This window comes from Lygodium microphyllum, chromosome 7 (genome assembly GCF_053477565.2).
Source record: "Lygodium microphyllum isolate KBCC chromosome 7, Lygodium_microphyllum_v1.1.10, whole genome shotgun sequence".
NCBI lineage: Eukaryota > Viridiplantae > Streptophyta > Polypodiopsida > Schizaeales > Lygodiaceae > Lygodium > Lygodium microphyllum.
Genome location: NC_141141.1, coordinates 56,782,683 through 56,840,153, shown reverse-complemented (window position 1 = coordinate 56,840,153; position 57,471 = coordinate 56,782,683). Strand labels below are relative to the sequence as shown.

Sequence of the window (57,471 nt, the reverse complement as noted above, 5' to 3'; positions counted from 1 at the left end):
TTGTCCCACAAGGAGAATACAATTTATAATATTCCCTTTTAGGAAATATAATTTTCTTAGAAATAGACATGTAGCACATCATTAATCAAACATTGGGTTGCATATATATCAAGTAAGAATTGAGAAGGATGAGAAAAGGCCAATAGAGAGCAATAATATATGTAAGAAAACTTTCCTTAGAGATAATATTATAGCACGAAAGTTAAAAGGTTATGAGGATTGAAAAAGATTATATGTTAGGGTTCCAAATCATAACAATAGAGAAAAACAAGGTTGGAAAATACGAATGTTTAGATTCTACCTAATAAATTAGCTCCATTGCTTCAAATGATGGTCTTTGACAATGAAGGCACGAAAGAATTCAAGGTTTTTGTGCATGGTTTCTATGATAGACATAATGGAGACGTGCATTACAAGTGCTATATCAAATTCTTAAATGTCTAGGGTTTAGATTAACTTTCTTAATAATTGTGCTCTTAAGAGTTTGTATCTTTTATGTTCTACAACTATGGACCGTACTTTGCAACATAATAAAGCATGGGAGTTTGGTCCACTCAAGAGAATATGGAAAATTCAATTTGGATAGCTCAAAGTGCATAGCAGAGGAATACTGATCATGGTGGATTGTTACATGCAACAATCTAATGCCTCAATTTCTAACTTGGAGATACATGATAATAGTGACCAATGAAGCTCAAGAGTTGTAGAGAAATTCAAATGAATTGGTTACACAAAGGAAAGAAGATCATATTAGATAACTAGATGAGCATGTTCTAATGCCTTGATTGGAAGAGAGAACCAGGTAAAGTGGTTGAAAACAAGGATTAGAGAGGCTAACAAATGGGGTCAAAGGGAATAAGATTAATAATCTAGTGATGTGCAAACATACTTTAGAGTTGTGTGAATGAATTTTAAAGTCTAGAGTCACTTCTTGTGTGAATAGGACCTATGATCAAGGGTTACTTATAAATATATATTGTCATCTTTCTCCATAAAGTTTCACATTCTTCTACTTCAAAAGGCAAGATGACTAGAACCAAACAATGTGCACAAAAGATTCTAGTCAAGGCTTGCTCTACACTCATGTGATAGCATGATTGAAATAGAGATGATGTATTCATCCCTAATCATGTCGATGGTGAATAGAATTAAAAGGTATCGAAGGTACACTTGACTTGCTACTTTAGGCTTTGCATCTTAGAAAATCTTAATACATGTAAGTGATTCCACACTCTCGGCACTGTTAGTCTACTTTGTTTCCTTAGACTATTCTTGTCTCTAAGGACAGTGAGAGGACACATGTCCTAGTTGTTTGCAATTCTAGCAACTTATCATTTCTCAAGAATGGATAATTCCTTGTCCTCTTCCACATCCTAACATCATGATCGGCCCATGCCTATAATCCATTAGGACAAGGTGATCCTCTTCATGATAATAGCAAAAAAGGGGTTAGTGTACTCCTTCGTTATTTAATGCGATGGACATGAGCATCACTAGGAGGACGAGTAAAGATCAAGGGTCTGAATGTCTTCGGATTTCTGAGGGATTGAACTTAGTTCTTTGCATGATTTATTTCTTCTCTCGAGGAGCTAGTTAGTCTAATGGTGGCTATATCTATAGTTGTCTTGAATAATTGAGACTATGGTAAAATTGTGGGGTAGCCAAAATTAAGGTTAAGGCTTGGGATCCCTTACATAGCTCCACATTAAACATCTTCATATTCCAAGCATTTTTAATCTGTGCATGTGCTAGCCTCAAGCGCTTTGAAGGAAGGTGTTGTCCACTGCAATGTATTATGTGTCTTCTCGATAAGGTCGGGACATGTAGTGCAATGGATGCATTACGTGTTTCAGTGATAAGGTCAGGACACCTTCTAGGTTTCCACCATTTTTAAGAGATTTTACTATTGTTTCTTAGCATTATTTGTCTTACATGTCATTCACTCCAGCCTTAGCCATGAGGGTCTTGTCGGTTACCTACAACTTTCTTGTCTTTGTTTTTTTTCTCTCTCCCTATAGGTCATCAATGCGATTTGCCTCATCAAGCACACCATTGATGCTAGGACAATTAAGACCCAAGTTTCCTCCCATGGTTTCATAAATCCTTTCATTGTAGATACCCTTGATGAAAGCTTTAGTTATATCCTTGGCAATGGATCTCTCTCAATTGGAATACATTTAAAGAGGCTTCTCACCTTTGAGACATAGTCTTGCATGCTCTCCTCTTTTTGTTGCTCAATATTCATTAATTGGATAATGAGGTTATCACTATAACGAAAGTGTTTAGTGAAGAGGTCATTAAGTAGTATGAATGAGGATTTATTGGTGGCATCAAGCTTGGTGGACCAGGTTCGCCCCTTTTAACCTAGGCAAAGTCCAAACACTTACACTTGCTAGCATCACCCCCATAAGGTTGTTCACTTTGCAAACTTACTCAAACTATTGTTCAATAAAGTTGTAAGGGTTGTCCTTGGCTTGATATTTATCCAATTATTTGACCACTAATAAAATTTTTCTCTTGATTCTTATTTTTCAAGGTGAGTTTCACATTTCAATTAAGAGGATTTGAGCAATAGATGTGCCTACTTGCAACATATTCATGTGGTTAGACAACTATTGCTACTACACACAAGATCCGATAATGAGTCTCATGAGGACCCTATGGCTCTAACATTTAACAACATCCTTTGGATGATATCCATCTGTGCTTGCATGGTTATAAGTTGCTATCTAGTATTGTTATTAATGTTGGAACAACTGATTGAGGATGTTTGTCCCTTGCCCTTGCAATTCTATAATTTCTATTCTATGTCCTTTGGGATCATGCTTGAGACCTCAAAGTCAGCAACATGTTGGAAAGTGTCAATGGTGGCTTGGAAGTTGTATGAGGCTCCTAAACTTTCGGTTCTTTCTATCATGCTAGATATAGTCCTTTTGATCTCTAGATTAACTAGTTGAATAACCTAATTGATAAGGTCACGGATAGGGGTGTTTTTGATATCGATGGATCTACTAGCACTGGAGTATCTCCTTGTTGCAGGAGTTTGAAGCTCATGTACATTGCATAAATGCATGCACCTATGCCATAATTTAAAGTCCCAAGTTTTTGTTTGTTTGTTTAGATTATCGAAATTTCAAAGTTTGTTATTTTCACCCTTGTTGTCTGCCACCCTATTTCATTAAAATTTTTGCGCATATATATATATATATATATATATATATATATATATATATATATATATAACACACACACACACACACACACACACACACACACACACACACACACACACACACACACACACACACACACACACACACACACACACACACACACACACACACACACACACACACACACACACACACACACACACACACACACACACACACACACACACACACACACACACACACACACACACACACACACACACACACACACACACACACACACACACACACACACACACACACACACACACACACACACACACATTGCAAGCAAAGGTTTCTCATTCTTAATTCAGTTTATGTTCAAGTGTATTTGAGTGCACTATGCAAAAATAGGCTTTCTTCTTTTCCAATTGATATGTGAGACTATAGCAAAGTAACTTACAACACCCTTGTGCTCAATCCACAAGCCCATAACATTTTAAGTTTGGGTTTCAATGGATTGAATTGTGGGTTTGAATTGGGTTTTTCTTGATTGCAATGTTTTTGCCTTTTCCCTTTATTCAATTTTCAAGGTTTTTACCCTCTTTTTTCTATGTGTGCCCTCCCGTTTAGTTGATGGTTGTGGTTTATGTTCCTTAGTTGTGTGCAAGGATGTGCATATGCACGTGTGTAATGATGCGCTGCTTGATATGTACTAGTGTTGGGGGTCATGTGTCTAATGAGGATACTACAAAGGTGTGCTAGTGCATGTGTGTGTGCGTGTGCACATGCATACTAGGTTGTATACAAGTGTGGGGCTGACAATATACAAGATGTGTGGATGTAAGTGTTATGTGCAAATATGTGAGTTGGATTGTGCCATGTGGTTGGTAAGCAAGGTTTTTATGCCCAATTTCTATCTCTTTGAGTTAATGCCTAGGGGTGCACTAACGCACACACACCTGTATTAATAGATTGCTAGCCTAAGTACAATGATGTGAGAGACTAATGGGCCTATATGTGGGTGAAGGGGCCATGTGTGAGGGTTAGTGTGGATGGGCTACACATGTAGGAGTGTGTGCTAGGGTACATGTGTAGGAGTCATAGTGGACTAGGGTAGTGTACAGGATCATGCCCTAGTGAAGTGCATGTAAATTAGGGCGTGATCATGTGGGTGGGATGTAGTGGTTAGATACACAAGTGCACACCAAGTGTGCACTAGATGATGTATGCAAGAGGGGTCCAAGATGGTTATGTTTGTGCAAGGAGGACTAGTGCACTGTACAATGCACTATGCACATGCATGTACTAGTGTACTTATGTACACTAAGGTAAGTAATGTACACTAGGGTGAATTAGGGTGCCTATGTGTGGTGATCTATGAGTGACAGGGTATGCAAAGATGAGTGGACTAAGATGACTCAAGATGGGATGCACTAGTGCATGTGTGCACTAGATGTCATGTACTGTGGATATGCACTGTGCACATGTAGTGGTATCTATGCACTATACATGAATGTAGCATGCTAGTGTATAATATTGTGCAATAGGGTACAATGAAGTGAAGGTTGTAGGGTGGTCAAGAGCACATAGGTGGGAGTAGGGGATATGGTAGATGCACTAGTGCATATGTGCATAGTGCATGATTTTGTGGATGGCTAGTGGATGTTGGTACTAGGACATGTGTGCTAGGATAGTATAAGATGAGCGAACTAGTACATGTGTGCAGTAGTGTGCTCTCTAGGATAGTATGTGAGTAATGTAATTACGTGCACTAGGATGGGTAGTGTGCATGAGGGTGGACTAGTGTGCCCTATGTGCTATGTTGTGTATGTATGGAAAATGTAAAGGTAGGTGCATGTGTGCACTTTGTATGCGTACAAAGTGTACTAGCACACATGTGCACTAGGTGTAGTGCATGTGTATGAGTCCATGTGTGCTAGTGCATGAGAATACTACACTAGGGTTTGCACGTATAGGAGGTTCTAGGGGTGATGTGTGCTGGGTGAGATGCAAGGTGAGTATACTAATTGAGTTAGTGTAAGGGTTGGTTCTAGTGAGTGGTACCATGGTGCTAGGTGTGTGCATGTGTACATGAAGCTAGTGCACTGAGCACATAAGGCTAGTGCACAATATGTGTGCACTATATGCACTAGGGTTGGTATGTAAGGATAGAGCTAATATGCTTTTGTATTACAGTCCAAGGTATAGTGTGCAATAAGTGCACTAGGGTAGAAAGTGTGCACTAGGATTATGCTAGGCAAGTGCAACGGTGGGGATTATGGGTGGATGTATTAGTACACATGTGTACACTAGTATTCACATGCACATATACTAGGCAATAAGTGCACTAGTGGGAATTATAGGTGGGTATACTAGTACATAAACTCTTGTGCATGTGCATTGTGCATGAGTGGAGTGTACTAGCGCATTACTGTAATGCATTAGAATGAATGGCTGGGTGCTATGCAATGTTGTTTAATGCACTAGTCTATATATGAGATGGTGTAGTGCTCTAAGTGTAGTGCACTAGGGCAAGGCTATTGCAGTAGCGTACTAGTTTAGTGCATGGTGCATGTGGTGGGTGTATAAGGGTACAATGCACTAGTGCACTACAAGTGCATAGTGTATGTATACAAGGATGGTGGACTAGTGCAATGTGCTCTATGTGCAAGGGTTCTATGTATGGTAGATCTTGAGTGGGTTAGGTGGTAGTGCCAAAGTGCAATGTAAGGTGTTACCTTCCTCCCTCCTCCTTCTGCTTGACCCTTCCTTACGAAATAGGGTGGGTGTCAAGGGTGAAAGAGAGAAAAAAGGGACAAAAATGTGGGCACTAATGTGTGTTACTCTAGGTGCAAGGAGGTGTGTGCATGTGCATGTGCACAAGGGTATATTAGTGCATGGTGGGTGCACAATGCACTGTGGTGGAGTTAACCTAGTAGTGAGATGTGTGTACCTAGGTGCAAGGTTATGTGCACAATGGTATGTAAGGAGGATGTAAGTGTCTATTTGCCAAGGCACAGATTTGTATACAATGGTATTGTGCACTAATATGGGTTAATGAATTGGGATGTACACATGCACTACTAGGCTATGTGCATGTATATGTGTGCTAGTATCATGGTGACTATCACACAAGGGTTGGTGCACAAGAGTGTGACAAATATTTTAGGCCTAGTGCAACAAGGCAAAGTGCAATGAGTGCACTAGTATAGCGCTACACTGGGAGAGGCTAGTGCACGGTGTTGTGCACATGTGCACGAGATTAGTGCATTGGAGGATGTGTAGTCTGCACTGGTGCACTAGTGTAGTGCACATGTATATGTGTGTGTGTAGTCTATAGTGTGCACTTGCACGTGCGGTGGTGCAGTTCACTAGTGCATGTGCATTGGTGTGTGTACTAGGCCGATTTTTCATATGCACATGCATATGTGCACTACACTAGTGTACAAATGTACACTGCTACACATTCTCCAATGCACTAATCTCATGTGCATGTGCACACCATCGTGCAACACTATCCTCTCACAATGCTATTGCCATCACTATCTACACCAACACCAAAATGAGTTTGAGTTCATTGAATAGGTGGTTGCAATTAGTTGTACAACTCACAACTAGTGAGAGCTATAAAATACTTCTAAAATATCTTCAATATATCTCCTAGAATCTCAAATATCAATAAATAGTTACAAAGAGAGAAGGTGAGTGGATGATCTTAGTTGGTGCTGAATAGTGGGGCATTTATTGGGGGAAAAAAACTCAAACCTTAAAAGTAGGGAGGAATGTCAGAAAGGAAATTGTTTGCACAATCTGGCTCTCTCTCTCTCTCTCTCTCTCTCTCTCTCTCTCTCTCTCGCTTTGGATTTTCCTCTCATTTCCTAGTGTCTCAATGGCAATTTTGTCTTCTCGAGCTAGATGGTGCATGCTTGAGATTCCCATGCCTAGTCCATTGCACAAGGTGAATTGAGTTGTCATTGATGTTGTTCTTGAGGATATTCGAATCGACCTCAATCCATCCCCCCCCATAAACGATTAGCCAGACTAGCCATCAATGCAAGGTACCAATAGCCTCATTCTTATCCTTGCAAGTAATGCCACAATTCATGTGCAGTTAATTAGATGATCAATGATAATTGATTAGTTATCTAGTTCAATTTTTGTAAAACCTAGATGCAATCTTAATTAGATAATTTATTTGGCACTCCTCAAAGTCTAAACCCTTTCACAATAAGCAGAATAGAAATGCAATAGGGAAAATGAGAAGATTGTGGAGGCACTAGCTCTAGCAATGACCTTGCTTGGGGTAGGACTAGAAATGCACTAGGGCAAGTGAGAAGATTGTGGAGGCATTAGCTCTAGCAATGACCTTGATTCAAGGAAAAAGTTGATGTTTAGAGATTGTTGGGGCATTGTAAGCGAGTAGCAAATCCAACATCTCGGGTAGTTAGTTGAGCCCACATGTAATGTTTCAAGATGTTATAGTGTTAACCATAAGAAGGAAGCATTGTGCAATGTGCAAGCAAGCACAAAGAAGGAGCCTGATTTCCAGGTTATTAGCCACAACATGATGTGCATGAAGCACTTGTACATTTTAATGGCCAAAAGGTTGCAACAATTATATTAATTTATGATGTGAATTTGCAAGCCGGCTTGATTGCATGCATTTGTAATATTAAAGTAGGCTCTTGAGAAAAAACTACAAAGGTTCTAGTTCATTCTCACCATAGGAAAAGGATGCAATAAGAGATGACCGGTTTTGAGGCCCAAAAAGTGGGCTAGATGCCCGAGAGGGTGTTAAGATTGTGGGAGAGAAGGAAGGAGTCTCACTTGTAGCTTTCTTGCTTGCACAATGGGGGAATACACACAGAGGTGGAGGCTGAAAATAGTTTTCCTCTTCTTAGTTGTGTAAGCCAAAAAGAACTCTAATACAAAGAAATAGAAGAACCCTATATATGGGTCTCAAACCAAACTCAACTAACTAAGGTGGCATACTAACTGAGCCACGAACTAGAGTAGATAAGGATAGCTATCATGTAGCTATTATTCATGGGCGGTGTACCAACCGCGTCTGCAATTGACAAGTCGGTGACATAAATACACACGGTCACCCTGGCGTATCACGAGTGGAGCTCGATATCTCAACACTCCCCCTCGAGCTCAATCCCAATTCCTGCACACCAAGCAGGTCTCTGAACTTGCGCAGCTTCTCTGCGCCCAATGCCTTCGTGAATATGTCAGCTACCTGATCCTCTGTGCTGACACAAACTAGATCAATAAGACCTAGTAAAACCCTCTCTCGCACATAGTGATAATGCACCTCAATGTGCTTTATTCTAGCATGATAGACTGGGTTATTTGCTAAGTGTATACTACTCATGTTGTCACAATAAATGACAATTGGCCCATCTGTAGACTAATGCATATCATAAAGTAGCTTATGCAACCAAGCTACCTCACATGCAGCCATTGCTGCACCCCTGTACTCAACCTCTGTGCTCGACAAGGCAACTGTAGGCTGTTTCTTACTGCTCCAAGTGATTGCAGCATTCCCAAAAGAGAACACATATCCACTGGTAGATCGTCTATCAGAAATACTACCAGCCCAATCAGCATCAGTGTATCCATGCAACTGTATCTGAATCCCAGTCTCATAAAATAGTCCATACTGCAATGTGGACTTCACATACCTGAGTATGCGTCTAGCCGCATCCAAATGTGGTTTCCTTGGAGCCTGCATAAACTGACTTACCAATCCAACAGCATAGCTCAAATCTGGCCTGGTAATAGTCATATAAATTAAACTTCCTACTATGCGTCTGTACAGTAGGGTCTTCTAGAAGCTCACCTGCATCTGTGCTCAGCTTCACATTCTGCTCCAAAGGAATTGAAATAGGCTTACAGCCTGTCATCCCATATTTGGACAGCATGTCCAATCCATACTGCCTCTGCAAGAGCTGTATCCCACTTGGTGATCTAATCACCTCAATGCCCAAGAAATAACGCAGCTCTCCCAAATCCTTCATCTCAAACTTCTGCTTCAATAGCATTTTCACATGAAGGATATCTTCATTACTATCACCTGTCATAATCAAATCATCAACATAAATGACAAGTAGCATAATACCTTTCTCTGTTTTTCTCACATAAAGTGAGAAATCTGCCTTGGAAATCTGAAAGCCAATAGTGACAAGATACTGTCCTATCTTGTCAGACCATGCTCTAGGTGCTTGCTTCAAGCCATACAAGGCTTTCTTCAACCTGCAAACAAACTCAGGATGAACAGCATGCACATAACCTGGTGGCTGCTCCATATAGACCTCTTCTTGCAAATCACCATGCAAGAAGGCATTCTTTACATCCATCTGATGTAAAGACCATCCCTTTGATGTAGCCATAGCAATGACTGCTCTTACGGTTGCCATCCTTGCAACTGGACTGAATGTTTCTTCATAGTCAATGCCATATGTTTGTGCATACCCCTTGACTACTAATCTTGCCTTGTATCTGTTCACAGAACCATCTGCATTGTGCTTCACCTTATCAACCCACTTACATCCAATTGCATTTTTATCTTTAGGCAAAGGTACCAATTCCCATGTAGCATTTGCTTCCAAGGCATCCATTTCTTCATCCATGGCTTTCTCCCATTTTTCTTTTCCCATGGCTTCCTCAAAAGAAGTGGGTTCTGGTTCCTGTATCACTTTAACCATATATGCATAGTGAATGGCTGTAAATCCATCATATTTCAGCCTATCCACAGGATACCTAGCTCTCGTAGACCTGCGCAAAGTAGGTTCACTCCTAGGTGCTCTCAAAACATCCCTGGTCTTCCTTACTCCAGGTGTAACAATAGAAGGAATATCCAACTCATCATCAATGCTCTGTTTTGAGCCACTGGATTCACCATCCACATAAGAGTGACCTGCATTCACATCAAACATGGGCTGATCAACCTTCTCTTTTCCTTTTCGTGATACCTACATACCACTATCTGCATTGCTTTGAGAAGATTCTCCTGATCTCAATCTGCCTGTCCATGGCGAAGAATGTGAACCATTGCTAGAGGAGCTCCAGGTCCACTAATATTTTGTGACTGTTGCTGTGAATTCTGTGCAGCATTACCATTTTGTGCATCTATATCATCAATCACATTTAATGGTTTATACCAGCTACTCATCTCATCAAAAATAACATCTCTGCTCACTGTAAACTTACGAGTAGAAGGGTTATAGCATCTATACCCTTTTTGCTGCAGAGAGTAACCAATAAAGATGCACTTCTCAGCTTTTGGATCCAACTTGGATCTCAACTCATCTGGCACATGTACATAGGCAATGCAACCAAAAATTTTCAAATGAGAAATATCTGGTTTCCTACCAGTATACCTCTCCTCTGGAGTCATTCCATGTATTGCTGCAGTGGGAGTCCTGTTCATTATGTAGACTGCTGTAGCAACTGCTTCAGCCCAATAAAAATCTGGCAAGTCTTTTTCATTGAGCATGGCATGAGATACCTCTCCAATATGCCTGTTTTTCCTTTCTGCAATTCTATTTTGTTGTGGGGTATGACTGCATGAATATTGCTGCTTTATGCCATGCTCCTGCAGGAACCTTGCAAACTCATTTGAGAGGTACTCTCCCCCTTCATCTGACCTTAGGCATTTTATCTGTAGGCCTGTTTCTTTTTCAACCATAGCTTTAAGAGTTTTGAAATGCCCAAAAACTTCACTTTTCTTTTTCATAAAATACACCCAAACTTTTCTGCTATAGTCATCAATAAAAGTGACAAAATAATGACAACCTCCAAGAGATGCAGCTTTAGTAGTCCACACATCAGAGTGGATTAATTCCAATGGCTTCTCACTCTCTTGAACATGTCTAGGAAATGGTTTTCTTGCCTGTTTTCCAAACTGACAGGCTTCACATACCTTATGCATTTCTGCAACCTTGAATTTGGGCAATCCTGCAACAATATTTTGGGCCTGCATTGATTTAAGTCGCTGTACATTAACATGACCAATGCGTTTATGCCAGATATCAATATCTGCAACTACACTGGTCCCATGTGCAAACATTGCTGCACTCAATTCAGACATGTCTGCATCCAATGTAAACATTCTGCCCTTCTTATTTCCTTTTGCTATCAAGCGACCTTTATTTTTCATATCCTCAACAAAGCATCCATGAGGATTAAATCTGATCTGCAACCCTGCTCAACCATTTGACCAACAGAAACCAGATTCTTGGTGATATTCGGGACATGAAATACATCGGACATGTATTTCTTTTTCCCATTCTGCATAGACAAATGAATTTTTCCAATCTGCACAATAGGATGTGCAGTATCATCACTAGTCTCCACAAATCCTGGTTTTTCCATTTTCCTTGCATCCTCCATCCATTCTGCATGACCTGTCATGTGGTTTGATGCACCTGAGTCAACATACCATACATCATTGCTTTTTTCTGCGCTTGTCATAGAATTGTTCATGTGCTGCATCATAAACAAATGCTCATTTCTGTCATCACCCTGTCTATTAGAAGATGCATAATTCCCTTGTTGCAGTTTTCCATTTATGATGTCATTCTGCTTTTTATAGCAGTCTTTAGCCATATGACCCATTTTACCACAGTAGTAGCATTCAACATTACTGTTTGCATTTTGGCCTCTTTGCCATCCACCACGACCTCTTTGGCTCCCCCTGCCTCTAGAGTTACCACGTCCTCCTCCATAGGACTGGTTTTCTTGAGTTTGCTGTATATTCTGATTTCTACCACGGCCTCCATATCAGCCTCCTCTACCTCTGCCTCTACCTCTTCCAGCATTTGAGTAGAAGACAGATTCTTTTGAAGTTCCTCCTGAAGAAGATGCACCACCATTTCTCTGCTCCTCAGAAATTAGAAGAGCAATCAACTCCTCAAAATCAGGAAATCTTTCACGGACGGAAATGAATGTTCGGAACTGTGCATAATCTTTTCCTAGACCATTCAAGGTCACTGAGACTAAATCATCATCTTCCACTAGCGACCCAATGGAAGCAAGTGCATCTGCAATCTTCTTCACCTTCATGTGGTAGTCATTGATGCTCATACTTTCTCTTTGCACATTGTGCAACTCTTGCTTGAGCTGCATTTTCCTGGCTTGCGTATTTGTGCTATACATTTTTGACAAAGTATCCCATGCCTCCTTTGGCGTACTTGCATCTTGAATATGCACAATCATAGAGTCTGAAATGCTGATAGACAGCCAGTACATAACTTTCCTAGCTTTCTCATGCCATGCTTTAAATGCCTACATTTGCTGTTGATTGGGAACATCATGAAGAACTGGTTCTTCTTCATTTCCTGCAACAAATTCCCAATATCCTTTTTTCATAAGGAAATTCGTCATTCTAAACTTCCATGCTTGGAAGTTGTTCTTGTCAAGCTTTTCAGTGACAATTTGTGAGAGAGAATCAGACGCCATTACAGAACACTGCAAAAAGTTCTGTCACTGCAAAGAACACAGCTTCAGCCTCACAAGGGCTAATCTGCAAATCTGACGAAAGTGGTATTTGACCACACAGTCACTTCCTAGTGACGATTTTGCATCAACATGCAACAAGGATGATTCTGTAACTCCCAATGTCTCTGCGCACAAGCATACGATGCAATTTCTATAGTAACTTTTCACCGACCTATAGAACAGTGGCTGCACAGCATAAAACTGGGCCTTTTCCTGAGTGCGTGCATAACACTTCCGCCTCCAAAACAGGCCCTGAAATGGCCTCAAATCAAAAAAACAAGGTCGCCTAGAGCTAAAGCCTTGTCTCGCAGCATATACTGCCCTCTTGCTTCACCGCGAAGGGCGTCTCAACCTGAGACAATGCACTGCTGCACTTTCCGGCTGTGCTTCCTGCAGAGATCTGCTCCCAAAACAGAAAATGAAAGCAACACTGCTCCTCTTACCAGAACACCGCGAGCTTGGCTTGCTTTCTTGAGCTCCTTACCACGAACAAGGCTCTGATACCATGTCAAGATTGTGGGAGAGAAGGAAGGAGTCTCACTTGTAGCTTTCTTGCTTGCACAATGGGGGAATACACACAGAGGTGGAGGCTGAAAACAATTTTCCTCTTCTTAGTTGTGTAAGCCAAAAAGAACTCTAATACAAAGAAATAGGATAACCCTATATATGGGTCTCAAACCAAACTCAACTAACTAAGGTGGCATACTAACTGAGCCACGAACTAGAGTAGATAAGGATAGCTATCATGTAGCTATTATTCATGGGCAGTGTACCAACCGCGTCTGCAACTGACAAGTCGGTGACATAAATACACAACGGTCACCCTGGCGTATCACGAGTGGAGCTCGATATCTCAACAGAGGGATGGGAAAACCCTAACCCTAAAAAAGTGTATAAAAAGCATGAGAATGAATAGAAGAAGCTATTCATGTGTGTGGAAACTTCTAGTACTTGCTCTCTTGCTTTTATGCTTGTGAGAGAGAGAGTGAGGGTGTTTTAGCCCCAAAGCTAGGCCAAATGCATAATAAGACTGAATTGCCTCATACATGAATAGAGTAAAGTGCATCAAGCAGTGCACAAAACACCTAATACCTCATCAAACAACTAGTAAGAAACTTAGAAATAATGACATAGAGACACAAAACTACTCTCTACAGCACTCATAATAGCAAGTTAGAGCATATGTTAGAAATACAATAAAAATAGAGATATGGCACCGACTGTCATATTGTGTTGTTAATAAGCAAGAAACTCCAACATACAACTAGTTGTGAGATGATCAAGAATAATGGTCCATACATGAGAAAGACATACAATATCTCTTCAAGTCACATTTTTCAACTACCTACCAAAGCATTTCATGAGGCATATAACTTCATGAGGCATTTTAAGATTGCTTTACACATAGAATTGTTATGACTAAGGTACTAACCATGAAAAGGAAAACATAATGCATAAAGTGCAAAGCCATGGCTAACACCTGCTAGCACTAGTGGATGGCTAGTATAGCCATTATTTGAACCTTGCATGAATCATGGTGTCAATTGCCTTATCCAAAATTGACATACCAAATGAGAAAAATTATGCCTTACTCACAACCTTGCACCATGAAGTAAGCCACAAAGATAAACCATAAGTAGAGCCTCTCTAGTAGGGTACTTATAACCCTCTACTATAGTTGCATAATCCACTCAAGAGATAGCCAAGACAAAATAAAGGCGTACATGTCATAATATGATGGAGATACAAAATCTAAGTGGGCTACCAAAACATTTCATGAGTTAGGTTGCACATGAGCATCACAAGACTCATAAGTAGACATCACATGAGATTGTTCCTATACAGTATGATCATGTGATGTGAAAGGTACAACTTCCATTTGTTGAAAATTTTCTAAAATTTTTGATATTGAATAAGGTATTGCATCTTGAAAGAAATATGTAAGATAATCCACAACAACTTGTATCTTCTGGCTATTGATTTTCAAGTACTTGGAACTAGTAATCATTATGTGATTGTCATATTTGCTATTTATGAGGTCATTGTAGCACTTCTATCTGTTTTTTAGCTTGTTGTAGTACATTTTGCTGCTATAAAAAGTGTATGAATTCAACTTGTTGCTGTAGATAGTGTAGAAATTCAGCTTGCTAGTGTAGGTACAAGGAAAATGCAAACTACTGATGTAGGAAGTTTGGTTGCTATTGTAGGAATTTTGGTTGCTGTTGTAGGAAGTGAAGACACTATTGCAGGAATTCAGAGTCCTATTGTAGGAATTACTAAAATTTAGGTATTTTCATATCATTCTAAAGCTTTCTTGATACATAAAACTGTAACATACTCTTGCTACAAGCATCCACCTCTTACAGAATCAACACTTTCATGCTCAAAAAACAATCAACATGAATAACATCAACCATTCCTGCTGCAATATAAACAATATAGGTATCCAGTCTAGGTATTGGCATACTCCTTGATGCTCTAACTTTAGTGATAGACTGATCAAAGTCCTCAAGAACTCTAGAAATATCAATTTGAATTGAAATATCAACAACCTGATCATTCAATACATAGAGATCCTCAAGAATAACATCTTGACTTGAATTAATAGAAAATACCAATTGTGTATGCAAATCAACAATTTCATTATCCTTTTGTAGAACAACTTCCTCAAGAGCATTAATGACTTCAAAACTATGATAAAGTTGGAAATTCATTGCATTCCTTGGTTGAGAAATCTCCTAATGTAGTAATGCTTTCTCCTCTTGGAGCCGATTAAAAATAAACAAAGCTTCAATTGCTGCAACATTGGTTGCATTTCTCTTCTTTTTAAGCTCAACAGAAAATCAATGAATCATCTCAGTTGGAGATTGAATCATAGAGTATACCTCATGCGAAACTTTAGAAAAACCACACAAATTGACCGCATTATGCAATTCTTCACATTCAACCAACTCTTGCAAAGGGAATGTAGTGCCAATCTTGTAATCTTGCTCTTCCTACAAAGAAATTACAGTGCTAATCTTGAATTCCATAATTTTTGTAGTGGAATATTGACTTGTTCTTTAGATATTGAGCAATGCAATGACTTTAAATATTATCTCGTATGTTGGAAACATGGGTATCTTGAACAAATACATCCAAAGGTAGTGCATTTTGCACTACGAGTAGTGGCACTTCTTCAAGTTCTTGTGAAGTTCTTTCATTGAAATCCAACTTAGTAGTTGCATTATCTTCCTTAGCATCAATAAGAGAACCCAGAAAATCATCCACAATGACATCTTCATTGCAAAAACCATAATCCTCAAACTTATCATCCATAACAACATCATCTTCTTGAATACACAACTGATCTTGTTGATCACCAATCATATCATCTTCATTGTTCATAATTACTGGCTAGTGTTCTTCTTAATTAAAGCTGACTAGAGATCAATTATAGCAATTTGAAAAATACCAATAATATCATCTTCATTGTTCATAACTACTAGCTTGTGTTCTTCTTAATTAAAGCTGACTAGAGATCGATTATAGCAATTTGAAAAATACCAAAATATGAAAAAATACATTGAGATTATTGACATAAAGTTTGTGATGATCTAGTCTCCCATTGGCAAATTGCTCTGTTGGGTTTGGGGCACTCAAAAATTCTTGGCTTCTTTGGCTCTTATCCTCTCTCGTTCCCTTTACCTCAATCTTTGGTGAGACCATGGGTAAAGAGCACCAATCATCATCATCATCACTTGAACTTTAATTAGAATCCAAAATACTCCATGAACACCTACAACACATGTGTATTTGTATTATTCCTCACTAATTAACTACTTGGCTGGTTTTGTAGGTACCAAGAGTTGCCTCTACATATCTTTGCAGGACCAAATTCTTTAAAGTGTTGTTGAGTACATCCTTGGCACTGATGTATGGGCTTGGGCATGTGTATGGTGACATTTGAGGCTCTGTTTTGAGCCACATTGGATGCTTTGGCACCTTGGTTTCATGCTTCTATTGCTTTTTTCCTTGCCATTACGAACTTGAAGAATAGTTATTGGGTTTTATGGTTTTAAATGTATGCTCTATGGATCTTGGATGTCTAGATGTCATTCACATGATGTTTTGAGCTTTTCTTGCTCATTGGACATTTGACTTTTACTTCAGTGGGAGCTACTCAGCTTTGTGTATTGAGCCACATTGGCACTTGGATGTACTACTATAGAGCATTTGGTTTATGTAGTTGAGCTTGAGCTGATCATAGTGAGATAATGGGACTCATTGTGACATGTACATGCTCTCGTGATATTTATTGGATGGAGTTGCCCTATTGTGGGCTAATTTGATATCTTGGCTTGGACCTCTGGTACTTATGTCTGTCAGGGTATTATTAGTGGTATTTATATGCTTCTAGGTTATGTATTGAGCTTTTGCTTAGTGGGTTATGCATCTAGTAGTACTCTTCATTCACCCTTGAGGCCTAACCTATGCATGATGTCTATGACTATTGTATATGTGGTTTCTAACACACTGCAATTGCGATAGTCTTCAATGCCTATTGTTCATGGCTTCTTCCTTCTTGGTTGCTCACTGTTAGTTGTTAGCATATTACTCCAGTTTATTACCATAACCTATCATTTCAATTTTATGCATTCTATTTGAGGGAAATCACATGGACTTGACAATCTTTTGCTTACAAGTTGTGGGACAACTCATTACTTTGGTAGCATCTCCTGTCTCGCACTTGATTTAGTAGTAGTTTTGGGGTTGATTTGAAGGGTATCATAGTAGCCTCCATCTTGCCCTTTTGTCTACTTACGTGGTCTCATTATGGCTAGTGGCTATCTTCAATATTGAGAAACTAGATGGGACCAATTACAGCTATTATAAGATCCAAATATGGCGAGTTTTAGTGAAAAAATTGTAGGTTAGACCACTCAAAAATGTGGGTGCCAAACTCGAGAACATTGTGGTTGAGGATTAGGATGAACTAGATGAGCTATGCATGTACACAATCATTTTATCACTCTCTAAGTAGGTCCATTACAATGTTGTAAACTGGAAATCAGATTGCATATGAGCTTTGGACACAGATTAAGAATCTTTATGACAAGCAGAGTCCTGCATCTCAAATGTATTGGCTGAAATAGTTGATGGGCATCTGCATGAAGGAAGGGACTTCTATGTCTACACATTTGAATGAGTTTCACTCCTTCATCAGCCATTTAGCTTCGCAAGAGATTGAGTTCAAGGATACTTTGTATCTTTTCTTTTGGCTTTGTGCTCTACTTAAGTCGTGAGACACTTTTTGTACGATTCTATGTGCTAAGGAATGGGCTGAAATTGCAAGATGTTGAGAGTGTCCTCTTGATAGAAGAGGTGAATAGAAAGAATGTGGATGCTTCTCGTACGTCACATGCATTGATTGTTAGAGGCCGATAGGATGGAAATGACCATGGTAGAGACTCTAATAGGTCTCATTCTAGGACACATGGATAGTCTTGTAGTAAGTCATGTTGTTGTAAGTGCAATCTTACTTGTTATTATTGTAGGAAAGCAGGTCATATTTGGCCATACTGCCATAAAATGTGCGAAAACAAGTGTAAGAAAAGAGAAAGGGAAAAGCATAGGACAAGAATGATGATTGCAACATTGTGCCTAGCAAGTCTAGTGTCAAGATTGAGGACATTAATATAGTGCATCCTAATATATATGATGATCTTATCTTGGCAGCTTCTTCCTTGGATGCTTCACAATAGTAGTTGAATGATGCTTTGTCAATATATACTCAATGTTGGTTGATAGATTAAGTGGCTTTCTTTCGTGTGACTCCTCTTAGAAAGTGGTTTCACTCCTATTGCCATATTACTAAATCTATCCATTTGGATAATGACTTGGCATTGGAGATAGTTGGTATTGGTGATGTCCAACTACATTTTGGTTCCAGGTAGCATGTTCACTCTTCATGATGTACGTCATGTATCGGCTCTCACGAAGAGCCTTATCTCTATCTGGCACCTTGGATGATGCAAGTTATGTTTTCTCTTTTGGTGATTCCTCATGGAAGATTACTTGGGAATCTTGTTATTGCATGTGGTGCTAAGTCTAGTATCCTCTATTCCTTGTGTGTATCTAGGTTTGTTGACCATGTTTTGGCTATGGCTATAGTTCCACATGTATCTGTTTGGCATCATCACCTTGGACAAATGTCTTTGAAAAGAATGAAAATACTTATCAATTTGCAGTATCTTTCGCCCCTAGACTATAAGTGTTTTGAGTCTTGTGATCATTGTTTATATGGCAGATAGACACGTAGTATGCATAAGATGTCTGGCATGAAGAAGCGCATGGGTGAGCTTTTGACTCTTATTCATTCAGATGTATATGGTCCCATGCCATGTTAGTCACTAGGTGGTGCAAAATAATTTGTCACATTCATTGATGATTACTCACATAAGCTCTAGGCTTACTCTATTAAAGAAAAAATCAAATGCCTTGTCTATCTTTCAGTATTGGCTTGCTCTTGTTGAACTAGTCTAGGTATAGGGATAAAATGCCTAAGGTTCGATAATAGGAGTGAGTATGTCTCAAAGCTTTTGAGCAATTTTGCGATGAGTGGGGTATTAAGCATCAGTTAACTGCCCCCTATCCCCCTCCCTAGAATGTGTTGCATAGATCGAATGTGAGGCTTGCACGTAATAAGGCTTGCATAGATTGGGTGCAAGGCTTGCACATAGCAAGCAAAATAAGCTCTTTCCCACTCCCATGTACTCATAAAAATAAAAGCACGATTCACAAAACTCAAAATAGAATTAAAAAAGAGTAAAGAAAAATTGAGCAACATACTATTGGGTGAAATCTCCTCTCATACATGGAGTGGATATCTCCTCCATGTCATATTTATAATGTTAAAATGAATCTTTCTTTGCCCAAAGATAGGCCCTTTACAATCATTCTTTTCATGTGCATGCCTTAGAGTAAATGGTGACATGTTTATTTAAATAATTCAATGAAAAATTATGTGGAATAAATTGTGCTTGTTGCTTACTATCCAATTCATCTTACTCTATACATTAATTGTGCCAACAATTCAAAAAATCATGTTAGAGAAATAATTAACTAAATAAATGCAACTAGCCATAATAAATCAAATGATCATTGGAATTTCATTAAATAATCAAATCATGTAGATGTTAACCCTTGGTTATGAATATTGTGGCATCACCCATATACAATCCATATAGAAAATATTTATCTTTTATTTATCAATCCCTCTTCATTCATGTTTTCCATGATAGGTTTTGTATTACTTCTTCACATGTGTTCACACTTGCAAGTCTTACATCCGGAAAGGATAGGCGTCCCATCAACCTTTCACCTAATATGAAAAATGATTCACTCTTAGGAATGTGCCACGCACTAACAAAGAACTATTCAAGGTGCTCATCCTGTCAATGTGCTTACAAGGGAGAACCATTGAAGGTGCTCATTCCCTTGTGTAGGTGCCACTTGGCAACATATCTTGGTGTAGCCATATGGACTTGATGATAGTCGGACTTAAGGTCCCAATCTTGCTAAACATAGTAGCACGCTGAAATTTATCTAACAGGTTATACACACAAGGAATTGGATATCGATTCTTAAAAGTAATTCTATTTAGAGCTCTGTAGTCTATGCACATATGATAGGTTTAATTCTTTTTATTTACTGAAATAATGGAAGCTCCAAAAGGTGAATTCCTAGGTCGGATTAAGTTAATAGTTCTTCAACTTAATTTTGGATTTGTTTTTGTTTTACATGATTATGGCGATAGGAAGCTTTACAGGTAGGTTGATTGTTAAGTAGTAGATCGATTTGATGATCCTCAAGTTTATGATAGAGGACATTGAAGAGGGAAGTCAGAAAAAAAATGCAAAAAATTAATAAAATTTTATTGCCTTATGGTTAGCTTAGGCTTGGCAACTTTGACTACATTGATTAATACGAGAAAAGCTTTAGATTGTTTTTGAATGGCACGCTTTGCTTGAATGTGACTAATTAATGGGTCTAGCTCAGTGTCCCTTAGTCCTTCAAGAAAAATAATTTTACATTCGTGTTGAATATGCATTACGAATGCGTGTCATAATCAATGTTAGGATTAAATTAATTTCACCAAGACATACCTAAAATTACATTGAAAGATTGTAACATTGCTACTATTTTTTTTTCTATAGGGTCCAATGCAAATTCTAATTCATGTACTTTGGTTTTGTTATTATCGTTGCCCTAAAAATACAGCCTTAATTTTCTAAGTGGACGGAATAGTCTTTTGTTGCAATTTTCTGACTACCTTCTCCAAAACGTCATGCGTATTGCTGTCATCATGCAAGACAATCATTTCATTATTATGGATTTTACATCTCATTTTCAATAAAGCGTGGATAGAAAATTTACCAACAAGTTTGTCAACATCATTAGAATTTTCTTCCATGAGTGTGGCTTCATCAAAATCAAGTAAGGTCTTCAATAGCTTCATCAGCTCCAAGATAATTTAAATGTGCAATAGGTTTTTCCAATCTTATGAGTGCTGTCCATCAAACAACTCACAATGTGGCTAAAGGAATAGCATTTATAATAAATTACATTCTTAGAATTGATATTTGAGACCTTTGGATTAACATTTTTAGGTTCATACAACTTAAGCAAATTAGAAGGCATATGAGAAATCTTGGAATTATAATTTGAAGTAGACTGGCCTACATTATTATACAAATTTCTCATCCAAGGTTGGTGATTAGGAAGATTCTTTCCAAATTGAAAGTTGGAGGCAGGACTTACGACCATCTTTAATACCATCATAAGTATTAAATTTAAAGGTGTGTTTGCTTATCTTCACCTCTTTGCGGATCTATTACGCTTCAAGGGGGGTGGCATTGATGGTGCAGACCATAGTGTCATCATCAGCAGAGGAAATTTGGGATGTAGGATGCTTGAAAGATTGCAGCTCTTGCTCTAGTTGGGCTCAATATTGACACTCTTCTTCTAGTTGCATGGCAAGTAAATCCCGACGTTGCTCCATGGTTGGTTTAGGAAGCAGTGATGTAGAATCAAAATTTGCAGTGTTGGATAGTCCTTCATGAGACATGGTGATTACTTACTGCTTGGTGTAAAAAGATCTGAATAATAAAGTCTCCTTGTAGTTAAAGAGACACTTCGCTATGGTGGTAAGAAAATTTTAGTGTGTAGGCATCAAAATAAAAAGCGGCTTCTTAACAAAATTAGGAGACATAATAGGCAAGAAAGATCGGAAATTTTTAATGGTATTTTGATAAAGTTTTGCAATCTCAGAGTGATTGCGCAGGAATCCCCTCTTGAGGACTATAAGTCAACTGTGATTTTTTAGCCAGATCAGTGAAGTCTACAAGTGACGGTGTAGGAGAGGATGGAGTTTATAAAGTAGAAGATGATTAACTAAGTCTTTATACCTTAATTTTTAAAAATTGACTTTTTAGGCCAAAAGGATGCTATTGATCTGGTCGACAGTGGTAAAAATGCCCCTCCATGAAATTTATAGAGAAGTTTTAAGCTTCTTAAAGCTTAAACATAAAGCTTAATTAAGCTCTTCTAAATCTTCTTTGGTCATAGAAACTCCAAAATAATGGTGCCATAGTAAGGGGGTGTGATTTTTCAATGTTATAATGATTGAGAAATTTTTGGGCAAAGATAGGGGGTTTGGGGTTTTGAAGCCCTGGGAATCTAGCCGTGAAGTTGATTTGGGTTGAGATAGACTGTAGAGCTTGATTGCTCCAGAGAGCTTGCCTTCTTCGTGCAAGAGGGTAGGTAATTTTGGAAGTCCCAATTGTAGGCTAGGTTTTGATACCACTATTGCACAGATCGGTTGCGAGGCTTGCACATAGCGGGCAGAAGAAGCTCTCCCTCACTCTCTTTTACTCAAAAAAATGAAAGTACAACTCATAAAACTCAAAATAGGCTTAAAGAAGGCTAAAGAAAAATTAAGCAATACACTATTGGGTACAATCCCCCCCTATACATGGAGTGGGTATCTCCTCCATGTTGTATTTATAATATTACAATGAATCTTGCTTTGCCCAAAGATAGGCCCTTTACAATTACTCTTTTCATAAAAGAGTTTGAGTTCACTGAATAGGTGATTGCAATCAGTTGTACAACTCACAACTATTGAGAGCCATAAAATATTTCTAGAATATCTTCAATATATCTCCTAGAATCTTAAATATCAATAAATATTTACAAAGAGAGTGTGTGTATGCTTTAGAGTAAACAATAGTGTATCTATTTAAATAATTCAACGAAGAAGTTTATGGAATAAATTGAGCTTGTTGTGTGTATCCAATTCAACTTGCTCTACACATCACTACCAACAATTCAAAAAATCATGCTAGAGAAATAATTAATTGAATAAATACAACTAGTCATAATAAATCAAATAATCATTGGAATTTCATTAAATAATCAAATCATATAAATATTGACACTTGAGATATGAATATTGTGGCATCACCCATGTACGGCTTCACCCGCATTTATACCTATAAGTCTCATGCCCAGAAAAGATAGGCATCTCCATTGACCTTCTGCCCAATATAAAAAATGATTCACTCTTAGTAATGTGCCCCTTGCTAATGAAGAACCATTCAAGGTGCTTATCATGTCAACGTGCACACAAGGGAGAACCATTGAAGGTGCTCATCCCCTCATATAGGTGCAACCTGGCAATAGAATGGTATTTCTGATTACATGACCATGATGATTTAGGAGACAATCCACAATATACTTACCTAGGTAGGCTCCCTAGCACTTTTGGACTAAGTTCATTGCTACTGCCATACACTTGATTAACTGATCCCTTATACCTCTGCTGGGGCAATTTGATATATACAATGATAGCAACTCATCTTGACATAGCATTGTAGTAGGAGTTGTAACACCATGTATGGCTACACCTAGCAAACAATATTTGAATGCTATCAAGGGTATCATGAGGTATATGAAAGGCACAACAATTATATGCATATGTAATGGTGGCTAGGATACAAGAGTTGGGGGTACACTGACTCTGATTATGCAGGACATGCAAAGAGTAGGAAGTCCACCTCTGGCTATGCCTTCATCTTTATTGGAGGTATTGTTTCTTGGATGTCCATGGTGCAAAAATACACGACCCTCTCTACTACTGAGTGCGAGTATGTTGTAGCCACTGAGGCTTATAAGGAGGCTCTCTGGTTAGCCAAATCTTGGTATTATTGATGTAGTCCCTACGTTGCATTCGGATTTTGTGAGTGCTATCTAGTTAGCCAAGAATATGATCTTTTATGCAAAGATGAAAGACATTGAGATACATTACCGCTTCATCAGAGAGGTTATTGAGGACAGGTCTATTAACCTTATCAAGATCTCAACTGGCCAACATCCTACAGATCTACTCATGAAAAGTCTCTAAACAAAGTGTTTTAACTTCCTTAGGAACTTGATGTGCATTGGATGAGATGACATCTTTTCTCATCTTGTTATACTTATATACTTTATCACTTTCATATTATTCTCTCCTCAATAGGAACATATTTGATTTTAAAAGTGGGAGACTCTTGGGGATAAAGGCACTTATGCCTAGCTACTTTTGTATTACTATACTAAGAATACCCACACACTTATACACTTTAGGTGTGTGATGAGTGCCCATCAAAGTCACTTCATTCTTTATTCTTTCAATGACATTTGAATAAAGCAAAGGTCAATCACACATGGAGAATGTTGGAGTTCCCCACATATTGTGTGCCTCTCTCTTGCTTTTGCTCCTTCCACCATAGCTCTTGCTTCTGTTCACATGCTTCCATTCCGAGCTCACTCCCTTTATATACCACGGCTCATATGTATGGATTTGTTGCGGGTCTGCATAGAGTCTTTGTGTGCTACTATGCCATTGGGAAAAAAAGATACAGTTGGCAGTTTTTAGCTTGTTACTATTTTTGAGGTATTGTGCCCTTCAAATGTGTTGCTTATGCGAGGTGGAAGGACCCTCCTGGCACATACTTGCAAAGGGGCATTCCTCTTAAGGAGGCTACTATATAGCAAGCCTGACAATGATAATTGAGGGGAACTTTGTGCACTTGGTTTTTTTGTGTATGAAATTTATAAACCTTCCATACATAATGAAAATAAATTCATAGAATTTAGATATGTGAGAATGAAAGACTAATCTACTTAACAACATGCAACCATTGCAAATTTATCCTCAAAGAGATAAGCCTAATGGTACTATATTCTAATGTTGAGTATGCATCTTCTCTACTCATGGCTATGCATCCTCTATTGATTTCAGGTTAACGGTATATCCTTGGCATACTTTGGCTCAACCTCCTTTTTAAATTTCTTTCACAGATAAGTAATATTGCGACCAATAATGCAAGGCTTAAAGCCATGGACTAATAAATTAAATATTGGATGGCATACACGAAGATGAAGTTAGTCATAGGGAAATGTACTAGATCACCTTCAATTTTTTGTAAAGCATAAGTGATGTGTCCCAAGGGACTACCTCTATGTTTGGAGATGGTTCCTTCTTATTCCACCTCCATCAAACATAGATCCCTACAATACTATGGTACGTGATGGTTTGGCAGGCCTCCCATTCTGCTCTATGGGTGGAAAAAGTTGCATTATACAGTTCTTGATCAAAGTAATGGAGGTAAAACAAGGTTGGCCAAAGCCAAGGTTTTGATCATAGCTACTACAAAAACATGGTTGAAAGCATAGAGCAAAAGTTCTATCACACACTACATAGTGTATACTAAGTCAATATTTTAAAGTGTATGAATTGCATAAATTATTGAGCATATTTTTACTCATGTGTGATATGTGCCTTTATAGCATATCCTTGAGGCACATGGGCCATACTTTGTAGGAAAGAGAAGCATTGGAGTTTGATCCATGCAAGGGATGGAAAATTCACATTAGATAGTGGAGGGTAGAATGTGAGTTCGAGATTGATCCCATTTTGGAATGTAACTAAGGGTGTGGACTTGATTTTCATCTAGGATACAAAGAATGAGAAGGTTTTTAGAGGTGTGCATGGCTACTAGTTAGTTTGTCTAACTGATTTGGCAAAGTTGTAAATCGATGTCTGAATTTGCTTTGCTTCTCTAGGATAGGAAGAATATATTAAGGCTATTGTTATTAAGCTTACTAGTGTAACTAAGTGCTAAACAACTTGCAATGTATCTATTACTTTCCTAAAGTATCAATGACCACATTACGAAAAGAAAAAAGCAATCCAATATTTCAAAATGTCTTCTAGCCACTTAAAACTAACCTTCGTGGCTCTCTCAACTAAAACTACCAATCCTAGATCTCGTCTAATTTTTGGTAGCAACTTGCTTCCAATTAAGGACGGGTACACACTACCCCAGATGGCTGGGGTAGCATGCCATCCGTCCTTCACTACGTTTAGACATTAAATTGCAGTTAGCTCTTCACAAAACGACGAATGGCATAGTGGTAATAATGCCATTGACTATTACCCAGTGGCAGTGGTTCAATTGCTGTCAGGCACAGCATGCTTTTTTAATGAATAGAATTTGTCACCTAATGTGTTGGGCATGGATGAGATTTAGGATGAGGGAGATCCCCCACCCTAAAGTGGCCGACGTCCGTGAATTTCATGCCCTGTTATAATGCGACACATCATCAGCGGACGCTCTCTTTTTTTGAAAATGGTCGTCCACATCGCGGTGTGTAACCAGCCTAATTGGATGCCAATGATGATAAGTATCACTAGTATGCTATAAGAAGTACTTAATATGCTTCTCTATAGAATCATATGCACTCTTTTGAAATGCTAGCAACAAGAATAGAGATTGATTGAAAATATGCTTCATAATGGGAGCCATGCTTTTGCAAATGAGGGGTTAACTTGCTTCCGAGGCCTTCAATATGGCCTTGACCATCTCAATGAGCCAATTAAGCCTTTTCTTCTCTAGTGATGCTTCTTAATATGGGATCCAAAGTATTTTTGTGAATGAGCTTATGCTCTATATAAGGTTGGTTATGCACCAAATGATGGATAGAGTGGGTATCCAAATTTTAAGCTATTTATGGACATAGGCACAAAGCCTTTACACACTAAAATGACACATTTTGCAAAAAGGTAAAAAGTAATATGTTTATTATTATTTTGATTGGTTGCAATTGCGAAAAGTGTGCCTTTGTGAATCACTTTACAAACTAGCCAAGGGAGACTCCCTATCCAAAAGTGGGCACGGAATTCACATGTTTAGCAGATAGACAATAAATCACATCCTCTCTGGCGTGTTAAGAACAATAAATACCCAACACTTTAATTAGCTAATACTTGCAAAGTGGGTGTTCACCATGTGGTGTGTAACCACACTAAGATTGCAAACATGTATACACTATGTAGCGTTCATAAAAATTACTTTTAGCAATAGGTATAAAACTATTCTTTAACTTCAAAAATTTTAGAGGGATTTTGAATTATATAGTATGTATTTGTTATTTTTATAACTAAATTTTTTATAAAGTCAAAGGTTTTAAACCTTCTATAAAATTGGAAGGGTTTTCTTTTTTTAATTTTTGCAATTCATTTTATCCCGGTATTGGGTGCAGGATGAAATGGCGCGTCGATCGATCGCTTTGCCTCTTCGTTGGAATCTCTCTGTCTCTGTCTGTGTGTGTCTCTCTCTCCCATATTCCATTTTGGAGCTCATATAAACCTTCTCTGTCCCTGCATGACCAACCTCGGATCGATACATCGTTTCCTTAGCAAATTTGCAAGGTCCCATTCTCAGGCATTGAGAGGCGCCCTTCTTGTCCCGTCATGCGACATGGCTACAAGGCCTGGCCCCTGAATCAGAGACCGAGCCTTCGGTAGCCATGTCAGACCACCGCCGTCATCATCATCATCAAGGCCAGCAACAGCCACAGCAGCCGCAGCAGCAACCTTCGCCTTCGCCTGTGAACAATGGCGGATCGGAGGATTTCAAGTGCAACATATGCCTAAGCATAGCCAGTGATGCAGTGGTTACCCTCTGCGGCCATCTTTTCTGCTGGCCCTGCCTGTACACATGGCTGCATTTCCACTCCAGATACAAGGAATGCCCCGTCTGCAAAGGGACCGCCAGCGAGACCAAATTGATCCCCATCTACAGCTGGGGCACCAAGGACGCCGCCGCCACCGCTTCGGCCCATGGCAGCGACCCCGCCATCCCTCCCCGCCCTTCCGCCAAGCGCGTCGAGAGCGAGCGGCAGCGAAGGCAAAGATACCATGGAAATTCTGACAGGCGCCGAGGATCGGCCTCCGCCTCGGTCTCATCCGCCCTGCCGAATGAAACATCCAGCAACTTCGCGCCCTCTCGCAGCAGCGATTACCTGCACGACATCAGCGTGCTGAGCAGGGAGAACAGGGCCTCATGGTTGGAGCGGCTGAGAGCCATGCGGGAGGAGCGCTTGGCATGGCCGATCGCATTTGTGCAAGGGCTCACCTCCAGAGAGCTTGTACAGCAGAGAAGGCAGCAGGCCAGAGAGGCTGCCCTTTCATCCAGGTTGATGGTGGAAGACAGTACAATGCATGATTCCAATGATCTGCTGACAGGATACTGCCAACAACCAAGGTTTGCTTAGTCTGGGCCATCTGCATATCAAGAGTTATAATGAGTGTGGACATGGCAGTATTCCAATGGCATATTAACAGGATACCACCAACAAGCAAGGCATGCATGCTCTGTCCATCTGTATCTCAAAATGTCTCTCAGATCCATGAATATGCATCAGCAAACTATAGCCTGGCAGTGCCCTATTTGTTTCTTGACATGAAATATGTTTACCAACAGTGCCAAACTAACTTTTATCAGGAACAACTGTGCTTGTATTGTATTTGCTTGCAAGTATTTTTGCACAAGCATGGATGCAAACATGACAGTCACATAAATGAAATCATGGTTTTGCTTTGCAGGCTATCATCACAGCCAGGCCTGCAACAATATAGGTCGCTTCCTCTAGGATGCTCGGACCACATTCTATCATCTGACAGCTCAAGCCACACAGCTCAATACTTATCCACAATGAGCTCTATCCTGTCAAGCATGGAGGTCTTTGCAAAAGCATTGGAGCTTTCATCCTCAAGCTCCCTAAGGAGGTCCGCGGTAGCTCATCCTGCTGTTTTCCATGGCCCTGATGAAGAGCAAGCTCTGTGGCAGTCATCCATGAGAGCTCTATTGGCTCAAATGGAGAGACTGATGGTCCAATTGCAGTCAATTCAGCCAAGGGATGCAAATGATCCAGCATTGATTGGCAGATGGCATTTGGCATCAAATCACCGGGATGGGAGCATGACTGAAAGGAGCCATGGCAGCTCAAGGATGGAAAGGGAGCTGATGGCTCATGTTGAAGGAAGAGCAGGTAATGACATGGGCATATCCCCACGGCTAGGACGGTTCGAAGTGAATGCGAATTTGGCCAGGGTTGCAGCTGCATCCCAGTGCCACAGGTCTGTTTTCTCACTGCCAACTGAGGGCACTAGCGCAGCCTTGGAACACACTGTTAGAGGCTCTAAATCCAGGAAGAGGTGGGATGTCACAAGAATGTCCAGATGAAATGTACCCAAACCTTGGCCTCTTGTAATTTAAATAGAAAAAGAAAATCTTGTCAGTGGGTCTTCTCTAAACGAAACTCATTTAATCCAATCGTTTAAAGCTAAAATTTTTGAATCTAAACCTTGTGTGAATGGTGGAGGAATGAAGTCTAATGGAAAGCCTCTGTGTGTGTGTAGTTACCATGCTTAACACCAACCTTACATGGCAACCATATAGTGATTCCAAGCATCCAAAAATTTCAAGTCAAAACTACAAAATGATAAAACGATAAATAGAACACCAAATGATAGGAGAGGATAGATGGTAAATACATGCATATCTCTCTCTTTTTCCAAACGTGGGCTAGTAAATACACCACACAAAGCTCTCTCTATAGTTAGGGCGGTCACATGCAGACATAACAGACCTTTTACACGTCAAATAAGTAAAGCTTTCTAGGTATGACATGCCTTTCTCTCTCTCTCTCTCTCTCTCCATGTGCATCAACCATAGCAACCTCATGACCAGGACAGAGATAGAGGTAGACGGAGGTGAGATGCGAGAGGCCATTAAAGGACAGGTAGGCGGAGGTGATCTGCGAGAGGCAACTAAAGGACGGGAAGGGCCCGAGAAGGAGTTGCCCAAGAAGGCGAAGGTCCTCTCTCTCTCTCTCTCTCTCTCTCTCTCTCTCTCAATCAACCCCACTGGTCTTCAGAGCTTCCCTGCACGCCTGCCCCTTTCAGTTGCAGCCCCGTCATCCATGACCCGCCGCATTGCACAGAGGCTCGCGCAGCCGGCTAGGAGCAAAGAGGAGCAACAGGCAGCAAAGGAGCTCCATGGGAGATAGTGAGGCCAAGAGCGATAGGACATGAGGTGGTGTTCTTGCGATTGAAGGCGGTAGCATGACTGCGAAGTGACAAAGAGACCAAACAATGAACGAGGAGGGAGAGACACACAAAGAGAGAGAGAGAGAGAGAGAGAGAGAAATGAGAACTAGAGTTGATTGGGAGCATTTGCTGGAATTTGCCAACACTTTGCTTGGCGATTATGTTCAACATAATCAGAAAGTCTTTTCTGACTCTTCACCTGAAGATGTTCTGGAAGCCACTGTGGACTCGAAAACTGTCTTGCGCTCCTTTTCAATGTTTTATGATCGCGCTGTGATACTCTTCTTCACTGGTAGAATTCCGTTGCTTTCTCGTATTCGCTAGTGGCTGCATAGTCTGCTAGAAGGGGAATGTGTTGAAGAGATTTTTGTTGGGTCCCAAGGTTTTTTTGAGGTGCTGTTGAAATCTGAGACGCACCGTGCTGCTCTCCTATCTAAACTGCCTTTGTTTTTTGATCGCCGTTTGGTCCATATTGTGCCATGGCGCCCAATTGGCAGATTTTCAACGTCTGCTGTAGCGTGAATGCCTTGTCTAATGTACAGCGGGTTGCTCGGCAATATGGGATCCATCATGCCTCTCTTTGTCGGCGGCGTCGACAAGCAGCGGAGGACCTGCTGGCTTTGGTTCGTTCTCTGCTGGTGGACACTCCAGATAATGCATTTCTGCTAGCACTGGCAATGCGGGTGGCTGATCTTATTAAAGAGTTTCAGTTGAAATCGTATCAACAGGCCAAATTGCAACATCTGACGGAGACTTTGCAGATAGTGCGTGTCAGACTCATAAGTTCTTTCGAGCTCTCCATGCCTCTCCTGCTCGAGAGAATATGACCAGACTCCAGGATGCAGAAGGCCACCTAGTCCTTGATCCGCAGACTATTGTGCATATGTGTAGGAACTATTTCCTCGACCTTCTTGGTTCCACTTCTCCACCTTCAGTCCAAACTACTCAGGCCCATTCGGTTTTTTATGACCTGGTCCGCAATCAGGTTCCGCAGGACATGCAAGCTACTATGGAGTCAGATATTTGTGAGGCAGAGGTTATGGACGTTTTGTTACACTTGCCCAAGGATAAAAGTCCGGGCTGGGATGGTCTCACCAATGAGTTCTTTGAGGATTTTGCTACCCAACTGGCGAAACCATTGAAGGCTTTGTTTCAGCAGGTGTGGGAAACGGGGATCATGCCTTCCTCATGGAAAGGAGGACTTATTAAACCGCTTCCAAAGGTTCCTTTGCTGTCTACGTTGAAACATTGGCGCCCAATTTCTTTGATGGGTTCTATGTATAAAATCTTTTCCAAAGTAATGGCGAATCGGCTTCATAAGCATCTCCCTGCCATTGTGCACCCTCTCCAATATGGTTTCATTATGGGCCGAAACATTCTGCACAATGTATTAAATGGGCAACTGGTGATTGATTATGCAAGGCATTCTAATCAGGAGGTCGTACTGATTCAATTGGACCTGGAAAAGGCTTTTGACTATCTGGACTGGTTTTTGCTGAACTTATGTCTGCTATGGGCTTTGGTGCTCGGATGTCTCGTCTGATCTACACCATCAGTGCTGCGGCGTCTTCGCGAGTCATGCTGAATGGAGACGTTACTGAGCCATTTTTCCTTGCCCTCTCTGTCAGACAAGGGTGCCCTTTGAGCCCTCTCTTCTTTGCCCTTGCGACTCATCCAATTCTTTCGATGTTATCTCATATGGCAGCTTCTACTCAGTTGGCTGGATTATCGCTTCCTTCTGGACAACACTTCATTAGTCAATCCTTGGCTGATGACAGCTTTATGATTTTGCGTTCGGACAAGGATAACCTTCGCAAAGCATTGGATGTTTGGGCTCTCTTTGGTCAGGCATCCGGCCTTTGCATCAATGCATTGAAATCAGCCATTCTTAGCTGCACAGAGTCGGATTTGCAGTCATTGGACTGGCAGGATATGGTTGTTCCTTGTGGCTCCATTGTCAGGCATCTTGGGTACCCTTTGGGTGTTGATGTTCCCCCAAAGCAGCTTCTGCAGTGGATTTCTCAGAAACTGGTGGCTAAGTTTCTGTATTGGAAGTCTCAGGCCTAGCTCTTTCATGTTCGCCTCAAAGTAGCCCAGACAATTATGTTGCTAATGCTCACATATTTCTTGCCATTGCTGCCCTGGACTACTACGACTCTGAATGCTCTTGCTCAGTCTATTCGTTTCATGCTATGGAAGAAGGATTCCTTGCATGCAGGTATTTCCTAGATTTCTTGGTCGCATGCATGCAATCCCAAACGCATGGGTGGAGGGGCTATTTTAGACGCCCAAACTCACATGATGGTACTCCGTTGGTCTCTTTTCCGCGCCATGTGCTCGGATCATCATCCGTGGGTTGTTATAGCCCATTATTTCCTTGAGGATCATGGGCTTCTGCATGCCAATACCCAAATCCGGAGTTCTTGGTGGCATGTTCTTAATGTTGATTCGCGATTCTCCAGTTCTTCTTCATTGCTGCTTACCCATTTGGTATGTTCCTGGTAACTGATTCTCCGGAAGGCTCAGTGGTATCCAGTGGAGGATCGCTTAGCTACTAATTCTTTTCAATTGGAATTGCTGGCAGTCTCGCGGTTACTTTCATGGGAAGGTAAAGACGAGCTTTTCAACCGGATGACACGTTTGGGCTTAACTTCAGTCGCGGATGCCACCCTTGCCAGTCGCAATGTGCTAATATCGTTTCGTACAGCTAGGAGGCTTTTTAGGATCCCTCGTGGATATAGGCATTTATGGGAATAGCTTTTGATGGTGCTCCAGAGCAGACAACCCTTTCCTACCCTTGCTTCAGATCATCCCTGGTAGGATTGGGACTTTGAAGGCCGGCTGAATTTAGGCAAAGCTTCCGCTAACCAGGTGTATCATCTTCTGATTAAAGATCATCAATGGCTGGTTATTAAAGCGAATACTCTATGGGGATTGCATAAATCCCGGTCATGGTGGAGGGCAACTGTGATGGAGGGCTGGTTGAACAAGATACCCTTCAAATATAAGGTCTTTCTTTGGAGGGTGATGATTGGTGGTCTTTCGCTTGCTTCAGCTCTTTCCAAGCGACGAATCTCCAACGACAACTGTTTCTTTTGCACCACTAGTGTGGAATCTGCCCGTCACCGATTTATTTCGTGCCCCATCGCTAAGAAAATTTGGTCATTCTTGTCAGCTGTTTGGTGAGCGGTGGTTGGTTTCTCGCTACGCCCCTTTGATTGGGTTTTTGTGCAGCCCGAATACCCCACTCCGGCACAGCCACATATGAAGCTGGTGTATCACTTTTTTCGATATTGGGGCTGTTGGCATAACTGGACCATTCGGAATGCTTTTCTTTTGATTTCGCCTATAATGTTCAGCGGCATATTGCTAGGCTTAAGGGTCTCTTGTATTGGCAGCTAGATCTTCTCGAGCATTCTGACATGCTCTCTAGAGAGGACTTACGTCCCTGGCATATGGCAATTTCCTCTGCGTCTTTGCCATGACTTTGTACCTCTTAGTACTTGAACCTTTTCACATGATGGCTTAGTGTCATCATGTATCTTGTAATCAAGTAAACTTGTACTTTTTTTGTAATTAATACAATTACCTTTTACGAAAAAAAGAAAAGAAATGATAAGTAGAATTAGAGAGAGAGAGAATGGTGAAGGACCATATGACAACTTCACTTCCCTAATGTAGTCGCTTTGTGATAGCTTCGCACAACACAGCCTAGCGTTTCTTGCATAGGAGAAACATTAGTATTGTTTATTTAAGAGATCAACCAAATGCCTAAGGTCGAACTCCATTTCAAGGGTCACTTTTCAACCACTTTTCTTTCTTTTTGAATGGTTAAACATCCTGCTATCATATTTTTTCACTAGTTCATATTTGTTGTGTCATGAAGGGACTTGAGAGGAGACAGAAAGAAAAGAGAGAAAATTGCAAGAAAGAGAAAAGAAGAGTGCAAAGGTGAGAGAAAGTGTAGACAAGGAGAAAGAAAGACTGGAAATGGAGAGAGAAAGAAAAGGAGAAAGGGCAAAGGACATATGCACAAGATCATACTTTTTTCATAATAATATAAATTTGTCCTTCACCTCTTAAGCTTCTTCATATTCTTTCATGGCTGCTACCCATCTCTCTCATTTTGTCCTATCTTTCTCTCTCTATTTCTAGTTTTTCTCTCATCTATACACTCTTTTTTTCTCTTTCTCGGAGTCTTCTCTCTTATTTTTCTCTCCTCTCAGGTCCCTTCATGACAAATGTATCAAAGCAATGTCTCTGATCCACTTTGAATTCCTTTCTAAGTCTATCTTCTCCATTTTTCAATTAGAAGATCCATGGATCTTCAGGTACAACAAGTAAAGACATGATAGGGAAATATCTAATAGACCAATGGTCTCACAAGTCGAGAGGACAACTGCCTTGCTCCAGGCGTCATAATAGATGGAATGCCCAACTCACTATCCAAACTGTCGTTGTTAGATGACTCATAACCTATTATAAGTGGACCTGTCACATCCTCAAGCATCTTTTCTTTTCCCTTATCCAATCTCCCCCTCACTAACATATCCGTGTCAGTGGACGTAGGAGTACGACTCTGCCAAGCGTCTTGACCAAGGACTTACTATAGGTGACCCATCACCTGTAGGACCACTCATAGATGTACTCACTGTAGGTGTATTTTCAGCATTACTAGTGCTAGCTGATCCATTGGTAACCACTGCAACAGGATTACTATACCACGATGCTAGCTCATCAAAAACAACATCTTTGCTGATCAATTTCTCCATGTTTAGACAGTACATAACACTTGTAAGCTTTTCGGTCTTGTGTATAACCAAGGAACATAATCTTGACAGCTTTAGGATCCAATTTCTTCCTCTTTTCATCAGGAACATGCACATATGCAATGCTGCCAAATACCTTCAAGTGTGAAATGTCAGGCTTATGACCATACAACCTCTCATGTGGAGTTACATCATAAATCCCTACTGTAGGGGTTCTATTCAATACATAGACATCAGTCACTATTGCTTCATCCCAATAACCATTTGGCATACTCTTCTCATTCAGCATAGCTCTTGCCGATTTCATCAGTACCCTATTTTTCCTTTCTGCTACACCATTTCACTACGGTGTATAGCTGCAAGTTAACTGTCTTCTGATCCCAGGTTTAGCAAGGTACCTGTCAAAGTAATTAGAGACATATTCTCCACCTCCATCTGATCTATGACATGAAATTTTATAGCTTAACTCATTTTCAACACGCTTCTTGAAGTCCTTGAATACATCAAACACATCATCCTTATGTTTCATTATGTAAAGCCAAGTATACCTGCTGCTGCTGAAATCATCAATGAAGTATACATAGTAACGAGCACCACCAAACGAAGCATTATGAGACGAACCCCATACATCTAAATGTACCAACTGCAAGGGTCGTGAGCTATTCCGTACATGTCTCATAAATGGAAACCGTGCTTGCTTTCCAAACTGACATGCATCACATACATGTCCAAAGTCATGATACTTGAACTTAGGCAGTCCAAGCACAATCTCCTTCTGCTACATAGATTTCAGCTTTTGTATATTCATTGTGGGAGAAAAACTAGACAATTTTTTTTTTGCTTTATGGAAGTTCCGTATGAAGAATTTTTTGGTTGGCTGAGGTTATTGGGACTTATGTACAGGTGATGAGGCTGAACCTGAAATGCATGAAAGGAATCTGATAAATGATAAAAAAAGTGCTCATAAGCTATGGACAGAGAAAGCATGCAAGGTGTTACATTGGTTTTCCTTATGTATATCAGATGCTATGGTTATACAGATTACTAGATGTAGTTCCCCAAAGGATGCATGGGAAATACTCATGAAGAATTATGGAAATGTAACACATGCAAGAAAGATTCAGCTAAAGCAACAGTTCAATAACATGTCTAGGAATGGTAGAAGCATTCAGGCCTACACTACAGAGATCAAGAACATAGAGGATCAGCTTGCCACCATTGGATCTTCAGAGGATGATATGATTACAGTAACATTGAATGGACTTGGAAAAGAATATAAAGTATTTGATATGTCTATTTCCGTGAGAGCTGAATCCCTTGATTGGGATGAATTGATTGCTTTGCTGCTCCATGAGGAAGTTAAGCTTGGGCTGAATACAGGTTCTAGTACGTCTCAAAGCAAAGACACTATTCTTTACTCTAGCTATTGTGGCAGAGGCGGCATAGGCTGTGGCTCTTTTTGAGATCGAGGAGACACTCAAAACACTTATGGATAGCATCAACACAATGCCTGGCATTGGCACAAATACACAAGACCAGAGTAAATCTGGCGGCTTTAGAGGCAGGGGGAGATCACCCCATGGTAGAGGTGGTGGATTTGGTTCATAGCAATCAAATGATCAGTCAAACAGAGATAAGGACTATCATTACTGCATCAGATATGGACACATTGCAAAGGATTGTTACAAGAAGCAGGGAGATATGAAGGCAAAGGGCAAACAACATGGGCACTATGCATCTTCTACAACATGTGTCTAAGAATGCATCTAGACAGAATAGAGATGAGAGATGGTACATTGATTCAGGGGCTTCAAATCATATGACACCTAGGGATGACACCTAGCATACTATTCAGCATAAAGGAGTTGTACCTTTGTTGATGCCTAATGGCAAGAAAAAGAGCCTGCATGATGTACTACATGTATCTACAATAACCAAGAATCTTTTGTCAGTTGGATAAATGGCAGAACAAAATCTACAGGTGAGATTTAATAGAGATGGATGCTTTGTTGAAGAATATGGTAATGGTTGCAAATTGATTGCTAGAGGCCGAATGTTTACTCTTGATGTGTCAATTTCCAAAATTGAAAGCAGCCATGTTTGCACATGATGATGGTGCTATACGGGATGTTGAGATATGGCATTTGAGTGATATTGTCAGTGCCTTGAGCATTTTCCATAGTTGCAGCTTAGGTATTCAGTGATGTATACAACCTGTAAGTATCTGACTCATTTTCCTATAGTTTAGGACCAGTTTCCTACTATTCGGGAAAATTTTCTGCAATTCATGATTGTAGTGGGAGCTCACGCTCAACTGCCAAGACCCATGGACCGCTTATTGCTTCAAGCGTTTCAAGCGAGCTCTAATGGCTATCTCTCACCTAGCTGATGTGCCGTCGATCCTATGAGTGTAGTGAGCTTACCTTGATGCCGACACGAGTTGCCTCTTCTCTCATACACCCTGGTAGCTCCACGATCCTAGATGCGAGCTCAAGTATCCTCAAGCCTCCTCCATCTCCAAGCTCCATCCTCCATAGCCGCGCGCACGAGAAAAGAGAAGAGAAGAGGAGATGGTGAAGAGCTTCACCCTCTTGATCCCTCACTCTCACACACTCACTCCCTCACACTCTCACACTCCCTCTCTCAAGAGCACACACAAACGAGAAGATGAGGAGAAGAGAAGAAGAAGAGAGCTCTTGTTAGCCACACACCAAAGAATGAGCTTCCATTCATTTTTTAAACTTTATATATAAGCCCTAAAATCCCATGGGCACCCATCCCTTTTTTACATGACCGGCCATTGTGGCAAGGTCCTTTTTCCATTTCTCTCTTCTAGCCTTATGCCTCAAGCCTAAACTCGTCTAATATTTTACAATTGGCACAGGAGGGAGCCTGATGCTCTTTTACAAGAGTTTTCCAAGTTTTTTAAGGTACCTTTCATTTAAAATTACGCTTTTTGCCCCGGCTTAGCTTTGGAGGTCACCTGCGTGTCTTTGCTCTTTTTTCATGTTTTTTTTTTTGCTTTTTCCTTCCTTTTTCTGCCATCTCGACTTGGGGTTAACATTACCCCCCTCCTAGACGGGTGCCAGTCCCATGGCACTTCTGTGTTGTTATAGATTGGCAGGAAATTGGCCAAGTGGTGTAAATGTGAGGGCCACTTGGAGACTCAGGTGCTTGTGCAAGCTGTGAAATGATTTTTGTCGGAGAAGCCAAATGGATATTGCATGGTGACGGGGGCCTTCGAAGTTGGTGGTTTGTTGCTTTTTGTGATGCCTGAAAGGAGAAGGTGTGGTGCTGTTCCTAAGGGGAGTGCCTACCTCATTGTGTTAGTGCATTGTGCTCATGCTAGTGGAATGGGGAGGTGGGTCTAACTTCAGGCAAGCTTGGGTCATGTCCCACACTTGAGGACCCCATTTGTGCCAAGGGAGGTGCGGTGCAAGTGGCTTAGGGTGACAGGTCTAACCATAGGCGAGTGTTACCTCCCTAGGTATGTCCTACCCTTGATGTGCCCTAAGCGTGAAGTGGGGGAGAAGAAGGGCTAGGGGGTTAGGAGTGGAGCCGACCGACCGCAGCCACTGGGCACGCCTAACTTAAGAACCCCTAGGTGCAGTGATCGTGCTTTATGTGGTGGTAAGTGCTTCTGCAAGTGGGCTATGTTGTCCTCAGTGGAGAGTGTTTTTCGTGCTTTTCCTTTCATGTTGTTCTTTTCTTCGCTTCTACTTTTCTTTTTCTTTTTTTTTTTGAAGTTACAGTAGTGGAATGACATCCAGGGCCTAATTCTCTTCATCTGAATGAGGAGGGGAAGGGGGTTGGATGGATTTGCTCAAAAATTGGTAGCTTTGCATGTATCCTTTCAGATTCATGCAGACGTGGAGAGAGGTGGTGGAGAGGAAAGGTTGATTGCATCTAGTAAATTGGCTATCATTCATGTCTTCTAGGAGGGCTAGGCAAAAAGAGGGGAGGAGACTAGCCCTCATCATTAGACGAGCCATGGCACATCTGTCAATGGCGTTAGGGTCGAAGAAGAGGGGAGACAGGCCGCGCTCTTATGGAGTCGGGTCCTGCTTAAGTAATAGCTTAAGTAATCTGAGGTAGTTACATGTAGTTACAAAAGCTGGATCGGGGCATGAAGAGAAATCTGTGAGGAAGCACGTCATAGAGTCATCTAGGCTTTCTGAGTTAAAGAGGAGGGCATGTTCGAAGGATACTACATTGGAGTTATAGATAATGGGAAAGTCATAACGCCCGTGGAGGGTGGCATCAAAATCCACACCTACCCTTCGAGGGTATGCCATGTATGTGGGATTGTTCCTCTCGAAGGGCAGCGTGTTACAAAATGCCATCCAGGCGAGCATACTAATGTTGTATACTCGCCTCCTCCACAGGGGTTGGCTTTTATAGCCCTGTACTGTATGTGGAACTTCAAAAACTTTGTTTTGCCAGTAGTCAGCCTCTTCAGTTCCCCAAGAGGTGGGGGCTTTTCTCTCTCTCTTCTAGCCACTTTTGCCCTAGTCGGCCACCAATCACGATCACCTCCTCCATCACCTTAGGCGGCACGACCCTCCACAGGCTGTTGGGCAGGAGAAAGCTAAAAGTGAATGGATCCTTTTCTTTTTCTTGTCTCTCCCAAGCCACTAGCTCTGCGTGGAATCCAGCTGGGATGTCATCAGGGCAAGGTGGGAGAGGTGCGGACGGCTGCACAGCTGGCTTGGCCCTTAACTGCTTCCTGTCTTCTTCAACTTACTTCATGTGTCTCTCTTTAAGTGCGGCTTGTCTCTCTGCAGATGGGTCCTCCTGTTGTTGCTCTTGAGACTGCGGCGAGGGGGGTTGTGGGATCACATCCTCTCTGAATCTGCCCATGTCGAATTCGAGTTCTGCTTCCTCCCCTTGCCGGTCTCCTTGTTGTGCTCCCTCTTTAAATCCTATGGCATCTATTTCCTGGGGGGTTAGGCCGGCCAGCAGTAGGTATTTCCTTTGCTCTTCTAGGCTCAGTCTAACCTCGGCAGGTTGGGGTGGCATCTGCAGTCCTACATGCAGGGCTCTGCATGCAATGTTAAGCTTCTTTTGTGCCACCTCCAACAATTCTCCCTCCTCTGGGCGGGTGGTGTCCATGATTGTGTTGAGGAAGGCCTTTTGTTGGGCATCGACGGCACCTGGGCGGCTTCTGCCTTGTTCTCTGCGATGATCTTCTCTTTTTCCACCAGAGCAAGGCGCCGTGCCAGTGTCTTCACCCTTCTTTTATTCTGCGTGGCCCAATCCTCTGCTCTCTTGTTCGTCTCTTCTAGGCTCTCTCCTTGCCTTAGAGCTAGGGTCGTGAGCCTTTGTTCTTGGTCATCCTGTTCTCTGACCAGTTTCTCATGTTCTTCTTTTTTAGAGTTCAGCTGATCGGCGATCTCATTCTGCTGTTGCTCCATGTTTTGTTTTCTTTCCTCGTCCCTGGCATTGAGCTCAGCCATAAGTGCTTCGACTTTGGCGGTTTTTGCAATGAGCTCCTCATACTACATGATCAGGAGCTTGTGTTCTCTCTGCATTTTCACAAGTTCCTGTGTTTCATTGTCTAGTAGCTGCCTCCAGTGCTTTTCCCTATCATCCTTAGCCTTCACTTCTTGCTTGGGATCTGAGATCTCCCTTTGCTGCATGGCTATCATTTTAGTTTTGTCGAGTTGAAAGGCAGCTACTGACTCCTTTTCAGCCGCCAACTCAGCCACAGCTATCTTTCGTTCCTCCTTAGCTTTCTCCAATTGGGAGAGTAGCTCGGTGACGTACTCATCGTAGTTAGCTGATGGCGTTATGTGGATTGGTGATGTCGAGGCTTCCACCTTTTGCCGTTTAGGGTCTTGCCTTGATTCTGCATCAGTGGTGGGGCTGGCCTCTTTTGCCCTGTGGCTGTACTTTCGGTGCTTTGTCCTTGGGCCATTTCTTTGTTGATAAAGTATTGCATCCATGCCACAAAATTCAAAATATCGGCACTGGTCGGGATGCTGGGGGTGATGGTGGTTGGTTCAATGGAAGGCACCATGAGGGGAGGAATCGGGTGAATTGGGGCTTTGCCCTTGCCCTCAATGACAGCGGGCGGTACGATTTCTGGCACCTGTGTGCTAGAACCAGGCCCTTCTTCTCTTTGCAAGCTCAGATTCCCCAATTCATCTGCCCTGCTTTGTTGTTCGATAGACCAACATGTAGCCTCAGCCAGGTCTTCTTCCTCCTTTCTTCTTAATTCCTCTTCTTCCTTAGCGGCTTTTCTTTGCCTTTCCGCTTCTATTTTTTGGCGTTCTTTCTCCTTTTTGTCTTTTTCTTCCTTTTCCTTCATTTTTCTCTCCTTAGCCTCCTGTTTTGACGCCTTCTTTGACTTCTGTAGTTTCTCCTTTTCCTTTTCTTCTTCCTATTTCTTCTTCTTCTCGGGATTCTTTTTTGGCCCTTGCCAAGTCCTCTTGCGGCATTCGTCATCCTTTTTCTTCCTTTGGGCTGTTTTCTTCTTGGGTTTCTTGGTCGTCATCTTGCTTTTCTGTTCTTCCCCTTCTTCGAGGGACTCCTCTACTTGTGATAGAGGGAGTACATTCATAAAGTCCTTGAGCGCTTCCGCATGCAGGACGTAAAGACTATTGGTTGTCCATTGCCTTCTTATGTGAAGGTATCATAGGCTGATTGTCCGCACAGACAGATGAGCAGAGGGTCGAGATAGCCAAGATTCCCTATGCATCCACAGTGGGGCAGTCTTATGTATGCCATGATAGCCACTCGTCCAGATATTGCCTTGGAAGTTGGTGTTGTGGCACGCTATATGGCTACACTTGGCAAGAAGCATTGGGATGCCGTGAAGGGTATCATGAGGTACCTGAAGGGCATTGCAGGTCTCGGTTCTATCGGTGGACCCTTCTTTGTCTTGGTGAGGGGGCGACCTATCCTGCGTTTCTCCTTCTCCTTCTTCTGCATTCTGTGTCTCCTTTACTGCCTCCTGGATGAGCGCAGTCAAAATGCTTCCGTAGCCGATAAATGAGGCCTTGGACGAGGCCTTCTTCCTTTCTGTGGCCTTGGAAGCTGGAGACTCTCCACCTGCCGGTGTACTTTCCAAAGCCAGTGCTTTAGCCGCCTGGTCGATGGTTTTGCGGACATACCCATTCCAGTCGACTTCATCTAAGGTGTGGGTTGCTACATTCTCCAGCACAAGCACACTGATTCGATGCATTAAGGCATTGTAGCGCTGGATAGAGAAAAGCGCGTGCACTAGCTTTGCCTGTAGCCTGGCTTCAGCATTAGGGATGTCATGGATGCTGATACCGTCATTGGTTAGCACCTCCTCTCTTTTCATTTTCAGCATGATGTAGACATCCCTTTTCTGTTTTTTCTCTATCTTCAGTTCTAATCCCAACGCCTTCTCCACCAAGGCTTGGTTCAAGTGCACCTGTACCTGTTTAGCATTTTCTCCCCTTCCCACCGTCACGGTGCCGCACTCCTAGTCGGGGTCGTATGTCCTGAGAAACTCCACACACTTCATGTGGTCAGGCTCTTGCGCAAATTTCTCCAGGTACTTAGTGAGGTTGCACTACTCGACGACTCTCTTGGCTGCCTCCTCCTTCGACACTACTTCTTCGATGTTCCGGATGGTTTGAAACTTCAGTTGATTGTAGGCGCGGTTTTCTAAGGATATGCCATATTACGCTCTTTCCTCCTCCATGAATGGGAGTCGGTGGGCACGGTCTTGTTGTGACATTTTATGTTCCTATCATAAACCGTAATTTTCATTAGTGCTTTCCACATAGTAATTTGATGATTGCTAAAAAAGAAAAACTCTATGCTTTTTGAATGAATTCATTAAGAACCAATGTAGATTTTCCTTTTCAGACTTTGAATTTTTGCCCTTTACTTCAAAGTTTCCATGCCCTTTTTCCTACCTCATCCGTTTTTCATAATATATGTTTATGTGTTTCACTAATTTTGATTTGATTGGCCTGATTTGATTCACCTTACCCCCTCCCCTTCCAGCTCGAGAAGAATCCTTCCTAGGATTTAGGATCAGAAGGGAAAGGGCGTTCGGCATGGTGGTGTAGGATTTACTTGTGAAGGAGCCAATCATAGAATTGGGGATTGTATTCTAAGTGAGCTTTACGGTCCAGATCAAAGGGTCGAATCCCCACTTGCGTGATGTGAGAACATCTATTAGGAAGTCACCAGAGTTGACACGGCTAGCAATGTGTAACTCTTCCTCAGTCAACAAGCGATCGAGGTAGGGGTGTCCTTTGATGTGTTCTTCCATGGGTCGGCCCTGAAGAGTGGTTAACACTCTATACGAGGTTGGCGCAACATATGTGGGGTCGTATTCCACTGTTTTGATAGCGAGGCGCTGCTCAGCGTTGGTCATTATGCGACACCCTTCAACTTCCCATTGCAGCCTAAGAGTGTACCAATGCCTCAAGAACGGGGAGCCAGTATCAGCGAGCTTTGATAACGCTGTGATTTCTTGATCAGTGATAGTAGAAGTGGTTCGTTGATCATATGACGTGATGAGGCGCTGTTAAATGGATTTCTCCTTGGAGATCTTGCTATTGAGCAATTCAGTAGCGGAGCAAGAAGCTTTTGCGAATGCGAATTCAAAGGTCTCCCAGGAGCACAGCATCGTTTTAACTTCAGTTGCAAAGGGCCTCCAATAGTCCTAAGTCCAAGCGGTCGTAGCTTAGTGCTAGCAATATAAAGGTGGTGTCTAGTCGTTTAATGCATTCCACCATGTCATCCCCGGTGTCCTCAGCGGCGAGGTCGGTGACTAGCGCTAAAAAGGATTTGCATTCATAGGAGGGCGTAAGGCCGACGGGTGGTCAAGGTTTGCTAGAACTAGAGCCTGTGACAACGAAGAGTTGCGGTTGGGAGTGTTCTTGAGTCTGCGGTTGGGCTGCTTAGATTACGGGTGGATTAGGAGCAGCCATGACGGACAGATTGCTGCATTCAGATTGGATTTGGGTAGTCGGATTGACTTGGTCAGGTGATGACTCTTGTGATGAAGTCTGTTGTTTGGGCTGATAGGCTTGTGTGACTCTCTTGGGTTTAGGCGTGGATGAGTCGGATGGCTATGGTTTTGGGGAGCACTGCGGCTTATGGCTTGCAGGGTTTATGGGACTTGGGTTGATCAAGCTTGAGGGCGGCGTATGAGTAGTGCCTTTGGCCGTGTAGGCCTTAGGGATCCATAGCCAGGTGTTGCCCACGTAGTAGCCTTGCACATGCAAGAGGGCTTTAGGGATCCATCTTTGCTTGATCATGCGGCGCTTTCTGTGTGACTGCGTCTTGGCCTCCTAGGTTTAGAGTTTTTGGTTTTATGAGGATAGGAGCATCGACTACTAGGCGGTGGTTGCGGCTGCTTAGGCTGCCATTGAAATCTAGGCTGTTGGGCCTTAGGTTTTGCTGTTGTGGGCTGTGATTCATGAAATCTAGGAGGTGGCGGCCGTGCACTACCCCCCTCCTTGGACTTGGTTACGGATGTTTCTACCGGTGGCATTGTGGACAGTGATGAGGCCGCGCAGCCTTGCTGAAAGCTGTGATAATGCGAACGTTGCCTATTGCGAGGTGGATGTGCTGCGACTCATAATCAACATTGTAGTGAGTCTGCTTTTTGAAAGTTCGCCCCAGTAGCGACTCTGTGCCTGTTTTTTTAGCATTTGGCAACACGTAAAAAATCATTGGGACAGTCTCAGACTCGATAGAAATGACGGCTCTGTACTTGCCGAGAAGTGCGTAGGAATGGGTCCCATATGGGCTTAATTTTGCATTAGTGGGTTGAAGTGGTGGTCTGCCAAGTTGAGTCCAATGATCGTGAGTTAAGACATTGAAGTCTGCTCCCTCGTCGATCAAAGCGTTGAAAGCGCATGTTTGTTTTGCAGTGACCATGATATGGAGGTATGCGGGCTCTATGGCTTCCTTATCCTCATCATCAATCTCAGTGATTGTGGCCACTCGTATCTTGACAAGCAATTCTAACATTGGGGGCTCGTGCAAAGGATGGTTGGGAGGATAGTACTTCTTGACATGACTGCCATTGAAGAAGCCTATGCCCTCACCGTCTAAGGTAACGAGCTCGACATTGCCTGTGTGGCTGATTGCATGAACTTTGAAAGGTCCAAGACCTCTAAATTTCATTTTCTGCTTATGCTCCTTAACAGAGTAGAGGAGCACTAAGTCACCCTGTTCAAAGTCGTGCTGCTTGACATGCTTGTCAAACCAACTCTTGCGTCGGGCCTTCTCATATATAAGCGCATGGGTGGCTAGAAGGCGAGTCTCTGAGAGGCGTTTGAGTTCGACTAGGTGTTGCGTCCATGCCTCCTTCCCTTCCCATCGTTCTTGAAGTGCTATTCTCAGGCTAGGAATGAAGAATTCTAATGGTAGAGCCGCTTCAGTTCCATAGGTCAGTCTGAAGGGGGTTTGACCGACAGCCGTTTTATAAGCTGTGCGGTAAGCCCACAAAGCTGCCATCAGCTTGTTGTCCCAGTCACTGTGTGAGGCTGAGACCACCTTGGTCAGGACATTGACAAGAATCTTATTCGTGGATTGTGCGTGACTGTTTGCCTGAGGGTAGTATGGCGAGGATTTGTGATGGATGATGAGAAAGGTGGACAGGAGATGCGCTATCACTTCGTTGATGAAGTGCGTGCCTTGGTCACTGACTAGTTCGATGGAGCAGTCGAATTGCAAGATCACTTGCTCCCATAAGAACTTGGCAGTAATCCTAGCGTCGTTTTTTCGTGTCGCTCTTGCCTCTACCCATTTCTTGAGGTAGTCCGTAGCCACAATGATGTACTTGGCCTGTGAATCATGTGCCACAGGACTGATGGGTCCTATGAAGTCAATTTCCCATTTTTCGAAGGGTTGTCGTGCAATAACTGGGGTCAACTCCATCTGATCCTTGCGAATCGGGACTTTTTTCCGTTGGCACTCATCACAATGCTTGACGAATTGCGCTGTGTTGTGGAAAAGCGTGGGCCACCACAGTTGAGATTGCAACACCTTTCTGCTGTCGTATCTCCGCTAAAGTGCCCTCCAGCAATGCCGCTGTGTGCCTCTGAGAGCACATCGTGCATCTCATGTTCGCATACGCATCTGCGCAGCAATCCGTCTTGCCCCAGCCTCCTATAGAGTTGGCCTGCGATCAACTGATAGGGCTGGATCTTAAGGATTAATCGCCTAAGTTGGGCTTTTTCTATCGATCGATCAGGCAGTTCGTGTTCAAGCACTTGGACTATGTCATCCGCCCAATATGGCATTAGATCAGCCTTGAATAAATCTCTCTCGCTGGACAGGTTAAATAGATGGGCGTCGGGTAATTCGTCAACAATGCCTTGTCCAGCGGCTTCTCCCGTGGGAATGCGTGACATATGGTCAGCCATGTAGTGCTGTTTTCCTTTTCATACAACCACGGAGAAGTCGAATTCCGAGAGTAGAAGGAGCCACCGAGCTATGCGTCCTGTAGCGCAAGGTTTGTTTACTAGATAGAGCAGGGCTTGATGGTCCACAAAAAAGGCAAAAGGTGTGGCCAATAGATAGTGCCGGAATTTCTTCACAGCAAACACCATGGCTAATCCTTCTCTTTCTGTCGTCGAGTAGTTCATTTCTGTCTCAGTGAGTTGTCTGCTAGCAAAGCTCATTGGATAGTCTAAGTTGTATTCGCCAGGTTGGCACAACACTGTCCCCACAGCAAAATTAGAAGCATCAATATGCACATGGAAAGTAATGGTCCAATCTGGGGCTCGTAGAATTGGTGCTATGGTTAGAGCATTTTTCAACTCTTCGTATGCTCATTGGCATGCCTTGGTCCATTCGAAGATGATCAGCAGCTTGCACAAAGGTCTGGTGATCAATGCATAGTTCAGTACAAACCGCCGATAGTACCCCGTATGGCCTAGGAAGCATTGAACTCCCTTGTAGTTGATTGGGGGTGGAAGGTCAACAATAACCCTGACTTTTGAGAAGTCAGTGGCAATGCCGTTCTTTGACACCACGTGCCCTAAGATGCATCCATGCTTTACCCAAAACTGGCACTTTAAGGGTTTCAAGGAGAGACGATATAAGCGACACAGAGGTCATCGACACAGAGGTCGTCGAGTGGACACAGAGGTCATCGACAAAGACTTCCAACTCCTTGCGAAGCATGTCTTTAAAGATGGTTCACATGAGGCGTTGGAAGGTGGCAGGGGCATTAGTCAACCCGAAGGGCATGACTATGTAAGCAAAGACGCCCCATTCAGTGGCAAGGGCAGTCTTGTCCGCATGATGCACTTGCACCTGGTTGTACCCTAAGAAGCTGTCCAAAAAACTGTAGGCTTCCTTACCTCCACTCTCTCAAGCATGTGCTCGGTGTATGGCAATGGATAGTTGTCCCTCTTAGTAGCAGCGTTCACCTTCTTGTAATTGACGCGCACTCGGATTTTTCCATTCTTCTTCATCACGATGACTATGGGCAATACCCAGTCTATGTGTTCAATTTCGTAAATGAATCCCACTCTCATCAGCTTATCAATCTCCTCTTTGACAGCATGAGCATTTTTTGGATTCATAGGATACGATCGCTGCTTGACCGACATTGCGTCTAAGGTCATGGGTATGTTGTGAGTCATGACACTCAGATCTACCCCCTTAAGCTCTTCTAAGGACTAGGCGAGTACGTCTATGTACTCTCGCAAGAGAGTGACAAGACTCGTTTCTTCTTCCTCAGTCAAGTCATCGGCAATGAAGACTGGTTGGGGTGTTTCCCCTTCCTGGGCTAGGTTTACCTCCTTGACCTTGGCTGGTCCCTCGATCGGTTTGCTCGTTTGCCCTTGATGCTTGGGACCTAACAGAACTACTACCCTATCCCCTTTTTTGAATTTCGTAAATCGTTTAGGGAGGTCCTGCGGTTTTTGCTGTTCTTTCATTCGTGTATCCCTGGGTTGTTTTGCCTTTTTCTGCCTTAATCGTCTGCGCCTCAGGTGGAGGGGTAGGTCCCCCTTGGTGCGTCGCCTAGGGATTTCTGGATCACTATCTGAACTAACCTCCGACTCAGAGTCGAACTCCCCGTCCTCGCTAGAAGAGGTGGTCTCCCCTGGCGGATGGCGACTCTGTCCTAAGCACTGTTGTCGTTCTTGGCTAGGCTAGGCCTGCTTGCTCAAGGTCTATGGCTCCTACGTGTTCCAACCAGGCATGATCACATTCCATGCGCATGACTCCTCGCTCTATCCCGAAGATACTCTTTTTCTACGGCTTGGAGTCTGCTCATATTTGCTCTATTTTTTGTCCTTCAGTGTCGTATTACACGGTATCTACCTCACCCTCACTTTCGTTACTGAAGGATTGGCAGTCTTCGTATTCGTCGTTAGAATCCTCTTCGTTAGACTGCTTGTCGTCTTCTAGGGCTTGGTATATCTCTTGTCGTTGGTCAGGAACTAGGGCCCAGTTATACATGAGGTTTAAGTCATGCACTCTAGTTCATTACCACTTGGATTCATCTAAGATATCCTGGAGTGGTTTGAAGTTTGCAGCTGGATTGCTAGCTAGCTTGTCCGTTAAGTATTCCAGTATCTCCTAGAGTTCTCTTTTGTTGGTTGGGACTTGGAAGTTGACAGGCTTAGGTTTCCCACGAAGGGTTCTTGCCATCATGCAGACTGGTATGGAGGGCGTGTCGTTAGACCTGTCGATTGTTTTGATTACTTTCTCATACGCCTCATGATCTAAGAACGGCAGGTCGATTGTAGCAACGACATGCATCCAATCCCGCTCGTCCTCTAGGCATGGGATATACTTGGTCAAGGGCCCATAGGACTTCTTGACCTGGGTGTTACCCTTGAGCATAGTAGAGATGGCATCTAAGTCGACTGGTGAGGTCTTCCAAGTGTCCATCTCTATTCTCACGGCATCCGTTCTATTTCCAAGGAAGATCAAGGCGTTACCCCAATCTTCGATGACTCTAGCATTGCGCATCCAAGGTCGGCCTAAAAGGATATCATAGTCCACTCCCTTCATGACTATAAAGTCCACAGAGAATTGGACACCTGCGATCTTCACTGGCCAATTCTTAAGCACCCCGAATGGCTTGACTCTCATACCGTTTGCTAATGTGACATTAAACCTAGCAGTTTCAACAGGCGGGTTTCCCCAAGTCTGAAGCACCGTGTGGCTAAGCACACTAACCCCAGCTCCTGTGTCCACGATTCCCTTTCTCGTTGTATCGCCTAGGGCTAGAACCGGTAAGATTGCATGCATCTCAGAACCTTCCCAGAAGGCATTGACGTGTAAGGATTTAGGCATAGAGTGTAGCGTCAAACTCGGTATTTGCGTCTCTGTATCGTGGTCATGAGGGTCTGCCATGACATGCTCTCGTGACCCTTCAACCCACTGCTTAGGATCTTGCCATAGAGTGGGATGCTGCCTAAGCAGATCTCCCAGGCTAAGTGTTGCAAGAGTAGTCACCAATGTGGTCAGGAGATCGTTGGGTTCTCGTCTTTCTCCTAACCTGGATTGTCCTGTCCAATGGCCATAACTGATCTGCGGCCTTGTAGCATCAAGGCTTGGCCTTAGCAGCACTACTTGTGGTGCAGTTGCTTCTCCCGACCTTGGTTGAGGAGGTGAGATTGGCGTGCTTATGCTGGAGAGATCATCGATCTCGTCCTCTATGATGGGCTCAGCGTCTTTTAGATGCTCTTGAGTCTCCTTCACCCATTCCTTCACTTTTTCTATGGCCTCTAACTATCGCTTCAGATGCGGGTATTCGCCTACCTTAGCACTTCCCTTTTTGGCCATCTTAGGGGCTGAAGTCTCTGCATCTGCATCAGAGACCTTCTTTCCAGTAGGCAGAGTTGTAGCACTCTCCGTTTTTAGTGCGATTTTAGCTTCTGACCTCTTCTTCTTCTGCCTACGACTTTTCTTCCCTATCGAAGCTGCATCAAGGTTGCTAGGTCCTGGTAGTGATATGCCGGCCTGCTTTGTCTGGGCACGGGTCATGACCCGCAATGGGATAGGTGTAGCCTCCCCATCGAGGTTCTCGACACCAAACAGCCCCAATGGGACAGATGGTACGTTGGCTGAGCTAGAAGACGGCTTTCGCCTTGGGCAATAGACGAAGAGATGAGTGATTCCACACTCAGCACACTTTTGGTCAGCCTTGTCTCTATTTTGCTGCTCCCTTTCAGGGCAGCGTGATGAGACATGACCAGGGTGACCACAAGTCCCACAAGTGATTGAATCCTGCGTCTGCCCTCCTAGGCCTCTACCTCGTCCTCTTCCTAACGCCATCACTGGCACGGGGCGATAATCCATGAGGATAGCATTGCCCTCATTGTCATGCGAGACATAAGGGCATATGTAAGTTTCTTCCTCATTTGGTTCTTCCACGTAGTGGACTAGAGCATCGCTCGGTGGATGGGTCATATAAGGACCAGGTGGTCTGGGTATGCCAGTAGGGTTTATGTCCATCCTAGGAATAGTTGGCTTAATGTCGTTAGGCGCAGGAAGGGCCAATGGGGCTCCCCTTCCGAAGAATGGCTGTGGCCTGTTCACTAGGTAAGGCTAGCTGTAGGGTTGCGAGTACGGAAGTCTTCTTGGTAATCTACAATGCGTGATGTCATGATTGAACCTACCGCAGTTAGCACAAGGTCTTGACCTAGGGTCTTGACACTCGGCTGGCAAGTGGTTTCTGCCACAGTACATGCATTGGACGTGTGGGCGCGTTGGTCGTCTCAACATGTCTTGCAACTTGGCTAACTCCATCTTTACATCAGCCAAGTCTTGGTTTGTCTCGGTGGCCTTCCCCTTATCTTGGGATGATGGGACTGATCGCTCACTAGAGGCTGACGCTCTCTCTGAGCTTCGCGAGTTGGCCTCTTCTAGGTTCGAGCTCTTGGAGCTCCGCTCTTTCAGCTGATCATCGACTCTGATGGCTTCCTCAAACACTCTAGCTAGCATGTCTCGCTGCAAGCTCGAATGGCCTACCAAAGCCTTATATAACTCCTTGTCTCGAATTCCGCTGATGAATACAGTCAAAACTGCTCTTTCAATCAGTCGCTCGCCCATAGGGATTCTCTTGAAGAGACTCCTCATGTGGGTTACGTAGTCGCGAATGTCCTCCTTCTCTTTCTGCTTGACATTCATCAAGCGTACTACCAGATTATCGGAGTATCCAGGCTCGGCAAATCTCTTAATGAAGAGATCCTTGAGGCCACTAAAGTTGGCTTGTTCTGCGGCATCTAGGCTTGTATACCAAGTCCTTCCCTTGTCACCTAAGCAGAGCCCGAATGCTTGAGAGCGTTGAGTTAGGTCATTGAGGTCGTTGGCTTCGCAGACTTGCTCGAACTGCTCTACAAAGCTGTATGGATCGTCATGGGGTTGATATTTGTCGAGTTGCTTGGCAACAATAGGGATTTTAGACTGGCTCTTTGAGCCTTGGTTCGCTCCTAATCCTGCGATCAGCGATGTCGCTAGTGCCGCAGCACTTTGCTCTGCTGTCGTGTTATCTAGTAGTCGCTTCATGAGAAGCTCGCTCAACGTCAAGTCTCCTTCTAGGGCTCTCGCGTGATCTGTTCGGTTTCTACCTGCTAAGTTCAGCACTCGCTGTACCTCATCCAACTCCATGCTTTGCCTTTGGCTCCTAGCATGTTGGTCCCTATTATATTCGACTATGCTTTGCAAAGCCTTGTGGGCTAGTTTTCTCTGTTCCTCTATGTCTGCGATAATAGTGTCTGTCGTCCTGCCGCGGTGCTCGTACCGGGCGTGTGCATCGTAGCTGCTGACTAGCTTTGCTGAATAGCCTCCGGGAAGACGTTCAAGTCGAGTTCCTCATTAGACTTATGGTCTGAGCCTCCTTCTGCCATAGTTGTGTTGTCGTGCTCCACCGAGCTGTTGATCAGGTTAAGTAGATTTGTCAAATCCACGTCGTTGATGCCACCAGCTTGGTCCTACTTCGCGCGTTGATGGTTTGTCTACGTCTTGGGTCCTCTCCTACTGGTGGGTTCCTTGAGTGGTTTATCTGAGTGAGTTCCTTCAGTTATTGAATACAATCCTCAATTTATGGTCACTCAGTGTGCATGTCGCTTCTCGTGCACTTGTGCTCAATTAGGCTTTCAATTTCCTTAAGTGCATTCAAGTGCGGAAATTCAAGGTGAGTGCAGCAAACAATTTCGAAGCGTCTTATGCACTCTCGCTTTGTTTTGGGCCTGATAGGCTTGTTGGTCAATTTTCTGGCCGCCTTGACAGGCTTTAGGGTTTTTCTAATATGTTGCCTCATTTGTTTTTGGCCAATCAGGTTTTAACTGCTCAGCGCTTTGCGTCTAGGTCTCTGGGTCTCGCTGCTGCCTACTTCAAGATACTAAGCAGCTGCTCCCTACAATCTCATCTATTCTGTGTGCCAGAATCAAGTTCTGAACGTCAGAAGGACTTTCGATAGTTTGCGCTGTTGAGCTCTAGCCGGGTCATGTCAAAATTTTGAGAATTTGATAAAAATTTACACTCGGCGCAGCTAGTCCGAATTACAGGGTCCGAGTGGGTCACTCGGACGGGCCGAGGTACATGGGCCGAGGGCCGAATTCGTGACTCGAATAGGGTAGACTCGGACGGGCCGAGGCACAGACTCGGACAAAGTCGCTCGGACAGGTTGGCTCGGACGAGCCGAGGGCGCCGAATTAGTCGATGGTCCAAATGGTCGAGTCGGACGGGCCGAGTAGGTTTGGCTAAGGGCCGATTAGGGTTTCGGGCCGAGTGGGCCGAACGAAAGAGGGACGAGGGCCGATTCTAGGACTCGGCCTAGAAGCGACTGCTCGGACGGACAAACGCAGTGCGACGACGACAGCGAGTGGTCGATTTTGCTCGATTCTTGCGATTTAATCAATTATAGCAAGCATAAACCTCTAGATCCTATCTAGGGGGATAGGGGAAGGGATTCATATACTTGAATAGAGCAGTAGGCTCGTCGATGGTGTGATCGGATCGAATCATGCGATGGCTCTCTCTCTCTCTCTCTCTCTCACTGAAATGGTCACAAATGAGCTCTTCCTTGGCCTCTTGGCTCTTATACCCCTTCCTGGGTATGGTGTTGATGCCCCCAATCACTCACTTGCCGATCTTAGGCATCACAAGCGAGCTTTTTACCATTTTTTGCACGATTTTTGCCCTGTTTTGCAACAGTAAACCCTACCCTTCTCCGGTGCGATTTCCTAATCCTAACCTATGCTAAATGCAACAAGAATCGAAAGTAAAAAACTTAAATAATTTCTCCATGTTTCCCAATCATCAAACAAACAAAATATCCCAAAATACTTACTTGTTTTGAAGATCAAAAACACCCAAACTTCCTACCTATCTCAAGCTCCGTTTCGGGGATGAATCCCTTACTTCGATGCTCGATATGAGGCGCAAGTGCTCAAGCTTGAATCTGTTGGTCCCGGCAATGGAACCAAAATGTAGTGGGAGCTCACGCTCAATTGCCAAGACCCACAGACCGCTTATTGCTTCAAGCATTTCAAGCGAGCTCTAATGGCTATCTCTCACCTAGCCGACGCGCCGTTGATCCTATGAGTGTAGTGAGCTTACCTTGATGCCGATACGAGTTGCCTCCTCTCTCGCATACCCCGGTAGCTCCACGATCCTAGATGCAAGCTCAAGCATCCTCAAGCCTCCTCCATCTCCAAGCTCCATCCTCCATAGCTGCGCGCGCGAGAAAAGAGAAGAGAAGAGAAGAAGAGAAGAGGAGACAGTGAAGAGCTTTACCCTCTTGATCCCTCACTCTCTCACACACACTCCCTCACACTCTCACACTCCCTCTCTCAAGAGCACACACAAGTAAGAAGATGAGGAGAAGAGAAGAAGAAGAGAGCTCTTGTTAGCCACACACCAAAGAATGAGCTTCCATTCATTTTTTGAACTTTATATACAAGCCCTAAAATCCCAGCGGCACCCATCCCTTTATTACATGACCGGCCATTGTGGCAAGGTCCTTTTTCCATTTCCCTCTTCTAGCCTTATGCCTCTAGCTTATACCCATCTAATATTTTACAATTGGCACAGGAGGGAGCCTCGCGCTCTTTTACAAGAGTTTTCCAAGTTTTTTGAGACACCTTTCATTTAAAATTGTGTTTTTTTCCCTGGCTTAGCTTTGGAGGTTGCCTGCGTGTCTTTGCTCTTTTTCCATGTTTTTTTCTGCTTTTTCCTTCCTTTTTCTACCATCTCGACTTGGGGTTAACAATGATAGTTTCCCTAACAACCTGCTTGCTGTAAACTGTATTCCAACAATGAAAAAACACAATCAACCGAGCATAAACCAAGCTCAAATAAGTTCAAAACATTCTATGGCAGTGGCAAAACATCCCAACAACAAACTATATCCATACAAGTATCAATGTTTGTACTATATGCAAGTAGTAGTACCAAATACAGTCAGTCCATTGCTATAACCAGCAGTATTTCTCTATTAAAACAAGAGTATTCAGACCTCAAAATAGCCCCAAAACATCTCATTCAGTTGCCACTCTATGTAGAAGTTGATACATGTCCAACCGGTCAGAATATATTGCATGTATGTCAAGTGAAGATGATAGGTATCATTCCTGCGGACAATAACCAGTCAATACCCTAGTATAATCAGCAACAAATCAATTCAAACTTTGGACTTTCACCACTCACAATATCCCAAAAAGCATCTACCACTCAAGTGGTATGATCCAAGCACTTGTCACTAGCAAATAAGCATCATAATACTTCAATCATATAGGTATATTGTTTCCAAATTCAGGACAATAACCAGCTCACTATTTTCAGCCTGCAAATAAACTCTAAAATTGAGCATTTAACACTCCAATATCATGCTCAAATGCATGATAATAAGGGCATATACATTGTTAGAATGAAAGCCACCAGTGCCCTGGAATCACCTATTGTTTACTGTAGTAAACAGCCAGCCTGCACATGTCTGTGCTAAATATCTCAAAATTTGTGAGGAATTTGAAAAAACTTTCTTCTACAAAGTTGTAGACCGTGTCGAAATGGTCAGGAATTGCAGTCCGTTTCTCGAAAGACCATTTTTGTAGCAAGATATAGCTTCTGCAAAAAAACGGGCTGCATGCACAGACTCCTTTGATGACGTTTTCTTCAGATCTGATGTCTTGATGTCAAATGGCCACTGCCAAGCCTTCAGGCTTCAGGCGTTCAAGCTCTGATACCATGTTGGAAGAGAGTAAGAGAGACAGTTGGAGCAAAAGATAAGCCTCAGCTCATTATTTTTCTTCTTACATTATTCTTCCATCATGCTAACTGAAAGAGACTTACACACATAGGTATGACTAACTAAGACTAACTGTGGTTGAGTCACTGACTACACAAACTTATTGAATGTCACACACATGTACAGTTGTATCCAGCTAATGTTGGTTACATACATAAAGATAGACAGACTGAAGAGTAATGGGAGCTTGATATTCTAACACTTTATACTTCAGTGTACAATCAAAGAATGAAATATTGTGGCTTGCAGCATTTGAAGTACCCAATGTTATTCAACATCAAAATAAGGGAGCAATTTTACACATCACGGGGTTTGGAGATTATCAAGTTGAATGGCATCTTACAGGTGATTTAAAAACATTGAAGTGTATGTTTGTTTTATCAAATGCAGCAAATGCAAAATTTCTGTTGAGAGTGGAAAAAGACTGAATTTTTGATTGATTTTTGTTGTTTTTGAGGTTTGAATGGTTGATTTTTTATGGATTTAGAGTGATATATGGTTGTGAATGGAAGTGTTTGAGAGTGGTTTGGATGATATTGATTATGTTTTGGAAGTTCATGATGATTCTTAGTAGAAATATGAAGCTCTGTGATGTTCTAATAGGTTTTGTTAAGGTTCTGATTGGTTTTGATACCTTTTGTATAGCTTCTGTTTTGTTCTGATTTTCTTCTGATGAAGCATGGATTGATGATTGATGAAGTTTGAAATCTTTTGGAAGTTTATTGAATATTTTTTAATAATTTGGAATAGTTTAAGTATGAGTTATGAGGATTTGATGTTACTTGATGACCTTCTGTAACCCTCTGTAAACCTTCTGTAGAGCCTCTATATCTGCTCTTTCCTGTTCTGTTCTGTTCTGTAGATCTTCTGTAAGTTTTTTGTAGAATTTATGTGTGACTTTGAAATTTTTTTCTAACTTTTGGAAAGGATGAATCTAAGTTCAAAAGAGCTAAAACAAATGGAAAAAGCAGCTGCTGAAGACTGAAGAGAAGACTGGAGTGACAATGATAGTAGTGAGCTATGAAGAGACACTGTAATGGCTCTGGTACCTCTTCACACCAGACATACCTCTTGGGAGGTGCATCCATGACCTAATAAGGATTATTGAGAGTCATTATTGAGTATTGTAGTGAGGAGATGATGTACTATTGAGAGAGAGAGAGAGAGAGCCAGAGATAGCCAATTTTATCAAAATAGTGTATCTGTATATGAGAGATTGAGAGAAAAAACTATGAAGACATTGAAGATGAATACTATGTGATTGATTTCCATTCAAAAATGGTGTATTCTTTTATGTTCCTTGTTTTATTGATGGATTCTATGAAGAAGTTGAAGATTATGATTGATTCTATCAAATCATAATCCGTGGGAGATATCTACTATGATGCTGTGTGAAGATTTGCTGTTCTCTTTGTTTTGATCATCAAAAGAATGAAATAAAAGCTTATTGATGTTACAAGATAGATTTTCTTGCAGTAGAATCCCTTTTTCCTTGGTGTCTCTCTTGGGGCTCCATGTTTTTTGTGCGTAGCCGGGGAAACTTGCCATCAACAAGCATCAGAAGAGGCTGAAAATGAAGGAAATGGCATTGCCAAGAAGAGAAGAATTCAATGGATGCTTGCAAAGTTCCTTCTTCCACTAAAGAGTTGGAGATTCTTATTGCCAAAGCCACTTTCCACAAGAAGTTCATCCTACAATGGTGGAAACATATTACCATCATGATGCATGCTCTATATGGTAGACTATTTCCTCTTCCTGTTGAGGATGCAGAAACTTGCATCTTGGTGGCAAATTGTTTGGGAACAAACTAAAAGAGCAGAAGCAATGAGAATGACTATCCATGGGAGATTTAGCATTTATTGAGGAGTTTCCAGACATCATCAAGTGGGAGATTGTGAAGAAGCTTAAGGAGTTGTGGTCTGTGGAGGTTCATGAAAACAAGAAGAAAAAGAGTTGGAATTTGTTCGTGGATGCTCAACAGCAAGATATGTGGGATGATTGTTGCACTGACGATCTTCTATTTGTCCAATTAGCAACCCCACAGGAAGTTGGTAGACAGAGTGTTTTTCACAACATACACTGTTGAAACCCTTAGAAGCTAGCATTATTATGATAGCACAACAACGATCCTAAGAAGAATGAGTTTTGATACTTTCAGAATGGAATATCTCCCTCTCTGTAGTGGTTGGAAAGCCAAATTCAAAGATGTTGAAAAGAAGGAAGTAGAGGAGATGTTGGCCAGAGAATCCCCTAGAGTCTGAAGCCCTCTCTGATTCTATTCTGTTGAGTACAGATCAACTGGTTGGAGCCAACCCCCTGATGAATGAGACAATCAAGAGGCAA

At 42.4% G+C, this 57,471-nt stretch overlaps 1 protein-coding gene across 1 annotated transcript; it reads left to right on the top strand.

The window, feature by feature from the left end:
* Positions 1–27,271: 27,271 nt before the first annotated feature.
* LOC148033473 (uncharacterized) lies at positions 27,272–29,381 on the top strand. Its single transcript, XM_087682316.1, has 2 exons — positions 27,272–28,294; positions 28,636–29,381. Exons 1-2 carry the CDS (start codon positions 27,558–27,560, stop codon positions 29,273–29,275), a joined length of 1,377 nt encoding a protein of 458 aa, XP_087538442.1. The 5' UTR covers positions 27,272–27,557; the 3' UTR covers positions 29,276–29,381.
* Positions 29,382–57,471: the final 28,090 nt, after the last annotated feature.

Bases quoted from the DNA above. Each gene is read 5' to 3' on its own strand.
- LOC148033473 (XM_087682316.1), top strand. From the start codon at position 27,558: ATGTCAGACCACCGCCGTCATCATCATCATCAAGGCCAGCAACAGCCA. The intron at 28,295-28,635 runs GTTTGCTTAGTC...TTTGCTTTGCAG, and splicing joins GGATACTGCCAACAACCAAG to GCTATCATCACAGCCAGGCC.